The sequence below is a fragment of the Vicia villosa genome, linkage group LG2, assembly GCF_029867415.1.
Source record: "Vicia villosa cultivar HV-30 ecotype Madison, WI linkage group LG2, Vvil1.0, whole genome shotgun sequence".
NCBI classification, from domain to species: Eukaryota; Viridiplantae; Streptophyta; class Magnoliopsida; order Fabales; family Fabaceae; genus Vicia; species Vicia villosa.
This window is the reverse complement of record NC_081181.1, coordinates 169,023,140-169,095,228: the sequence shown is the minus strand read 5'-3', so window position 1 is coordinate 169,095,228 and position 72,089 is coordinate 169,023,140. Positions and strand designations below refer to the sequence as shown.

The window sequence follows — 72,089 nt, the reverse complement described above, 5'->3', positions numbered from 1 at the left end:
GAAACATCCTTTGGGACAGAGCCTTAATGGAAATAGCCTTTACAGATTTGGATACCTTTGGCATGGATTTTGTTTCAGCCTCGTTTCCCTTCAATGCCAAAAAGCATGCACCTCCATCTTTGTTGTCATGTTTATATTTAACACTTGTTTGCTTTACTGAAAGTAAAAATACATAAATTAAATAATATACTGAGGAATATACGTAACAGACAACAATTATGCAGAGAATCAAGCATCACGACCACGGGATTCCCACTAATCTACACATTAAGGAAAATTTAGGGAGATAAAAAGTATATGTCCAGTTAGCTAGCAATAGATTCCAATTGTCAGACAAGAAATTCAAACAAAGGACATACTCTTTTATTTGAATCAGCGGTGCTCTATAAAGACAGAAACTGGCAAACAGGAACAAACAAGCTTGAAAACAAATAAAAAAAAAAACACCAAAAGAGGGCAACCCAAGCAACAACCAACTGAAACCTGCAAGCCAGACAGAAACTCACAACCACCAAACACCAAAAGAACCAAGCCAACCGACTCCTGATCTGATCCAGACTAAAGCCACTGCACAACAGACCTCCCAGCACAAAAGAGGGCAGCTGGCCACCCAGCACACCCCTAAATACCAAGCCAAATGAGTGGGTCCTGCTCCCACTCTAACAAGGAAACCTCAAAACCTGGAACCAAAAAACACTCTCGCCTAAAAATAATTTTATTCTGCATAATCCTTTATTCAGCATAATCCAAATAGACGAGACAACAGAATGTCAGGTCGAAATCAGGCATAAAGAGATCACCCTTCCCTCCTATAAACCCAGCACCAAATCAAACATCCCTAAAATGCTGCAAAGGGCCCAACTTCCCCAACCATCTAAACACCCTATACCAGATGGCTGAAGCAAACTCACAAGACAATGTTAGGAACTTGGTACTCTATTAGAAAGCAAGGGGAAAATCTTCCCTGCATACAGATACGAAGTTGTAAAATTACGAAGATCAGCACCACATCCCCATCCCAGAGGCCCTAATTCTCTCTCAAATAACAAGATACTCTCCCTCAAAACCCCTTATATTATTTATAGCCAACATCCCTTATTTCATCTAACTATCCAATCAGCCAACTTACTAACCCTCTAAATAACAGTTACAAACAGAACATAACAAATCAATGAATATACCGAAGAAAATAAACCGACGGGTAAGATTCTAAATTCAAACAGAAAAATAGTTGAGATCAATATCCATACATCAATCAAAGCAAGCACCATGTAACATATATAGCATGCTTATTACCAACCACTAATAATGTACCAAAAAGTTAAATAAGTACCTACCAGCAACTCCATTCTTCCCCTCCAATCCACCATTACAGGTTGCCTCATCACCATCAACACCACCGCGGGTTTTCCCTCCTCGATCTCCCCCACCTTTATACTTCCTATGATGATCACCATTTGGCAATTTATTCAAACCCGATTTCAAATTCGAATTCTCAACTCTCCTAACAACCATTTTCCCTTTCACCAACCTCCTCAGTCCAAAAACCCTAACCCCATTCTCTTCTCCAAGAACCAAAAACCCAAACGAAATACTCAAAGACCAAACCGGTCTCGAACACCGAATCACAGCACATTTCATCAATCTCAATCCACCACCCTCTTCATCCTCCACCATCTTAACAGCAAAAACCCAAACTTTAAAACTCGAAACGGAATAAACCGCGAAATAGTTAACAGACCCAACAACCTTAACAGAAACCCCGTGTTTCGCATCCATCAAAACCCCTAATTCAGGTTCAAACCGAAGAAACCCACTCTGCGACCCACATGAAATACGATTAACCCTAGAAAAACAGTTGGTGATTCTATTAAGGATGTAAAACCGGAGGAGAATTTGAGAACCAGCTCGATGGGGTCCACAAACGAGAAAGATAACAGAATTAGGGTTTGCAGAATTTGGGGATTGTTGAAGAATTAGAAAAGTGGAGGAAGAAGAAGGTTTAGGAATTAGGGTTTGTGGAAATTGAAGAGAGGAGGAAAGAGAGAGAGGTGAATAAGAAGGGAAGAGAGAAATTGAGGAGTTGGAGTGAGTGATTGCAAGGGAAAGAGTAGTGGGTTCAAAGAGAATGGAAGTTGTTGTTGTGTGAGGGGAAGAGAGAGAAGATGGGGTTGGAAGGGTTAACTTGGAAGATTGAAGAAGAACCATTAGAGAGGGAAGATGAAGAAAAAGAGTTGATTTTGATTTGATTGGGAAATTGTGGGAAGAAGAAGAAGAAGAGAGGAACAACCTATGTTGCTTGTTGTCTGGTTGGGACTTGTTGATTTTTTGTAATTGACCTAGTTAAATTGATTGAATTAATTAAGGATCGATTTGATTTTATAATATTATATAATTTTAATTAAATAAAAAATTACAAAAAAAAAAAACAACTAAATAAGAAATTGATTTAGGTAAATTTTTATAAAAATTAAATTAAATATTCTTTTAATAATTTTTTTAGATTTTAAAAGATCACTTAAAATTAAAGTTATTTTGAATAACCATTCTAAAAATTATTTTTGAAATATTCTTTTAAGAATCATGTGATTTCAATATCTTTTAATCTTTAATAATAAATTTATGGTACAAAGTATCAAAATTATTTTTTTAATTCAGAAAATATGAATTTGAAATAGTTCCTATCATTTTGAAAAAAAAATCATAAAATTACTTTCGTAAATAATAAAATTACATATGTCTCATTAATTTAGAATTTTATCAGATTTTTAATTTAAGAAAGTAAATCATTAATATGTACTCATATATTTTAACAAAAAAAACTTATATTGATTAGACCTATCTTAATGAATCGTCTAAGCACTTCTTTGACATAACACATCAAAGTTTAAATTTTGACTAAAAAATCAACAATCATATCATTGAAGTGGACAAGATATTCAAGATTAAAAATGGCCTGAAAGAATGTTGAAGAGTTTATTAGTAGACATTTTTTATGTTTGTTTGTTGCCAATTGAAGGACCAGTTTCTTCATCAAGTCTTGTTAGTTGGTGACCGAGAGTCGTGGTAGGCTTATTTACAACCTTAATGTTATGTCTCTAAAGGTGCCAGAGAAAAACTTGGATTTAAAGGAATCAAAAGCTCCAATAATTATCATTTTCTTGTCGATGGAGAAGACATGATCATATAGGTCGTTGCGCCCATCAAACATGGTCAGTGAGTGTGGCTTAAAGTTCTCTACCATTGGCGTCCCCCATATCTCATCAGAAAGAGGTTGGGGTCTAGGATTTCAGTCTCCTCAATAGTGTCATTCTCCTCCTGTCGTTGTTGGATGTGATGGTTGTTATCCTCTAGAGTTTGATTCTAACGACATAAGTTATACATGGCAGCGCACATTTCTGCCATTGTGTTCTCATCATCACCGAAAATAATGGAATGTAGGTTTTTTTGCCCTTTGTGGCTTTATTAATGGTGGGTTTATTTTATATTTGTATCTATTGGGGATTAACCAATGGCGGGCTTGAACGCTCTTGTTTATTTTTGTGTGAACTATCTTAGAATACCTTTTGCACATGTTGTGGTCTTATTGTAGTTTGGTATAGTGGGGATTATTGCATGAGAATGAGAATGTTGTCTCTTGGAAGGCAAAGATTCCTCCATGAAGATCTAACATATGTGATCACCTCTATGGGCGGCAAGTAAGGGTGGAAATAGGTCACGTCAGGTCTTAGAAGGCCTCGGTCTAACGTGCGATAAATTTTTCATACCTAGGCCTAGCCTATGACCTATTATAAGCTTTTTTATTTGGCCTGGTCGAGCCTTTTTAAAATTTTGGTTTGCCTTGAAAGTCTATTTAAAAGTCTGATTCATATTAAGGCTTTCAAATAGTCCATATTACTTAAGTTTTAAATAGACAACACGACTTTTTATTTATTATATAGCATATTTTCTAATAGATACACATTTATAGATCATTCTATAAGGTTTCATAATTTTTTTTGATAACCTAAGTCTGACTTACTTAATATTACAGGCTTTTAAGAAAGCCTAAGCTTATACCTTTTTATCAAATAGGTCATGCTATAATCCCTTATAAACCGACTTGACCTATTCACATCCCAGGCGATAAGGATTCCTCCATGAGGATTCAATATGTGGGATCCCCTTTATGGACTGAAAGGCCTCCTCCATGAGGATGCAACATATGTAACTGCTTCTATGGACAACAAAGATTCTTCCATGAGGATTCAACATGTGTGATAGCCTCTATGGGTGGTTTCGATAAGGTTTCCCATAAATATTGTTCTTACAAAACAAATAATTAATAAATTTAATATAAAAAAGAAAATAATTATAATAAATCAATTATAATCGTTTTATACTTTACTAGCGTCTAAACGGGCACTCCCGTGCCCGTTTATCCGCTTTTTTAAGTGAGTACACGGGTCGAAATATAAAAGGTAGTTTATATTTGTTTTTAATTTCAATTTAAATTATTTGAGGAATAAATTTTGAAATACACACTTTTATGTTTGTCTGTCCTTTTTAAAATACACACTGAAATGTATAATATGTAAATGTCTTTTGTGAGATTTTTATCATAGGTTGCCTTAAGAATAATAAAAGGATATTTTCATTAAATTTTGTTTTTAACTTACATGTAATAAACTTTGTCATATGTGTTTATATGTGTTTTCATATTTGCTTGTTTATTTTTTGTCCTCTTATTTTAATTCTCCCTCTCTCTATCTATCTCTCCCCCTCTCTCTCTCCCTCCCTCCGCCCCCTCTCTCCTCTCACCCACTCGAATTTTTTATAGGATATCTATATTTATGGAGCATGAGATACATTATACATGTTTTAATTGCATAGGATTTAATTATTTACACTTGATTTGTTAACAATAGTAATCAACTCTATCAAAAAGACTATGGTAATGGTAATTGACTTCCTCTCTTTCTCTCTTTCATTTAATTGTTCAAATTGAAAAGGCTCAACATCACTCAAAACAACCATGCATGACACGTCATGTATACAATACAACACAAACCTTGAACAACATAAATATAGAGCATTAACACACACAAAAAGTAAAGAATTTCAAATTATATTTAAAGAACTGAGAAATGTAAAAACAATAGAGAAAAAAATTATAAAGAGTGTCGATTATAGGTATATATTTATAAATATAGCCTGCCTTCCTCGTCTTTGTGTTTCCTGATGATAAAAAATCATGAAACTTAAAATATAGAGTCATAAAAATTAAAATGAAAAAAATAAAAGAATGCGAGTTAATAATAATAATATAAATTATGTCTACTTTCACCAATTCAAAGTATAAACGGTACAAACAAAAAGTATCATGCAATAATTATAAAGTGATCAAGAGAGTGAAGATAATGTTTCCCCACACATGTATTTCTTTGGTTAATAAGTATAAAGTATAACTTACAATTGATACTTTTTTTAACATATATAATTATTCTTGATTTGTTGGATGATAAAAATGTTTTTTTTAGTTCCACCACTCAATTTTATATAATTTTATACCCTATTGTATCAATTTATTGAAAATGTGAAAAAGTGATCGGTAATAAATATCAAAATTATAAAAAGGTGAAATTATAATATTAGGATATGGTTGAACATCGAGAAAAGTTCGTAAATATAATAGATTCAAAAAGTATGTAACAATTAGAGAAAAAATAATAAAAATAATAAATTAAGAAAGTACATAATAATGGGAGAAAATGCCAGAAGTCAAGTCATGCATTTTCTAAGTGTGTTCATAACATGTTTATGAGTATGCTCTATTGCACTAACAGTACTTTATCTATAGAAACACCCATGTATTAGTTATAGAAAAAACTTCCATGAATTAATTATGTAAATAAACATATTCACTTACTGTTGGTAGAATTCATAGTATCTTATTCCAAAAAATAAACATCAATTATCATTTTCGAATCATATTTTTGAAAATTAAGTTGAGTAGAACACATAAAGAATGACAATGTTTATAAAACAAAGTTAATTAATATATAAATATGGATTTGAAAGAATGTTTGAAAAAGATGTTTATTACCATAACCAAAAGAGAGAAGAAGGATTCTGTCAGCAGTAGTTATTAGTGTTTATGGTTGCATTAAGGAAACAATCACACCATCAAAATGCTCACTTCTTTTTTATATTATGTTGTAGTTATCGATGAATTTAAATGGTAGCAGTTTCATAGGCCTTGTAACCTCTAGGTAGTTATTGTATGTGGATTCCTGGTAAATATTTCAAAAATTATACTTTGTAACCTCTAGGTAGTTTTTATTTGTGGTTTTCTAGTAAATATATCAAAAAATAAAGGATAATTTTGGAATAAAAATAGGCCAGCCCAAATAAACCTATTCTCTTTATATATTGTTATAGATATATTTTTGTGATTGGTTTAATCAAAAATTTAAAAAAAGGAAATAAAAAAAATAACTTTGCACATATTTATTAATTTAAAGGATCAAGTTATTTAAAAAGATAATCTCTTAGTCTTACCTCATTCCTTGCGTCTCTCATGCATCATGGGTGTTGCCAAAAATGCTTCAACTTCCGCATATGTACATCTGGAAGCAACTTTTTTTTCTTTTCAAAGTTGTTCTATTTAGTAGGTGTATCTACGGAAGACCTTCATATATGCATCTACGGAAGAATTTGATGTTAAACTAGTGTCAGACTCTTCTCCTCCCTCATTTTTCACCTTTCTCATTTCTAAACTCCAACTCTTTCTCAACCTCAAATCAAACTTTCACCAAAGTTATTTTTTCTCTCGAGTTCGGCGGTAAACGTGTGCATCAATGATCAACATATTCCAACAACTTCAAAATGACATTTAATCAATAAGTTTTTTCATGTACTATATTTTGATGTTAAAAATATTGGAGTTTTGGAGTAAAATAACACTGATTTAAAATATAGCGGAAGGTTCCGTAGGTACATCTACGAAACACTCTTTTTTTAACACGTTCCGTAGATACATCTACAGAAGATTTACTAAACTGAAATATTTTGAATTTTTTCAATGTTCACTATGTCTTTTAACGCTTCCGTACCTACGGAAAAAAACTAATTTTTTAAATAAAAAGGTATTTCCGGATGTGTATCTACGGAAGTAGGAGGCATAATTGAAATTTGCCAGGTGGTTAAGATATTCAAGTAGGAATGTCAATTTGCATTTGTTAATGGAGATCTCTGTGGAGATTATTTGTTTGGAGCACCGAAGTTGAAGATTTTTTCCCCGCGGAAACGGGGATGGAGGAAAAAATTCTCCCGATGACACTTTGGGGCGGGGATTAGGAAAGTACCCTCCGCCTCGTGGATTCCCCGACTCCGGCCATATTATTTAACTTTTACATTTTGTATATTATATAATATATAATTATAAAAGTTTACATAAAAAATATTAATGTATTAGAAAATGAAGAGTCATTAGTGTAACATTTTATTTTTATGTGTTATTGTATAATGTATTGTTTTACTACCCAAGTACTTAACTCTAGAAAGTGCACCAAAATACATAAAATATACACACCATCTCCTCATTTTCTTTTCACAATTATCTGTCTCATCCATTCATCATCTTCTCAATTCTCTTCACCATCACAACAACCACACTCTTTGTTTATTGTCCTTATGTTAACTAATAAGAAACCCGTGCATTCGCACGGATTCTGGTATGAGACGCACATTTGGTTAAGATGTATATATTTTAATAAATAAATGTCTCGTACCCATGAAAAATAATAATTGAATGTATAGAAAAATGTTTTGTACCCATAAAAAATTAATAATTGAATGTATGGAAAAATGTTTGATACCCATAAAAAAAATAATTGAATGTATAGAAAATGTGATGCTCTTAAATATTATTAAAAATTAATTCATTAGGAAAACTTAAAGTGATAGATTCAATGGTATAGCAATTCCATTGTCTATTTTGGACAAGGCAAAAGTTTGGTTTTCGATCAAATCACACGGGTTCTGGTATGTTACAGACATCTGTTTACATAATATATTTATTTTAAATAGAAAGTTAAAAAAGAAAAAAAATTAGATCAATAGTAGATTTTTTTTTAATATAAAATATTTAGATCAATAATATAGGTTTTCCCGTATACCATTTTTGAATTAAAAATATTTTATCATAAATCCTATTTTTCATATATAAAAATATTTAGATCAATAATAGATTTTTCCCGTATCAAAATATTATTTTTGTTTAGGTATCATTTCTCTTATTTTTACCATAATCTAATTTCATATTTTTAAGAAATATCGATAATTTTCCAATTTTTAATATTTAAATTTGTAATTTTATTTTCTCCGTTTCATATATTTTTTACAATAGGAGAAAATAATTTTTTTTTTAAATTTTATTACCTTTACCTCACTAGAACAATCAAACTTTAATTTGTTTTATAAATAAAATAATTATGAGATTAATTATTATGCATTGTCAATGTAAAATTCTTTACAATGCATCACAAATATTCACAAATATTATTTTATTAATAATTAAAATTAAAATTAAATTTGTATAAGTATTTAACTGTAATATCCATATTTCTCTAAGCATAAGAACATAAGTTAATGAATCAAATTGTTGGAATCCAAATGTTTTGTTAAAAACTAACTAGAATGGCAAACTTGTAATAGCGACATAGTTGAAGGGCATATTGGACATAAGACCTTGTTGCATGGTCCTTAAGACATGTTTGGTGGAATAAATTCATGTCTTGAGGGATAATCACTTATTGGAAGGGCTTAAGAGCAAAAGAGAAAGAATAACAACTTATGTTCATCTTCATCAATTGCATTTTCGCACTCTAAGAACAGCCTTCACTAAAAAGGTAATATCTCTCTGCTTGTAACTCCGATTGAGCTGATTCTGGTCTTGATGGAAAGCTTACGAAATTCTCTACGAATTGCATATATGGTTCGCATTTATAGGTATTGTATTGATGGAGATAATCATGTTTGAAGTTGAGTAATCCATGCTGAAAGTGTGAATATGGGGGTTACGGGATTGATGATGATGGGAGCAAAACTTTGACCAAGAAATGATTGAGGGAGCAGCATTGTTATTATCTTCATCTCTACAATTCAGAATCTTCAAAGATTGAGGTGAGTTCCATTAGATAGGAACCTTGGGTAGGATTTTGTGGCTAATGCATGTCAAGGGTTTAGATTCAGATAACATGTTGCATGCTTGATCAATTCATATAAATGTGTTCTTATGATGCTTCCTTATGCTTTAGATGATTAGTATAAGCCTTGGGTCATCATTGCATGTTGGGGTTTCATTTGGGGTGGATTGGGATGCAAAGAATGGATGTTAGAACTCAAAATTCGTGTTCTGCACTGTTAGGTTCGCTACAGCGAACTCTGTGTTCGCTGCAGCGAATGCCTGCAAACTGCATAATTGTGTTTTCACTAAAACGACCATAACTTGAGTTCTACAACTCGAAACGGAGCACCGTCAGAAGCGTTGGAAAGGTATTTCAGTTCTTTAGGTGATATTGCTTAGATAACATGCTTTTGATGCAGAGATAAATTATGGCACATGATTAGGTGTTGCTTGATATTAGAATAAGCACAATTAGCCTTGAGTTTATGTCAATAAGAAGTTATCCTTGTGTTGAACTTAGACCAGAATGTTACCTTAACTATTAGGCTGTATAATGTTAACCTAAATTGAGTATTGAACCCTTGGTCGTATTTTAGGAATTTAGACGAACTATGGAAATTCTAGTTTTTCCTTGAATTGAGAACTTCGCTGTAGCGAACTTTGGCTCGCTGTAGCGAATGGTTCGCTGTAGCGAACTAATAGAGAATAAGTCTGGGAGTTGGGTTGATTTATTCGCTGGAGCTCGCTAATGTTCGCTGTAGTGAATCGGGGCTTCGCTAGCAGTTCGCGTAGCAAACTGGCCTGATGCAGAATTTATATTTTTCCCTATGAGTGCAGTTTCGTTTCATATCGGAATCGAATTCCTCTTATGACTTGTATGATATGCTGGTACATGTTTTAAATGTATGATACTATGATATGATGATCATCCTACTTGTATGCATGTACGCTTGAGAGATATAATTGTGGATTTCGTTTGATGTGATCATTGATATTCTCGTTCGTTCTGGTTGAACGTTCGGAGACACTTTGTCTGTGTGGCCTGATTGTGTTATGGTATGCTTGAATCGGAGTGGGCCTAGGCTATTAGGGGGTAAATCGCATAGAACACTTGATACCATTGCGATGTGCTTGTGCGGGCCGTAGGGGGCACTTCCACACTTACAGTACACATCAGCGTTCTCGGTATGTTCTACACACCTGAGCTACCATTGCGATGTGCATGTGGAGGTCTTATAGGGCGTTTCTCCACTAGCGGTTACACATCGGCGTGCTTGGTATGGTGGAGAAGTAATGCCATGTATGCAACATTACTTTCGATTCGCCTCTAGTGATGCCACGTAGGCAAGATCACTAGGCTTTCGCCCGGTGGGCTCGTGTTGTCAAGATGGCGTTTTGTACTGAGCTGGCTAGGTCCCTCACACGTGCGTTTTGATGGTTGACGAGGCCGTGACGCCATATAGGCAATGTTACTGTTGTAACTCGTCACGAATGGGGTGCCACTTAGGACTCATTTGTTCCATCGTGCAGTGTGCCGGTACAAGTCTCTTGATGCGATGCACGAGTGTAACTCACCGAGGGTGTGGATTGCGTAGCCTAATTAGCGGGCTGTAACTTGCTCCTGGATTCCTCATACATGGGTACGGTCTGCATATTTGCTTGATTGTTGTATGGTTCCAGGCTTACATGTGTTACGTGACGAGTAAGACTTATCTGGGATGAGCAGTGCCACTAGTAAGACTTGCCTGGGGTAAGCAGCGTGGTTCGTCATAAGTCGTAAGTCGTGAAACTGTACTTGTTTGTGATGGCGTTGAGCCTGTTTGTTGTTGTTGCCTCATTGGATAGTTATGAGACTTCCAATGGTGGTGTATCCTTGTTTGTACTTGTACCTAGCCGTGAGGAAAACCCGGATTCTTGGTGAATCCGTTCTATTGCATGTTCCCTGTAGAGCCGAGCGAACCCGTAAGATAGGGGAACTCACTGAGATTTAGTAATCTCACCCCAATCCTCTTAATATTTTTCAGGAATAGGTTAGAAGCAGACGAATTGCTTGAAGGATTGCCTTGAAGACTGCGGACAAGCAAATGGCAGGAAGACCTCGTCAGACGTTATTTTTCCGCTGTGCATTATTAAAGACAAGCCGATTGTATACATCATAGTTGGAAACTTGAATTGTATATGATTTTAATTTCTTGTCTTTACCGCTTATGTATGTTTCTTGTACAATTTATAGCATCACTACATATTATTCTAGACATATATGTATGGGGTGTTACATTAACGGTCATAATTCACGGTATAAAACTGCTTTACACTGTCAGTGAATACCAATTAAATTCAACAATTATATTATAATAAGTCATTTTATATAATTTGCAAGAAAAAATAAAGTATATTGTAATTTATTGTGTTACTTGAATTTTGTTATAATATCTAATAAAAAGTAAAAATTGCAGGTAAAATAAATTTACAAGAAATCGGTAATGAAGGGACAACAATAAATACCTTAAGAACAAAACTTGGGTTGTCAATAATGGTAAGGTTGGGATGTTGTGCGTATTTAGCTATGGTATAAACAATACCATCAATAGTAACTTAAATTTAAATTTGAATACTGATTATGATTAAGTTTCTTTTAGAAAACAATTATTATTTTCTTTTGATCTTCGTTTTATTTAAAATTGACTTTTCATCTTTTTTTATTAAATCTATTAATTGGTTGTTTCATTGTGATTGGAATTATATTTAATATTTAATATTTTTTAGGATAACTAGTAACAAACTCGTGCATACGCATGAGTCCTGTTCTGTTATACGCATTAGGATACATAATTTATTTTAAATAAAATGTTAAAAAAAAATTAAATAAATAATTGATTATTTCATATATAAAAATATTTAGATCAATAATATATTTTTTTCCGTATACCATTTTGGATCAAAAATATTTAATCATAAATACCATTTTTCATTATATAAAAATATTTAGATCAATAATAATTTTTTTCGTATATAGACTTCATTTTTGTTTAGGTATCATTTATAAAAATATTTGGATCAATAGTAAAATTAGTATATAAATATATTTAGATCAATAATAGATTTTTTTCTCGTATACCATTTTTGAATAAAAAATATTTGGATCATAAATACCATTTTTCGTAAACAATAAATTTTATATACGTATACAAATATATTTTTGTTTAAGTATAAATTATAAAAATATTTGGATTAATATTAAACTTTTGTATACAAAAATATTTAGATCAATAATAGATTTTTTCCTGTATACCATTTTTGGATCAGAAATATTTGATTATAAATACTGTTTCTCATATATAAAAATATTTAGATCAATAATAGATTTTTTCCCATATACAAACTTCATTTTTGTTTAGGTATCATTTACAAAAATATTTGGATCAATAGTAATTTCGTATATAAAAATATTTAGATCAATAGTCAATTTTTTCCCGTATACCATTTTTGAATAAAAAATATTTGGATCATAAATACCATTTTTCGTAAATAATAGATTTTTTGCGGTATACAAATATTATTTTTGTTTAGGTATCATTTACAAAAATATTTGGATCAATATTAAATTTTCTTATATAAAAATATTTAGATCGATACTAAATTTTTTTCCCATATACCTTTTTTGGATAAAAAATATTTGATTGTAAACACCATTTCTCATATATAAAAATATTTATATCAATAATATATTCTTTTCCTGTATGCAGGCTTCATTTTTGTTTATGTATCATTTACAAAAATATTTGGATCAATAATAAATTTAGTATATAAAAATATTTAGATCAATAGTAGATTTTTTCTTATATACCATTTTGAATAAAAAATATTTGGATCATATATACCATTTTTCGTAAATAATAGATTTTTTCCGTATACAAATATTATTTTTGTTTATGTATCATTTACAAAAATATTTGGATCAATTTTAAATTTTCGTATATTAAAATATTTAGATCAATAATGGATTTTTTTCCGTATACCATTTTTTGATCAAAAATATTTGATCCTTAAATACCATTTTTCGTATATAAAAATATTTGGATCAATAATAGTTTTTTTTCCCGTATATAGACTTCATTTTTGTTTAGGTATCATTTACAAAAATATTTGGATCAATAGTAAATTTCAGATATAAAAATATTTAGATCAATAGTAGATATTTTCCTGTATACCATTTTTAAATAATAAGTATTTGGATAATAAATACCAATTTTCTTAATTAATAATTTTTTTCCGTATACAAATATTATTTTTGTTTATGTATCATTTACAAAAATATTTGGATCAATATTAAGTTTTCGTATATAAAAATATTTAGATCAATAATAGATTTTTGAATAAATTTTTTCCGTATACTATTTTTGAATAAAAAATATTTGGATCATAAATAATATTTTTCTTATATAAAAATATATAAATCAATAATTTTTTTTGGAAGAAAAAAGTGAGAAATGATGAAAGAGAAAAAAATAGAGAATAGAGCGATTTAGTAAATTTGATAAAATATGAGGGTTGTATTATTTTAATAATAAAATATGAGAATTATATTATTTTAATAATAAAATAAAGACAATTTTAGTATGGTGGCAATAAAATCTAATAAGGATATTTTAGACTTTTCTACCACCATTAATTTTCTTATCTACTTAATATAAATCCAAGGTTGTCATGATGACAACCTTTAACACAACCTAACCCTAATGTTGACATGTCATCTTCATAGTAATCAAATGTTGAGATGTCATCTTCATATTAACTTTGGAAAAAAACACTAAATATACTAATTACCAATTTCAATTATAAATTTAAAAAAAATAAAACTCACGATAATAATACTATACATACTCCTATTCATATTCACTTATAAATTAAAAATAAAAAATAAAACTCTTCATTCTTTTTATTTTAATTCAAAAAATAAAAAATCATTTTATAAAATTCATTTTAGTAATCACTTAAATTATAACTAATATACTACAATTGTGATAATATAAAAAGTAAAAAACAAAAAAAAAATATATTAATAATTACTACTCAACAAAAATTTAAAATAAAAGAAATCAAATAAGAATAAAAGTATTTAAAATTTTATTCATATTTTTATATAAATTGTAAATTAGTGACTAAATCATATATTTAATTTTATATTATAATATATTATTTAGCTAATAATAATAATAAAAAAAAATAATAATAATAATAATAATCATAATAATAATATAATATTCTACTAACACAATTCAAAAAAATATAATCAACTATCACTATTAAAAAAATTATAATATAATATTCAGCTAATAAAAATAATAAAAAAAAATAATATAATATAATATTCAACTAACACGATTAAAAATAATATATTTATAAAAGTTATAATTATTTATCTATTAAGATATATTAGAAAACTAAAAAATCTAAATACAATTTTAATATATATTAATCATTAAAAAAGTAGAATAATTAAAAATAAATAACTTTTATATAAATAATAATAATAATGTAATATACTGTTATAACTATTTAGATAATAATATTAATAATAATATTATAATTAACTATCACTATTAAAAAAAATTACAATATAATTTTGAAAACAGTACTTCTACTAACACTAATAAAATTTCAAAACCGTATTCAAAAAATTAAACATTTTGAAATATTTTTATTAAATAATTTTAATGAAAATTAAGAGTGATGAATGGTTTAATTTGCTTTTAATATTAATTAAACTTTTGTTGAACGGTATTCTTAAATGTCAAATATTTATTTTCAATACTTTGATTTTGAACCCAATTATTTTCTTAATCAGTAACTGATCTTGCCAACGTTAATGTATTATATGAAACGTTTCATTTTGTTGAATGAGTCTTAAATGCGGTAATAAAATTTCATAAGGAAATTTTCCTTTTAAAACCAAAAAACAAGAGGTCTTTAATATATAGATTTTGGGATGAAAAAATAGAAAGATGTATACGAGAAAAATTATCTTTTCAAAAATTAATGTATTTTGGGTTAAAATATATCTTTGGGATAATATTTCATGCAAATTTTTGTATCCTCCATCTTTCGAGAAGAGTCTTTTAAATCGTGGAGAATTAGTATAATACTCATAAAATTTTTGAGGACATTGCACTCTACATGTCTCAAACTATCTCATCAGTTTTTATTTTGCAGGTCTTCGTAGCAATATCAACTGCAATCCAAAGCTCTATTTAGATAATAATAATAATGTAATATACTGTTATAACTATTTAGATAATAATATTAATAATAATATTATAATTAACTATCACTATTAAAAAAAATTACAATATAATTTTGAAAACAGTACTTCTACTAACACTAATAAAATTTCAAAACCGTATTCAAAAAATTAAACATTTTGAAATATTTTTATTAAATAATTTTAATGAAAATTAAGAGTGATGAATGGTTTAATTTGCTTTTAATATTAATTAAACTTTTGTTGAACGGTATTCTTAAATGTCAAATATTTATTTTCAATACTTTGATTTTGAACCCAATTATTTTCTTAATCAGTAACTGATCTTGCCAACGTTAATGTATTATATGAAACGTTTCATTTTGTTGAATGAGTCTTAAATGCGGTAATAAAATTTCATAAGGAAATTTTCCTTTTAAAACCAAAAAACAAGAGGTCTTTAATATATAGATTTTGGGATGAAAAAATAGAAAGATGTATACGAGAAAAATTATCTTTTCAAAAATTAATGTATTTTGGGTTAAAATATATCTTTGGGATAATATTTCATGCAAATTTTTGTATCCTCCATCTTTCGAGAAGAGTCTTTTAAATCGTGGAGAATTAGTATAATACTCATAAAATTTTTGAGGACATTGCACTCTACATGTCTCAAACTATCTCATCAGTTTTTATTTTGCAGGTCTTCGTAGCAATATCAACTGCAATCCAAAGCTCTAGGATAGTTTCATTTTTTTTCATCTATTCAAATTAATTCCATGCACGTACTTTTCCGTATAAATTTTAGTTTTATTGTTTTGATCATATTTAAATTTATTTCATAAATATTATTTTGATTCTATTCTAATTAATTTCATCTCATATTCATATTGTGTAATATAATTTCTAATTATTATTTTTCAGGCTTTACAATTTGAATGAGAGTATAATCGATTTCTGCTTCTACAAATAACAATCTTAGAACAAATTTAAATATATGCTTTAGTTTAGTTTTTTTGTATTGTTTTTTTTTTGTCTAATTTCCTTCCTCTTTCTTCCCAATTCTAGAACAATAGTACTTATGTTTTCTTTCGAATATAAATTTTAATTATTATTGTAATCATATTTTATACTCATTATTATTTTAATATAGGTTGTTTAGTGTTGTTGTAATTAATTTTCAGTATTTCTATTTGAAATTTTATCGTCTACGAATAAAAACCATAGCCTTAGAATGAAGATGGAAATATAAGACTATTGCAATCCTTTAGATTGTCAAATTTTTAAAGTATAATACGCATGCTTTTATCCAGATATAACTTACCAATTAGATTGTTTTTGTTTAATTTTCTTCTTCCACTTATGATTTTCTTTTGAATATAACCATCCAAATAATATTTAATTTATATTTAATTGTTAGTCTTTGGTTTAATTACCTTCATCTCGACTTCAAAATATTTATATGGAATAGTTGATTTGTTATTCTTTATAAAAAATAATTTATTTCTTTAAACATATTGTTTCTAACAATATAGATTCTTACACTATAATTAGTACATATCAATAATATTTAATTTTTATTTTAACTGTTATGAAGTTTTATTTTTTTATTTATTTTTAATTGTGACTAATAATAATTTATGAATCTAAGTTCATATTCAACCATTAATGACTTATTAAGAGAATTAAAACTCATTTCTCACTATTTATGATTATTCATCAGTTAGTATTATATTAAAAAAAATATACGTTAGTACAATAATTTTTAAAGTTGGATTATTGTTTCAAATCAAAATCGTCAAATTTTCCTTTTATTATTTCAATTAATTGGTATTCAAAATGGTAATGTTTAAAAATTGATAATAACGCTAATAAATAATAATGCTAATAAATAAAATATTTATTTAATAAAAGTTATATGATCTAATTAATAAAATAAAATCAATAATAGTGCTAATAAATACATAAATTTATGTAATCAATACTATATGATCTAATTAATAAAATAAAATCGTTAATTGCATATTTAACCGTTTGTATATTATATAAATTTATTACAAGTAAATGTTTTATATATAGAATAACATGATTTACTACAACATAATTTCATAATTGTGCTTTTGAAATTTTGATATCTACATATTTTTCACTACGATTGTTACAACTTGCATAATTGTACTTTTAAAATTTTAATATCTACATATTTTTCACTATGATTGTTACAATTATATTCATTTGTACTAAAATTAATTTAAATTATAAATTAAATGTTAAACTTATTATACTTCAAGTAGTAATATTTCGATACTCATAATGTTTTAAAATAATTTACTTATTTTAATATATAAATGAAATCATAATAGACCTTCTGATAATCTAGAAAAAACAATAATATAAAACACTTTTTGCATTATTATTTCTCATTAATTATAATTTCAAACATAATCTAAATGGATTATAGAATAATTTTATATGCAAATAAAAAATTTAATAAGAATAATTATAAAATAACGTAGTTTTATTTCTAATATACCCGTGCGGAGCACGGGTGGACAATCTAGTATTATAAATTCTATAAGATTCTCTTACATTTTCTCTTTCTTCTAATCAATTGCTCAATTTTTTAGTTTTTAAGTTGATTGATCGGTTTTTAAAAAAAAAAAAAACTTATTGATTGGTAGTGTATAAAATTGAAAAGTAAAAGCAATAAGTATTGCAGTATGTACTATTAAAAACATATTAAGAGAGTTGAAAATCAAAATTGTTATAAATTAATATTATTAAAATATAAATTAGTTTCTTCTTAATTTATACATATTTTAGTAGTTTAAATAATTATGTGAAATTATTCAAAATTAATTTAAATTAATTTTCTGAGTTACATATTAATTTATAACAAAATTAAATAATTAAAGTATAAATTAATTTCTTCTTCATTCACATAATTAGTTTTCTGAACTATATAATTATTTCTATAAAATTCAATTTATATTTTCAATATCAATAATTCTATAGTTAAATACTATTAAACCTTAAATTTAAAATAAAAATAAATATTTAATATAGTAGAACATAATTTTTTAAATAATTTAATATTGTTGTTAATTTCACTTATACACTTGTTGTTAATATAGTAGATCGTAATTTTTTAACTTTGTTCCAAAAAGTGGTTGGTTAAGCACTCAACACCTTTCCCACAAGGCAACCATATTTCCATTTCCATCTCAATACATTCATGGTAAGGTAAATTTCATTTCTTAAACAAATAGTCATAAATCTCGTTCTTGATTCAAGTTTTGCTAAACAGTAAACCAACTTATAAGTTATAGCTCAAGCAATACTGCAAAGTTAAGGAGATATCCAATTGGTTCCTATACTTGTGCGATTCAGAAAGCCGCCAGTAAGGCATTTTGGCATCTTACCAAACACTCAAATGAAAAAATTATCAAAACAAAAATAAGATTGCTAGCATGGACGCCAAACAGGACACCATTGAACATAATCACAAGTGTAGTGTCGCTTCGGTATCCGACAAAGAAACACTTTTTTTCAGAATTTCAACAATTAACATAAACACAAAAAACAATCAGCATCCATAAAACCTACCAATTCATATTCAGAAGTTGCACAAGCCATTTCCAGCATAAGTGTGATTTACCCAAGGGAACATTTAGGTAGCATTTGATAAGTGTTAAACAAGGCTCGAACGTCTATTTTTTTAATGTTTTATACTATAAAACTAGTGTGATACTGTGCATTCGCACGGGTACCCGTCGTTTTCGCTAATAACTCCATGTTCCCGTTAATATTCAATATTTTGATTAATAACTTCATGTTTTCGTTAATATTCAATAGTTTAATCAAATGTTCCCATAGTTTAATTTAAATACATTTCAAATCTTTAATAATAATTATTTTTATTTTATTTTGTTTGAATTGAACTACTTATTCAATTTTTTCTTGGTGTGATTATTACAAATATACTTATACACATTATTTTATTTTAATTATTTATTAATTAAAAAAAATAACATCATACTCTCCACCTTATTTCAAATAGACATGTTTAATGAAGATGTAATATTTAACTTTTTATAAAACGTAAGCATAACATATTTATATCTATTATATTCACACATACTATTGAAAACAAAATTTCAAATTTATATTATTTATCATAATAAAGTGAAATTAATGTTTTAATAATAAATAATTTATATAAAATTATGAATAAAATATTTAATGAAATGTCATGTCAGTTTTAATATCACAATATTGATGTAATAATGATTGATTTCTATCATATTAAAAGTGATTTAATTTTCATTTAATTTCATTCTAAATTTGAATGGCTTATCATATTAATAGCGGTTCAATTGTTGTTTATTCTCATCATAAATTTAAATAAAATTAAATTAATGAAATTAAATAAGAATTAAAAACTAAATTTCAATTCATTTATATGCTCAAATTCTGAATAGGGAGTATCTTAGATTAGTAACAAATGTTAATACTTACTTGTTTTGTCCCTGTTATGTGAATTGTTAGTTACTTGCTTGACTGAAATATAGTCACACTGTTGAAGCAAACCGAAATTTGCAGTACATTTTGTATGGTGTAGAAAAATAGAATATTATAATTAACATTGATGTATGGTTTTGCTGATACCTTTTCGGTTTGTTAATCAATTGTTTTTAAGAAGCACATGTTTTGAAGTTGAACTGAAGAGGTGTAGCCCATGATCCAATAGTATAAATATATAGTAGGTTCATGTAATTATGATATAGAAAGTTGCAAACTCCCATAAATGAAAATCTAAAAACCGTGAAATTGGGAGTTTCATAGTTGCTACAAATTTAAAAGATTAAACCAATCGTTAGTTGGTATTGGTTCAGTGGTGATTGGCGCTGGACTTGGTAGGGAGAACCACGGTTCAATCCCCCGCAACTGCGATCGGGAGGGGGATGGAACCACTTAATGCCAGAACTCGCCCCCGAACCGGACTAAACCGGTGGTATAAAATATCTAAAATTTACGACAAATATTCTAGTGAAAAGATTGATCAATTTAAATAAAAAAATAGCAAAGAATGTACCAATAAGTACCATGGGTTAATGTCATCCACATAATCACTCAATAATTCTCTTCGTATTTTAGAGAATAAATTGGAAAACTCTCTGTTTTAAAGAAACAGCAATTTTGAACCTGCTAATAATAAATTGTGTATGTGAAAAAGAAATTATATATAATTTTTGCTATCAGGTGGATAGTTCTTCACCTATTCTAAAAGTTGTTGTTATGTTTTCGGACGGTTTCTTGCCAACGAACGCCTACCGGTTAGTATTTTGTATAGCACGACACCGAAACTCCACACGTCACTCTTGGAAGTGAGATGGCCTGTTTCAATGTAATACGGAGAAGCATAACCATGTGTCCCCATTACCTAACGTCGTAAAACATGTTCGAGATTGAGAATAAATACGGAAAACTAATGCAAAGTAAAAATAATAATGACACATCACTTACAGCAGTTGAAACATGAGTATCCCCAACTACCGGGCTAATTGGTTGGTCACACATTTGATTTCAATAGGGAGGCCATCCAAAACAAATTGCAAACCGCAGTATGAGTGGTAGCAGAGGTGACTGTCTAAACAGAAGAAAGATAATACTTACATTCCCAGAATGTCTCTTGTTGATCAAATTTTGCTTTCCATCAAGCTGCAAAGTTTATGCAATGTTCCAGTTTAAGATCAAAACATTCTATTAAGGTTAATCACACAAAATATGTCAACAATGCCTTAACGGTTAAAATATTTGTAAAATCAGAGTTGGCCAAAAAAACATCCACCAGCCCAAATAGAGGGAAAATGACCAATAAGTGTAGCTTAGGAAATGACTAACAAAGTATCAATCTGATTATATAGATAATCTATAGAGTTTACTAAGAACCTATAATTGGGACATAACCCCTATTGCATGTTGATTAAATTCAATTCATACTTAATTACTCAAATATTACATATCCAAGAACTGAAGAAAAACTTTTTTCTAAGACACGTCTATGGCTATTTTCTTTTTATTAAAAAGGATGTGAATAAATTTGTACCATGTCCAGTGATCTGTCATTGTAGATAACTGAAAATGACTGGTATTCCTTCGCAAGCCGTGGATATCATAGAAAGATAGGCTAAAAAATAGAAGTTTAATTCAATCATAATATCTTGAAATGCTTTCACTGCACAAGGTCAAAGACAAGAAGGAACTGTTAAAATATATATAATTATAAAATGCATTCATGCCCATGGTCATTGAAATATCACAAATTCGAGGTGCATTTTAACATAGATGAGAAATTAATGCAAAAGGCAGTATAAATGTGTATCAGTATCTCCTTTGATGTCTCATGCCTAACCTACAAAAAGACCATGTTCAAGTCATTACATTTCACATAAACAATTCAAAACCAATTCAACATACATCATCTTCTAAACAGCCCTCATTAATCTGGAGCATACCTATAAAACCAGTCCAGAACCAAAGCGTCATATGCACTCGGTCATGTTCAAACAGCCGGCCATACGCGAGTTCATTCTGTGACAATGCGACTTCCACTCATGAACAACCACAACCTGCATAGACATATACACAATCAAGTTAACACGTTTCCAAGCATAGTCCAGGAAAGGCCACAATAGCATTATACACTGTTCGAAACCGTAACAAAATCCAGTCATAATTCAAGGCATACAATTATCATACCATGAAATAAACAAAACATCTCACATAGAAACCAAATTCAGATTCAGCCCATTCAATACAAATGAAAAGCCAATATATAATTCAAGCCTCATTCCAGCCCTGCACATTTTCATTAACAAAACTATACCTGTGCATATCACACTTTCATGCCAAGCATTCTCCCTGACCCAATTCAAGACAGCTTGCACCATGGGCCAAATAATATGTCAAACAGTCCAACCATGACAAGCGCAATCTACTGCACATATAACCAGCCATACGCAGTCCACCATAAATTCACTCACTCATCAACAGATTAACCAAATCGAGCTACACCGAAAATTCTGCTGCATAAACTGTAAGCCGAAACTCAGCTGCATATCATCCCTTTACGTTAATCCGAATCAGCCCCCAAATCCTAAACAATTTCAGAACCTGCAGCTACCCTTTCTAAATTCAAACCAAGCTGAAAAACAAATACGAACTCGGTTCATCCACAATCACATTCAGAAAAATCCACACATTCAAATTACCAAATTAAACTTACAAAACAACCAAGCTTCATCATCCAAAATTCACTCAAACACTCAGAGAACAGCTGTAGTTACCAATTGGTTCATGTGAGCAGTCAGCCCATTCAGAACATAGAGGAAATAATGACTGCTAGCAGAGATTACAAGCAAGATTTCATTAGTAACTCCTAGTTCTAATTCATAATTAAATTTCTGACTAACCCGTACTAACTTCCACAAGACAAAATTTTGAACATAACTACTAACAGTTTTCCTACTAACATTTCAAAATTAACTCTAACCTGTAGCTAACTTTTGTAACAGAATTTCAGTGTAACTAACATATAACAGAACCTAACTAACTCTAACTAAATTCAAAACCAACTTGACTCATTATCAGTGAGTACCAACATACCTAATATAGCCAAGAACCATCTGAGAGCCAAAAGTGAAAAATGCAAAGATAATGCTAGGTTCTAAAACAAAAGAAGAAAGCAAATTAAAGTAAGCTAAACTAAACACATACTTTTGTTAGCAGCTTCTCCTTGATAACTGACTGACGTAATGCCACAATCCCAGATGTGCTCAAAAGAAAATTTGCTACTTTTCCTTCCTCCACTAAAAGCAAACATCATGTGAGAAACATACTGACAATGAATTTTAACCATTTTGGATATACTAAGTGGAGAGCAAGTGAAAATTTTCACACTTACAGATATAACTATTTGAAAGGAGACTGCATGAGCGTATTCAACCTAAATGCTATATATACTACAAACAATGTAAGTTCAAAACAAAAACAGAACAACGATTAAAGGTACAACATCAATCTCAGCTAAAGAGTTTGTAAAAACATCTAATTCTTCAATTTAAAACCAGTACATACTTTTCGATATAAAATCAATATAAACATAATACCCATAACTTATCATTCAAACCACCTAGAAAATCATATATCATCACTCAAAGTCATCAAACCAATTTTCTATTATGAAAAACCCTAATCACAAATTATCCCTTTTCATTGTCAACACCAACAAAATCAAAACCCTAACTTTCCCATTATTTAACCCACTGTCTTACATTCAAAACAACCCCGTTTTTAAACCCATTGTCTTACATTCATCAAGATTCATACCTTTTTCTCAAGCTGGACGAGTTCGATCGGGGAGCCATTGATCTTGATGAGACCATGGCCTCTCTTGCAGTGAGTCACCGCCACCGCGTTCTTCTTCCTACCCAAGCATTGAACCTGTTCCATTTTTCTCTTTCAGCCGCCGCAGAGAACGTGATAGCAGCTAGGGTTATGGTTTCCCTTTACCTCAAAGTTACCTGGTAGCCCAAGCAATACTGCAAAGTTAAGGAGATATCAAATTGGTTCCTATACTTGTGCGATTCAGAAAGCCGCCAATAAGGCATTTTGGCATCTTACCAAACACTCAAATAAAAAAATTATCAAAACAAAAATAAGATTGCTAGCATGGACACCAAACAGGACACCATTGAACTTAATCACAAGTGTAGTGTCGCTTCGGTATCCGACAAAGAAACACTTTTTTTCAGAAGTTCAACAATTAACATAAACACAAAAAACAATCAGCATCCATAAAACCTACCAATTCATACTCAGAAGTTGCACAAGCCATTTCCAGCATAAGTGTGATTTACCCAAGGGAACATTAAGGTAGCATTTGATAAGTGTTAAACAAGGCTCGAACGTCTATTTTTTTTTTATGTTTTATACTGTACAATAGACGGGAAATGAAGTTTAAAAGTGCTACGTTTTAATTCCACTAAATGGATTGGTGTGAGGTATGGATCAAAGAGAACAAAACAAAATATTCTATTATGTTCTGTCTACGTATATGCCAAGCACTATCTAAAAAAGTAAAAATCCGCAGCAGTACTACACAGAACAATTCCAAGGGTTAGTTCATATGATCAACTAATTGTTGTTTAGAAAACAGAATCATTTGACAGTGTCATTGTTTTAACTCAATTTTTAGTCTTATCAGCAATGCAGCATTGACAAACCCCTATTTTAAGAACTAACAAACTGAAGATGCATCACATAATTAAAAAGTAGTTAAAACTTAAAACACCATTCTGATCCTCAAGATTTACATAAAATCCATTATTTCTCGATTAATATAACTCAAAGTTATGACTTCATGTCATTAGAAGAATAAATTGATCTCGCTAATCTTTTAGGAACATTTTTTCAAAAATCCTTTAAGAATTAAACTGAGGGTTTACAGTTGAATGAACAATTATGTTTGTCTTGTCATAATAACATAATAGTGCCTAATTATATAATTGAACAAACAAGAAAAACTTATCTGAGACGATCATCAATAATGCTACAAAATTCTTAGGAAATGAAATGATAATATCCAATATTTTGAAACTGTAATCAGCAATCCATTCCAGAGATGTATTAAGAAATAACCCTATGGAATATACCAACAAAATGGAGAGCCCAGTATTTCGACATGAATAAAGACTAAAAATTATTGAATAATAATTATTTCAAATATCAGTATCTTTGCTGAATAATAGAAACACACCTTTTTTCAAAAGTGCAACAATTAATAGAAACACAAAACACAATCGGCATCCATAAAACCCTACTAATCCAAAAGCTGCAAGGTTGAGACTCGACACAACAAAGTTCCCTCATTTATAGATGAGTTCACATTGAGATGCAAAATGCATCTATGGAGTCAAGTGCTATAACTAGGTTATACCGCAACCACATATCATTAAACGGTTGTTCTTATCTTAGAGTTTTTAAAAAAACACGGCCACTGCCATTGTATTGTACAATTTGTACTCATACTGAAGACTATGCACGTCTATCCAAGTTTATTGCAAAGTAATATGATACAGAAATTGACAACCATGGATGATTATAGCTCTGAGCAGTAGATTCCACCCAGTGTTATCATATAGCAAATAGCGGCACCATGGCCGCTATGGTGGATATACATGGCATTTTGTAGTCTCACCGCAATGGTAAATATCGGCCGGATATTGCAGGCTTTTCTGCCATAATCTGCTATAACGGCGCCGCAAATTGGCCGGTATGCCGGGATTATGGCACCGCCATGGACACTGCCATCAACAACACTGATTCCACTTGATGGCAAAAAATATGGGGAAATAAACACTATTCAAGGTTGCACAGGCCATTTCCAACATAAGTGTGATTTACCGAAGGGAACGCTAAAGTAGCATTGGATAAGTGTTATACATGGCTGGAACGTCTATTTTTTAAGTTTTATACTATAAAATAGAACGGCAAATGAAGTTTAAAAGTGGTATGTTTTAATTCCACTAAATGGATTGGTGTGAAGTGTGGATCAAAGAGAACATAAAAAAAAAATCTATTATGTTAAGTATATGTATATGACAAGCACTATCGAAGGGTTAGGTCTAGATATATGATCATCAACTGAGTGTTGTTTAGAAAACAAAATCATTTGACAGTGTCATTGTGTTAACAACTCAACTTTTAATCTATCAGCAATGCAATGTCCTTCATGTCATTAGTGGACTAACTTGATCTTGCTAATCTTTTAAGAACTAAATTGAGGGTTTCCAGTTGAATGATTAAACAATTATTTTGTCTATCACAATAACTTAATACTGCCTAATATATAGAACAGACAAGAAAAGCTTATCAGAGATAATCAATCAATAATCCTAAAAATTTTCTTAGTAAATGAAATGATAATATACAATATTCTGAAAATGTAATCAGCAATCCATCCCAAAGATGTATTAAGAAATTTGACGTGAATAACGACTACAAAATTATTGAATAATAATTTGGCAAATATCAGTATCTTTGCTGACTAGATCCTCAGACTCTGTCTAGGGCCACAGACCACTATGTAATGACATCTTTCCGTTTCATTTTCACCAAAATAATCCATGTCTCCCTCCAACACTCTTTGATTCTCATTCTGACCTGCTTTTTCATAGAATTCTTAATCCAATATCTGAATCATGCCACTTTCAGCAATAGAGTTGTTCATTTATTCATCATATCATACAAGACACAAACAATCATTTATCATAAATCCCTTTCCAAATCCTATCCTCGGAAAAAAAACCTACCACCGCTTTTATAGGAGTTCTAATCGGTTAAGTTTATTTCGTCCCCACAGCCCACAACACATTTCCCACAAGGCATCCATATCTCCATTTCCATCTCGGGACATTCACGATAAAGTGAATTTCATTTCTTAGACAAAAAGTCATCGGCTAACTTTATTTCGTCCCCACAACACTCAACATATTTCCCACAAGGCATCCATATCTCCATTTCCATTTCGGGACATTCACGGTAAAGTGAACTTCATTTCTTAAACAAAAACTCATCGGTTAACTTTATTTCGTCCCCACAACACTCAACACATTTCCCACAACGTATCCATATCTCCATTTCCATCTCGGAACATTCACGGAAAAGTGAATTTCATTTCTCAAACAAAAAGTCATCCGTTAACTTTATTTCATCCCCACATCACTCAACATATTTCCACAAGGCATCCATATCTCCATTTCCATTTCGGGACATTCACGGTAAAGTGAACTTCATTTCTTAAACAAAAAGTCATCGGTAAACTTTATTTCGTCGCCACAGCACTCAACACATTTCCCACAAGGTATCCATATCTCCATTTCCATCTCGGGACATTCACGGTAAAGTGAATTACATTTCTCAAACAAAACATCATTTGTTAACTTTATTTCGTCCCCACAGCAACTCAACACGTTTCCCACAAGGCATCCATTACTCCATTTCCATCTCGGGACATTCACGGTAAAGTGAATTTAATTTCTCAAACAAAAAGTCATCGGTTAACTTTATTTCGTCGCCACAGCACTCAACACATTTCCCACAAGGCATCCATATCTCCATTTCCATCTCGGGACATTCACGGTAAAGTGAATTACATTTCTTAAACAAAAAGTCATTGGTTACCTTTATATCGGCCCCACAGCAACTCAACACATTTCCCACAAGGCATCCATTACTCCATTTCCATCTCGGGACATTCACGATAAAGTGAATTTAATTTCTTAAACAAAATGTCATCGGTTAACTTTATTTCATCGCCACCGCACTCAAAACATTTTCCACAAGGCATCCATATCTCCATTTCCATCTCGAGGCATTCTAGGTAAAGTGAATTTCATTTCTTAAACAAAAAGTCATAAATCTCGTTCCTGATTTCAAGATTCGCCAAACTGTAAACCAACTTATAAATTATAGCCCAAGCAATACTGAAAAGTTAAGCAGAAAATTAATTGGTTCCTATACTTGTGCGATTCAGAAAGCCGCCAAAAAGGGATTTTGGTATCTTACCAAACACTCAAATATAAATATTATCGAAACAAAACTAAGATGGCTACCACGGACACGAGACACGACACCGTTGAACTTAATGTCACTTCGATATCCGACACAAACACAACAGCAAAGTTGAGACTCGACACAACAAAGTTCCCTCGTTTATAGATGAGTTCACATTGAGATGCTAAATGCATCTATGGAGTCAAGTGCTATAACTAGGTTATACTTCAGCCACATATCATTAAATTGTAGTTCTTATCTTAGAGTTTTTAAAAAAACACTGCCATGCCATTGTATTGTACAATTTGTACTCATACTGAAGACTATGCTCGTCTATCCAAGTCTATTACAAAACATTTTTTTGAATTAACTTAACTTTGATACCTACTATTACAAAGTAATATGATACAGAAATTGACAACCATGGATGATTATAGCTCTAGGCAGTAGATTCCACCCAGTGTTATCATATAGCAAATAGCGGCGCCATGGCCGCTATGGTGGATATACATGGCATTTTGTAGTCTCACCGCAATGGTAAATATCGGCTGGATAGTGTAGGCATTTCTGCCATAGACTGCTATAACGGCGTCGCAAATTGGCCGGTATGCCGGGATTTTGGCTCCGCCATGGACACTGCCATTAACAACACTTACTCCACTTGATGGCCAAAAATATGGGGAAATAAACACAATTCAAGGTTGCACAAGTCATTTCCGAAATAAGTGTGATTTACCAAAGAGAATGCTAAAGTAGCATTTGATAAGTGTTATACATGGATTGGTGTGAAGTGTGGATCAAAGAGAACAAAACAAAATATTCTATTATGTTCAGTATATGTATATGACAAGCACTATCTAAAAAAGTAAAAATCTGCAGCTGTATTACACAAAACAATTCCAAGGGTTAGGTCTAGATACATGATCATCAATTGAGTGTTGTTAAGAAAACAATCATTTGACAGTGTCATTGTGTTAACAGCTCAACTTTTAATCTATCAGCAATGCAATGTCATTCATGTCATTAGTGGACTAACTTGATCTTGCTAATCTTTTAAGAACTAAATTGAGGGTTTCCAGTTGAATGAATGAACAATTATTTTGTCTATCACAATAACTTAATACTGCCTAATATATAATAGAACACACAAGAAAAGCTTATCTGAGATAATCAATCAATAACCCTAAAACATTTCTTAGTAAATGAAATGATAATATACAATATTCTGAAAATGTAATCGGCAATCCATCCCAAAGATGTATTAAGAAATAACCCCATGGAATATACCGACACAATGGAGAGATCAGTAATTTGACATGAATAAAGACTACAAATTATTGAATAATAATTTGCAAATATCAGTATCTTTGCTGACTAGATCCTCAGACTCTGTCTAGGGCCACGCACAGACCACTATATAATGACATCTTTCCTTTACATTTTCACCAAAATAATCCATGTCTCCCTCCAACACTCTTTGATTCTCATTCTGACCTGCTTTTTCATAGAATTTTTAATCCAATATCTGAATCGTGCCACTTTCAGCAATAGAGTTGTTCTTTTATTCATCGTATCATACAAGACACAAACATTCATTAATCATAAATCCCTTTCCAAATCCTATCCTCGGAAAAAAAACCTACCACCGCTTTTATAAGAGTTCTAATCGGTTAACTTTATTTCATCTCCACAGCCCACAACACGTTTCCCACGAGGCATCCATATCTCCATTTCCATCTCGGGACATTCACGGTAAAGTGAATTTCATTTCTTAGACAAAAAGTCATCGGTTAATTTTATTTCTCCCCACAAAACTCAACATATTTCCCACAAGGCATCCATATCTCTATTTCCATTTCGGGACATTCACGGTAAAGTAAACTTCATTTCTTAAACAAAAAGTCATCGGTTAATTTTATTTCGTCCCCACAGCACGTAACACATTTTCCACAAGGTATCCATATCTCCATTTCCATCTCGGGACATTCACGGGAAAGTGAATTTCATATCTCAAACAAAAAGTCATCCGTTAACTTTATTTCGTCCCCGAAGCAACTCAACACATTTCCCACAAGGCATCCATATCTCCATTTCCATCTCGGGACATTCACGGTAAAGTGAATTTCATTTCTCAAACAAAAAGTCATCGGTTAACTTTATTTCGTCCCCACAACAACTCAACACATTTCCCACAAGGCATCCATTACTCCATTTCCATCTCGGGACAATCACGGTTAAGTGAATTTCATTTCTCAAACAAAAAGTCATCGGTTAACTTTATTTCGTCCCCACAACAACTCAACACATTTCCCACAAGGCATCCATTACTCCATTTCCATCTCGGGACAATCACGGTTAAGTGAATTTCATTTCTTAAAAAAAAAGTCATCGGTTAACTTTATTTCGTCGCCACATCACTCAACACATTTCCCACAAGGCATCCATATCTCCATTTCCATCTCGGGACATTCACGGTAAAGTGAACTACATTTCTTAAACAAAAAGTCATCGGTTAACTTTATTTCGTCCCCATAGCAACTCAACACATTTCCCACAATGCATCCGTTACTCCATTTCCATCTCGGGACATTCACGGTAAAGTGAATTTAATTTCTTAAACAAAAAGTCATCGGTTAACTTTATTTCGTCGCCACAACACTCAACACATTTCCCACAAGGCATCCATATCTCCATTTCCATCTCGGGACATTCACGGTAAAGTGAATTACATTTCTGAAACAAAAAGTCTTCGGTTACCTTTATATCGGCCCCACAGCAACTCAACACATTTCCCACAAGGCATCCATTACTCCATTTCCATCTCGGGACATTCACGATAAAGTGAATTTAATTTCTTAAACAAAAAGTCATCGGTTAACTTTATTTCGTCGCCACCGCACTCAACACATTTTCCACAAGGCATCCATATCTCCATTTCCATCTCGAGGCATTCTAGGTAAAGTGAATTTCATTTCTTAAACAAAAAGTCATAAATCTCGTTCCTGATTCAAGATTCGCCAAACTGTAAACCAACTTATAAGTTATAGCCCAGGCAATACTAAAAAGTTAATCAGATAATTAATTGGTTCCTATACTTGTGCGATTCAGAAAGCTGCCAAAAAGAGATTTTGCTATCTTACCAAACACTCAAATATAAAAATTATCAAAACAAAACTAAGATGGCTAGCACGGACACCAGACACGACCCCGTTGAACTTAATGTCACTTCGATATCCGACACAAACACAACAGCAAAGTTGAGACTCGACACAACAAAGTTCCCTCGTTTATAGATGAGTTCACATAGAGATGTTAAATGCATCTATGGAGTCAAGTGCTATAACTAGGTTATACTGCAGCCACATATCATTAAACTGTTGTTCTTATCTTAGAGTTTTTAAAAAAACACTGCCACTGCCATTGTATTGTACAATTTGTACTCATACTGAAGACTATGCTCGTCTATCCAAGTCTATTACAAAAGCATTTTTTTGAATTAACTTAACTTTGATACCTACTATTACAAAGTAATATGATACAGAAATTGACAACCATGGATGATTATAGCTCTAGGCAGTAGATTCCACCCAGTGTTATCATATAGCAAATAGCGGCGCCATGGCCGCTATGGTGGATATACATGGCATTTTGTAGTCTCACCGCAATGGTAAATATCGGCCGGATATTGTAGGCATTTCTGCCATAAACTGCTATAACGGCGCCGCAAATTGGCCAGTATGCCGGGATTTTGGCTCCGCCATGGAAACGGCCATCAACAACACTTATTCCACTTGATGGCCAAAAATATGGGGAAATAAACACTATTCAAGGTTGCAGAAGTCATTTCCAACATAAGTGTGATTTACCAAAGAGAATGCTAAAGTAGCATTTGATAAGTGTTATACATGGATTGGTGTGAAGTGTGGATCAAAGAGAACAAAACAAAGTATTCTATTATGTTCAGTATATGTATATGACAAGCACTACCTAAAAAAGAAAAATCTGCAGCTGTATTACACAGAACAATTCCAAGGGTTAGGTCTAGATATATGATCATCAATTGAGTGTTGTTTAGAAAACAATCATTTGACAGTGTCATTGTGTTAACAGCTCAACTTTTAATCTATCAGCAATGCAATGTCATTCATGTCATTAGTGGACTAACTTGATCTTGCTAATCTTTTAAGAACTAAATTGAGGGTTTCCAGTTGAATAAACGAACAATTATTTTGTCTATCACAATAACTTCCAAAAATAGAGTTGTTCTTTTATTCATCATATCATACAAGAAACAAACATTCATTAATCATAAATCCCTTTCCAAATCCTATCCTCGGAAAAAAAAAACCTACCACCGCTTTTATAGGAGTTCTAATCGGTTAACTTTATTTCGTCCCCACAGCCCACAACACATTTCCCACAAGGCATCCATATCTCCATTTCCATCTCGGGACATTCACGGTATAGTGAATTTCATTTCTTAAACAAAAAGTCATCGGTTAACTTTATTTCGTCCCCACAACACTCAACATATTTCCCACATGGCATCCACATCTCCATTTCCATTTCGGGGCATTCACGGTAAAGTGAACTCATTTCTTAAACAAAAAGTCATCGGTTAACTTTATTTCATCCCCACAACACTCAACACATTTCCCACAAGGTATCCATATCTCCATTTCCATCTCGGGGCATTCACGGAAAAGTGAATTTCATTTCTCAAACAAAAAGTCACCCGTTAACTTTATTTCGTCCCCACAGCAACTCAACATATTTCCCACAAGGCATCCATATCTCCATTTCCATCTCGGGACATTCACGGTAAAGTGAATTTCATTTCTTAAACAAAAAGTCATCGGTTAACTTTATTTCGTTCCCACAACAACTCAACACATTTCCCACAAGGCATCCATTACTCCATTTCCATCTCGGGACAATCACGGTTAAGTGAATTTCATTTCTTAAACAAAAAGTCATCGGTTAACTTTATTTCGTCGCCACAGCATTCAACACATTTCCCACAAGGCTTCCATATCTCCATTTCCATCTCGGGACATTCACGGTAAAGTGAATTACATTTCTTAAACAAAAAGTCATCGGTTAACTTTATTTCGTCCCCGCAGCAACCCAACCCATTTCCCACAAGGCATCCATCCATAACTCAATTTCCATCTCGGGACATTCACGGTAAAGTGAATTTCATTTCTTAAACAAAAAGTCATCGGTTAACTTTATTTCATCGCCACCGCACTCAACTCATTTTCCACAAGGCATCCATTTCTCCATTTCCATCTCGAGGCATTATAGGTAAAGTGAATTTCATTTCTTAAACAAAAAGTCATAAATCTCGTTCCTAATTCAAGATTCGACAAACTGTAAACCAACTTATAAGTTATAGCCCAAGCAATACTGAAAAGTTAAGTAGATAATTAATCGGTTCCTATACTTATGCGATTCAGAAAGCTGTCGAAAAGGCATTTTGGCATCTTACCAAACAACTCAAAAAAAAAAATTATCAAAACAAAATTAAGATTGCTAGCTCGGACACCAGGCATGGTTCCATTGAACTTAATTACAAGTGTAGTGTTGCTTCGATTTCCGACACAGACACGTCTTTTTTCATAAGTGTAACAATTAACAGTAAATTGAATTTCATTTCTTAAACAAAAAGTCATAAATCGCGTTCCTGAATCAAGTTCCGCTAAACTGTAAACCAATTTATAAGTTATAGCCCAAGCAATACTACAAAGTTAAGCTGATAACTAATTGGTTCGTATACTTGTGCGATTCAGAAAGCCGCCAAAAAGGGATTTTGGTATCTTACCAACACTCAAATATAAAAAATATCGAAACAGAGTTAAGATGGCTCACGGACACCAGACACGACACCATTGAACTTAATGTCCCTTCGATATCCGACTGAGACACACCTTTTTTTTTAGAAGTGCAACAATTATTATAAACACAAAAAATCAATCAGCATCCATGAACCCTACCAATTCATCTTCATCCAATAAAACCCTAAACCAATAAAAAACAAAAAGAATTGCATTGTAAATGCATCTATGGAGTCAAATGCTATAACTCTGAGGTTACTACAGCAGCCCCATATAATTTAACTGTTGGTCTTATCTTAGGGTTTTTAAAAAAAACACTGCCACTGCTATTGTATTGTACAATTTGTACTCATCATACCTGTGACTCCATGAGCGACTATCCAAATCTACTACAAAAGTTACTTTTTGAGTTAACTCAACTTTGATACCTAATATTGTAAAGTAATATACTAATATGATACAGAAATTGACAATCATGGATGATTATAGCTCTGAGTAGTAGATTCCATTCCACCTGCTTCCAACATAAGTGCGACTTACCGAAGGGAACGCTAAGGTACTGTAAAATAGAATGGGAAATAAAGTTTAAAAGTGGTACGTTTTAATTCCACTAAATGGATTGGTGTGGAGTATGGACCAAATAGAACTAAAAAAAATATTGTAAAATGTTCAGTCTAGTAGCATGCGAAGCACTATCTAAAAAAGTAAAAACCGCATCAGTAGTACACACAACAATTCCAAGGATTAGGTCTAGGTATATGATCATCAACCGATTGTTGTTTAGAAAACCCATTTGAGAGTGTCATTGTGTTAAAAACTCAATTTTCAATCCTATCAGCAGCAATGCAGCATTGACAAACCACTGTTTTTAGAACCAACAAACTGAAGATGCATCAGCATAGTTATATAGTTAGAATGCCATTCTGATCCTCAAGATTTACATAACATCCAATATTTCTCGATTAATATAACTAAAAAGTTATGACTTCATGTCATTAGAAGACTGATCTTGCTAATCTTTTAAGAACACTTTCTTCAAAAATCTTTGAAGAACTAAATTGAGGGTTTACAGTTGAATGAACAATTATGTTTGTCTTATCACAACAACATAATACTGCCTAATATAATAATAGAACAGACAAGAAAAGCTTATCAGAGATGATCAATCAATAATCCTAAAGAATTTCTTAGGAGATGAAATGATAGTATACAATATTCTGAAAATGTGATCAGTAATTCATCCCAGAGATGTATTAAGAAATAACCCTATGGAACATACCAACACCATGGAGGGATCAGTATTTCGACATAAATAAAGACTAGAAAACTATTGAATAATAATTTGGCAAATATCAGTATCTTTGCTGAATAGATTCTCCTTGTCCATTAGACTCTGTCTAGGGCCACAAACCACTATGTAATGACATCAATCCTTTTCATTTCCACGGAAATAATCCATGTCTCCCTCAAACACTTTTTGATTCTCATTCGGACGTACTTTTTCATAGAATTCTTATTCCAATATCTTAATCAGGCCACTTTCAGCAATAGAGTTGTTCTTTTATTCATCATATCATACAAGACGCAAACTTTCATTTATCATAAATCACTTTCCAAATCCTATCCTCGAACAAAAAAACTACCACCATTTTTATAGGAGTTCTCATCGGTTAACTTTATTTTGTCCCCACAACACTCATCACATTTCCCACAAGGCATCCATATCTCCATTTCCATCTCGAGACATTCACGGTAAAGTGAATTTCATTTCTTAAACAAAAAGTCATCGGTTAACTTTATTTTGTCCCCACAGCACTCAACACATTTCCCACAAGGCATCCATTACTCCATTTCCATCTCGGGACAATCACGGTAAAGTGAATTTCATTTCTTAAACAAAAAGTCATCGGTTAACCTTATTTCGTCCCCACAGCACTCAACACATTTCCCACAAGGCATCCATATCTCCATTTCCATCTCGGGACAATCACACGGTAAAGTGAATTTCACGTTTCCCACAAGGCATCCATATCTCCATTTCCATCTCGGGACAATCACACGGTAAAGTGAATTTCACGTTTCCCACAAGGCATCCATATCTCCATTTCCATCTCGGGACAATCACACGGTAAAGTGAATTTCACGTTTCCCACAAGGCATCCATATCTCCATTTTCATCTCGGGACAATCACCGTAAAGCGAATTTCACGTTTTCCACAAGGCATCCATACCTCCATTTCCATCTTGGGACATTCACGGTAAAGTGAATTTCACGTTTTCCACAAGGCATCCATATCTCTATTTCCATCTCGGGACAATCACTGTAAAGCGAAATTCACGTTTTCCACAAGGCATCCATACCTCCATTTCCATCTCGGGACATTCACGGTAAAGTGAATTTCACGTTTTCCACAAGGCATCCATATCCCCATTTCCATCTCGGGACAATCACATGGTAAAGTGAATTTCATGTTTCCCACAAGGCATCCATACCTCCATTTCCATCTCGGGACATTCACAGTAAAGTGAATTTCATTTCTTAAACAAAAAGTCATAAATCGCATTCCTGATTCATCTTTCACTAAATTGTAAACCAACTTATAAGTTATAGCCCAGGCAATACTGAAAAGTTAAGCAGATAATTAATTGGTTCCTATAGTTGTGCGATTCAGAAAGCTGCCAAAAAGAGATTTTGCTATCTTACCAACACTCGAATATAAAAATTATCAAAACAAAATTAAGATTGCTAGCACGGACACCAACATGACACCATTGAACTTAATTACAAGCGTAGTGTCGCTTCTGTATCAGACAAAGACACGCTTTTTTCAGAAGTACAACAATTAACAGAAACGCAACAAAAATCAGCATCCTCAAAACCCTATCAATTCATCTTCATCCAATAAAACCCTAAATCAATAAAGAAAACAAAAGAATTGCATCGTAAAGAAATTACCGGAACATATTTAAATTTCCTTCGGGGAGGCTCTTCCACCGGTTCAATCTGCGCGTCCTTAACGTTCCCATTACTTCCGTTATTGTTGGCGTTCTGGCTTTGAGTTATAGGGGTCCACTTATAAAGAAGAAGATGAGAGCCGTTATTATTACGTTATTAGAAGAACCGTGATTGTGATTGGTGTTGTTATTGGAATTAGAAGAAGCGGAAGAAGGTGAAACGTGAACCCATTTCTTCTTCCACTTTCTCACCGGTCCGGTGAAAACCGTTGCCGGTCCGTAACGGGTCGAGGACCGCCCCAGTCGGGCCCCAACTCCTCCAACTGCCTGGGCCTCCGATCCACCTCTAACAATGATGAATTCTTGTTTTTTTTTCTAAATTTTTGGAATTTGGTTTTTGAACTCTCGATCTTGCTCTTTACAAGAACCCTTTGTTTCTCTCTCTAAAGAGTAGTAGTTGCAGAGATTGAGAAATGATTTAATGATAGTAAAAGAAATAATAATAAATACTAGTAAAATCCAAAAATATTAGAAGATATATCATAGAATCAATTTATGGAAACAAATTTAAAAGATTGAATTGTAAAAATGCGGTCATTTAGATTTAGTTTTATTTTAATTTAATTCGTTTTGGTTTTTAGTTTAATTAATAATTGATTGATTAATAAAATAGACATAATTGGAAGGAAAGAAGACCATAGTTTTATTTTTATTAATTAATTAAAATTGTTAGTAATAGTGTTTTTTATGGGATTAATGGTTATGCACGGTCAGTGTAAAAAAAGTTACATTGTGAGTCAATTTCAAATATTCATAATTATTATTTTATATATTATTAAAATAAAAATAAAAAATAATTTGAAATTTAACGATTATAATTCATTGACCGTATAAAACTACGCATACTTTTCATACTAATTATTTGTTAATTTAAGAATTTAATTAATTAAATATTAATTTAGTAAAATTGTTTTTATTAAATAATTATATCTAAGTTTTATCCATAATTAAAAAGTTATTATTAGTAGTCTCTTAATTTTGTAGGTAAGTTATCATTTGAAAATTTCTTAAAACGAAAATCATGTGCATATGTGTCATATTTTTAATTTATTATTTGTTAATTTAATAATATAATTAATTAATAATTAACTAAAATTGTTATTATTAATAGTGACTTATATTTTAGTGTGTAAGTTATGATTTGAAAAAATATAAATAAGAAAGGTTAATATGCTTATATATCATATTTATTATTTATTACTTTTAATTTAATTTAATTAATTATTATTGTTTTCAAATGACAGAAGATACAATAATAGAATAAATATTATTATTATTAGTTTTAATTTAAAATAAAAAGAGTTTTAATTTAATTATGATCATTAATTAATTAATATTTGAAATAATTGTAGTGGAATAAGTAGGTTGGTAAATTTTATTATTATTATTAGTATTAATTTTACATTATTATTATTATTTTTTATTAAATAATAGGTGAATTAAATTATTTTTATTTATTTAAACTAAAATTAAGTTAGTGGAGATAATAATCAAAGAAGGAAATGGCTAATTAGTGGATAATTATCAAAGAAATAATAGTTTATTAAATAAAATAAAAAATAAAAAGTTAGGAGTATAGATAATAAAAAATAAATAAATAAATATGAATATCAAATTACAAAATAACCCTCAATTTTGGCGTCAAAAAATTATTAAAAGAAACAACTTTAATATATAAGATTAAAATTATAAAATTATAAAGTTTACCTCAATTTTTGGTTATGTAAAGAGAGTTAACAACTTTAATCAATAAATAAAAAAATTAACATAGAATCAATTTATAGAAACAAATTGCAAGAGATTGAGAAATTTTATGAATATACCTAATTGTAAAAATGTAAAGTTGTCTGTTAATTTATATATTGTTATGAATATTTATGTTAGTGGATGTCCATCCATCTCCTAGTTCTTCATCTTCCTATTCCATACTTAATATGTGTTTAATATGTATGATTTTCTATCTCCCTTGAGTCCTATAAATAGAGACCCATATTACAATGTAAAGCACACTTGAAATAAGATAAGATAATATTGCTCTCTTTCTTCTCTATCTCTCTTTGATCTCTCTATTGTTTTAGTTAGTTTTATAACACGTTATCAGCACGATACTCTACAATGCGAGTGATGATATAGCCAGCTTCTACGTTATTTTTCTAATCTTAATATAATTCATGATTTTGTTACTATTTTTTTTTCTTCATATAAATATGTTTATTTTTTATATATTTTATAGAGAAATTTATTTACCTTGTACAATAATTTTAGATTTCTTTGATAATTCTTGTTAAATTTCAGAAGAATTTAACATTAAAGCATTTCTATATGTTTGTCCGAAATTGAATTTTAACACATAAAAGTGTTAATTTAATATTCAAGCATCCTTGAAGGATTGCACAAAGAATAATTTTTCTTGACTGTTGTTTATGGAAATAATTTGTGATGTGATATTTGTAGAACTAAAGATTATTATTATTAAACTATCTCCAAATTATTATTCAAAGATTGAGTTTAATCGAGTATTGTGTTTATCAATAATTAATGAATTCCAGAAGAATTCAACGTTCAATCCCCTTTAAAAGGTCGCATCTATAATATTATTGAATCCAAGGATTTCATAATTTTTTTTTGTATCGATCTAAAAATTCATAACTTGTAATATGCTCATTAAAATATTGTCATTCTAGAAAAATGACACAAATAATTTTAACGCATCCCAGAAGGATGGTTATATATATTTTTTAGATTATTGTATATAACAAATTATTTTTATATAGTTCCTGAATAACTTATCAAGCATCCTTGAAGGATAGAAAAATAAATTATTTTTATAGTTCTTGAAAAACTTATCCATCCCTGAAGGATAGTAAATCAAATTAATTATATGACGATATAATTTTAGTGATATAATATTGTTTGATTAAATATGTTTAATTTTATAAGGGGTAATTGTTTGATAATTATATGATAATATGTTCATATGAATGTGTTTGATTAAAGTGTTTAATAATGAGATACTATTATTATATTGGTTTTAAATTATATTGGAGGTATTGAATATCTTTGTATTACACAAATGAATTTGGACATAAAATGTATAATAGAAAAACTACCGTCTTTTTTTCCTTGGGTTTGTACTACACTTATATTAGTACAATTTAAGCACATGTCATTGTAAACCAGTAGTTTACAAATTACACTTAAATGTGTCGTTGGTAAAACCGGTTGGTCCATCTCGGATATAATATGATGCGAATAATTTGTATTGAAGAACCAGAAGTTTCTTCAATCCATTAAATTTTTGTGTGTTTCTAAAAGAAAATAAAAATTTGAGAAATTGCGTTTTTATGACATTAACTGTTGCATCGACTAAAATATCATACATATGTCTCTATTCACAACCAGAAGTTTGTGAAATTATTTTGTCACCTAATTAGACTAAGATCTTGTTTTCTGAACTTTTTTTATAGAAATTCCTGTATAAGTATCACATATATATTATTAAAATTGATATTGAATATCATGTAATATATGTTCATAAAAAGAAAATGGACCCGAAGATCCATTCTTTAGGCGTCTAAAGTTAATTATATGGTTGATACTTATGAGATATCAATTGTAAATTATATATTTGAAATACCCAAACTATGATACTAAGATATTTATTCGCATTAAGCCAACAAGATACTATATCTTAGTCCTCCCTAATTTATTATAATACTTCTCACCTAAGTGAACATTTGGATGTGTTGTGTATATTCCAATTGCTCCAATATAATACATTAAGATGAGTCATGAAAGAATATTAGAAAAATATAATTAATATGAATCACTAATTTGAGAAAATAATCAAATACTTGATTACAGCCCAGTAGGCTGATTATCACTTGATAAATTAATTTTCCCAATATTAGGGGGAGGGAATAAGCAGTTGAATTCATGAATAAGAAGTTCAAATGAACTGCTGAAATCATGAACAAGAAGTTCAAATGAAGATGTTAAAATAAATTGTTGTCTCGATCCTCGTAAAAATCAATATGAACCAAAAGTTCAAAATATTATTCATTTGCAAAGTTTATGAAATAAATTATCAGCTGGTAATACTCCACTCAAAGTGGATTCTCCTATTGGATAATATAATATTGAAAATGAGTTGTAGCTGCGCCTGAAGCGTGGTATGAGAGTCGGTTCCAATGTTAAAAGTCCTCTACTAAGAAAAGAAACTAAAGATGACCCACGTGAGGATATGAAAATGCTAAGAGCACTTTGATCTAATTTAATTTTCAGTTCCAGAAGAACAAATCAAGTACTTGAAATATGAAATAAAGAGATCTCGATAAATTATGTCATGGATGAAATACAATGGAACCGAAATTGAGATAACCAAATAAAGTCAATATTGACAATGTCTTTGTATACAATATAGCGCTAAAAGTGATCAATGATAACGAGGATCATGAGTCAAAGTCTATTAAAGATTGTAGACTAAGTGAGAATTGGCCAAATGAATATATTTAATTACAGAAGAATTAAACTCACTTTACAAGTGACTCACTTTTGGACCTTTAGTCCAAACACCTCAAGGTGTGAAACTAATTGGATATAAACGAGTTTTTATGAAAAAGAAACATAAGAATGATATAAAGTTTGATTTATTGCTCAATGATTTTCACAAATACCTAAGATTGATTTTGATAAAACATATCCACTTGTAGTGGATTCAATCGATTTTTTTATATTTAATTAGCCTTGTAGCACATGAAGGGCTTAATTTGAACATGGTGAATGTTATGACATCTTATTTATATGGTTCACTTAATAGTGACATTTACGTGAAACTCCCTAAAGGGTTCAATATACCAAAGGCACGTAAGTTTGGATCTCGAGAAAACCACTCCATCAAATTGAACAAGTTTCTCTATGGATTGAAACAATCTAGACGCATGTGGTATGATCAATTTGTCCTTTTATTTTCATAAAATGATGTGGAAAAGTATTTGCAATAATAGTTGTCTATGTGGATGACATAAGTATTATTGGAACTCCTGAAGAGCTTCCAAAAGCTATAAATTGCTTAAATAAAGAGTTTGAGATGAAGGACTTAGAAAAGACAAAATATGTCTAGGTTTGCAAATTGAGCATGTGGACAAAGGAATATTTGTACATCAAGAAGGCTATGTAGAAAAGTGTTTAATTACTTCTATATGAATAAATGTCACATGTTGCCTACTCCAAAATGGTTGTTAGATCATTAAATGTGGAGAAAGATCCTTTTAGGCCTCGAGAAAAGGATGAAAAATCCTTGGTCCTGAAGTACCATATCTCAGTTCAATTGGAGCACTAATGCACCTTGCTAATTATACACATCTTGATATATTATTTTTGGTCAATCTATAAGTAAGATAGAATTATTCACCTACACGAAGAAATTGGAAAGCGGTCAAACATATACTTCATTATCTTACAGATGCAGGTTACTTATCAGATTCTCACAATGGTATATCAGAAAGAGGTTATTTATTTGCATGTGATGGTACAACCATTTCATGGAGATCTATGAAACAAATCGTGGCAACAACTTCATAAAATCCTGCATAACTATTACCAGTACATGGAGTTACTTCGAAGAAGACATTTTAAGCAACGACTACAGAGAATATCGTCTCACATGTAAATGTCTGCACGAGGGGGAGAAATACATATGTTTTGCACTCTTTTTTCCTTAACCATGGTTTTGTCCCATTGGGTTTTCCTGGTAAGGTTTTTAACGAGGCAATTCACATTCAAGGGATATTGTACTCTTTTTCCTTCACTAGAATTTTTCCCACTGGGTTTTTTCTAGTAAGGTTTTAACGAGGCATATCCTCAATGGACATCCAAGGGGGAGTGTTATGAATATTTATGTTAGTGGATGTCCATCCATCTCCTAGTTCTTCATCTTCCTATTCCATACTTAATATGTGTTTAATATGTATGATTTTCTATCTCCCTTGAGTCCTATAAATAGAGACCCATATTACAATGTAAAGCACACTTGAAATAAGATAAGATAATATTGCTCTCTTTCTTCTCTATCTCTCTTTGATCTCTCTATTGTTTTAGTTAGTTTTATAACATATATTAATTTATATATGTTTTCTCTACGTAACTAATCTACTATTCATATATTTATATAAAAAAAATGTGGTCATTTAGGTTTTATTTTAATTTAATTAACTATTTAAATTGATATAGCCAAGTTATAGGATATCCTCGTTTTGGTTTTTAATTTAATTAATAATTAATTAATAAAGTAGATTTGATAGAAAGGAAAGAGGACCATAGTTTTATTTTTAATAATTAATTAAATTATTATTATTAATAGTTATGATTTGAATTTTTTTTTGAGAGAAACGTTACTGTGCATATTTGTTTTCTTTTTTTTAATCAAAAGATATTTTATTACTCAGATTCAAAAATACAGTGAAGAACAAGTGACTCAAGGTCCAACAACTCAAGAACAGTTAAATCAGACCTTAAACTAAGGCATCAATAAATAACTCAGATGTTTCCTCAACTTAGGGACATTCCAACATCTATAGATTGTTGCATCAATGTTTTTTGAAACAACACCATCATGGGCAATCTTCTCACCCAAACACGTTTGATTCCGATATATCCAGCATTCATAAACCGTCTCAGTTATGGCACATTGTCGAATTCTAGTAGTGCACCCTTTTTTCTTGCATAAATCTTTGATCCACTTGCTTTCTTCATTCCAAGCATTATGCATGTGGTTCATATGCAACCATGTTACCATTGTATTCCAAATCCTACTAATAACATTGCAGCTAAAGAACAGACGATCGATCATCTCGCAATCCCCACAAACTGCATTTGTCATTCGCCAGCATACCAAATCGATGAAGCCTCTCTTTCGTAGGCAACTTCCAATGGTAAGCCATCTACAGTATGTGTTTTGCACACGGACGTGCCACATTACCACGAAACACGCTCCACCAATCCACGTCTTGGTTATTACCTGCAATAGCTTTATACATAACTCTAGCAGAAAATCCGCGTTGGTGCTTTATATTAATCCAAGCCTGCATATTCTCAATCTCACTTTTGCTACTCAACATTTTCTTTAATATCCTCAATGCAGAATTTCTAATGGGGAATAGCATGATATCTTCACCCTTAGTGTAGTAAGTGTAAACCCACCTAATCCAAAGGCTATCCTCTTTCGAATTCAGATTCCATAAGTTATTTACAATGCACACCTTACTCCAGCTCTGAAGCGATATAATATGCAGCCCGCCTTTCTTTTTGGGATGACAAACATCTTTCCACGTAACAGGAGATTTACGGGTAATTTTTCCTGTCCCCTCCCAAAGGAAAGATCTGCAGATCGCTTCCACTCTATTGAGGATACCTTTAGGCAAAGGAATGCACTAAAGCCGGAAGTTACTTAAGAGTATCAACAGTAGACCCTGACTCTCTCAAACAACCAAGAACTTCTGAAGCTCTTAGGAAAATAATTGATGATATAGATCAAGTAGATACCTCTATCTCACACTCTGAACCATCAACAGAACCACAACCCACAACAAAATAACCCTCTGTAATCCCTTCTACCTCTACCACTTCTAAAACAAAACCACCTGTTCCATTCTCTGAACCACAAATTATGAATCCTAAACCTCTCAACGTCATCTTCCCACCTCTACCTCCCCAAAACATTTTCTCCACAACCCAACCTCCACCATCTGAACCTCAAACCTCTAAACCCCATCCAGAACCCCAACCAGAACCTACATCCCCAACCTCTGAAAACCAACCAGAAGTTGATGAACCTGTGTTCTATAACTTTTCAGACCCATCCTCTCCTTCATCTTCTGAATCTCTTGTTCACAAACCTCGCAACCCTTCTCCCTCTTCTGATCCAACAGTCATTATTGTAGACTCTGATCATGAAGAAACATCTTCACCCGTATCAACCTCTTTACACCTTCTTCCTGATAGATCATCTGAATCACACCTCATCTTCAAACCCTAAGAGCCAATAACCATCATCAGACCCACCTCGACCCTACCCTCTATTAATACTCGCTTTCAGTTATTTAACTACAGGGTACATACTAGGTTTGAACTTCTGAAGGCTGCCTATGATCATAAGCTAGATCATGTGGCTGTTGGAAATCTTTGGGATGTCTTCATCAAAGATTTGCAGGCTGATGTTATGGATCTTCAGAATGTCTGCGTTTTTGCAGCTCCTGGTTCTTCTGGTCTGGCTCTGGACTTTGGAAACTGGAAGGCTTTTCAGAAGGTCAGAAAGTGGAAGTCTCTGCAGGCAGAATCTTCTGTTGCTGCTGCATGTGAGGTTGATGAAATGGAGCGTGAGGCTGATGAAATGGAAAGTGATAATCCTCTTCCCATAGTGGTTTGGAAGCCAAAGCAATTTCCTTTCGCTCTTAAGGACTTTGCAGGTCTGACAACAGATATGGAAACTCTATTTTCTTGGTTTGACTCTAATCCGGTTGCTCAACCAGTTGTCCAAGCCCCTTCTTCTTTTGCTAGTTCCTCAACTTCTGAAGTATGGAACACTCTGAAGGAACTTTAGAGGAATCAAGAAGTTGTCTTTGATCGTCTGGCTAAGCAAGATGATACAAACCAAGAGATCAAGACTTGGATGCAGAAGTCTGAAGAGACTTCTGTAGCAACCTGCCCTAAAAATAGACTTTTAGAGTCGCCACCTATTCTGAAGGGCGAATAGGAAACCCTACGCAGTTTAGAGATCAGGGTAAGATACTATATTTAGGTCGAGGGAAGGTGTTAGGCACCCTCAACCCTTTCCTAAAGGCTAACATAGCAAAGATCAAGGTTTATAAAGAAAGATGACAGACAGTTAATAGGGTTAAAGGCTTAATTATAGACATGATTAAGATTTGGAGGAGGGGGACTCGCCTTGTTGCCAAGTGCCTACGTATCTCCTTATGGAGAATCAGAGTCAACGTAGTTCGGGGACAGGATTGTACGCCTTAGAATTAGAATTTGTGGTTTGAAATTTGTTTAAAGGCTTTTTGACTGCCCTATCTTAGTTTTGAATTTGATTTGAAAATCGGAGTTGAATGGATAAAAATCCGTTGTATCGTGGTTTAGTGTGTTTTAGAATTTGGGCGTACAACCCTGGTTTTAATTTGTACTATTAATCGCGATGATCAATAGGTTTGATCACCATAATTAACAGATTGAATGAATGATTGCTGGCAATTCTAATCGATTGATTCGATTATCACTTTTAGCAAATGAATGTATTTTTAAGAAATTATTAATTTATCGTTATTCCTCATAATCAATAGGTTTGATTACGAATAATAAAAATTTTGATAGAGGGAAATTGCTAATCATCGTAACCAATAGATTTGGTTAAAACCATTTAGCAGAATAAATATTATTTTAATTTATAGGATTTGATTAATTAAATTAACCGATTACTAATCATCGCGACCAATAAATTTAGTCGAAACGAATAGTAATTTAAATCCTAATATTTTGATACTTTGGCCCAAATGGGATGGGGTAAACCCTAATAGTCATAACCCTTTATAGGGTTCTTTGTGATTTTTATAATTAAATAGTAATTAAATTAATTAAATGAATAATCGAAAATAATCGGGGAAAATATTGTTCCCTAATTATAGCCTAATCCTATTTAATTATTCTAATCCTAATTTAATTAAGCTAATTAAATTAAATACAACTAATTAATAATTAACCTATATAGTTAAATAATAAAATAAATAAATAAATATATAAGAACCTGGTTTTGGATCTTGTATGATGTCTCTTTGAATGCCCATGGTAGAGATGCAGTCCCTGGGGCGCTTGATCTGGAAAGCTGACGATCCAACGGTTGCAAGCGGAGGGTGCATGGTGTTCATTTGCGCGTGCGATGCGTGAGATCTGCAAAGGAAAGTTTTGAAAATAAATAATACAAAACCTGGGGATCGAACCCAGGTAGTCTTAGTTACCAACAGATCCTCATAGCCATGCGTGCTGATTGGTTTTGGTTGTTTATAATATACTTGAAATAACAAATATAAAAAACAAAACCAGTATGGACCCAGTCAAATAAAATACTCAATGCGGACCCCAGCGCCCTCACGTGAACCAATAGGAATGAGAGAGAGAGGGTTGAATCGTTGACTGTCCACTTCCAGTCTGCCACGCACGGAGAGAGGAAGTGAGGCTTTGATTCGGCCAGCCCAGGTGCGCCACGTAACCCCATGCACGTCGGAGCCTCCTTCTTCTCCGATGAAGCATTATCTTCTCCGGCGAGCTGTTCCGTCGCAGACATACAAAACGGACCGATACGAGAACGGAAGACACCCGGATCGCATAAAACACATGCTGCGAATCTTTTGGCGATGTCTATTTTATCTGAAAGTCCCCGCAAACGCACATACGAAGAACAAGAAAATTTTGCCCTAACAATGGCAAAATGATGAATTCACGTTGAAACTCGCATGTTAACGTCCTAACCGGTTCTAATGGACCTCCTGATCACAAAAACACACTCCAAACACGTTAATACGTCGTGAATCAATGAATGCGAATGTCAAGAAAAACTTACCTTAGGTGGAGACGAGTAACCCGATTCTGGGGGTGCTTAGAATAGTGTAAAGGTCTCGATTGATTCCTGGGGGCCTTAAGAGTACGAATAGCTGCTTGGAATTGATTGGGAACGCCTGGAAATTAAACACGAGTTTGTGAACTTTTCTTGGAATTTTTGTATCTTTAAACCCTAACCCCTATGCCCAGATTTTCGTCCTCCCTCTAGCTGCTCCCTTTTAGAATATATATGAGAGTCTAATTAGGGTTTCTTATGGGCTTGACTCTCATGTTTTTGGCAAGATCCATTCCTTTAAGAAAAACATATCAAACATTCTATTTTTGCTTAGCACCTCTCCCTAGGCATATTGCATGAATTTTGTAGACTTCATGGAATTATTTGGGCTTTCAAATGATTAGAAGTAAACTCCTATAATTTACTTCACTATTTTATGATTTTATTTAATTTATTTTAGCATTTTAAATGAATAAAATCCAAATAAATCAAATAAATATCATAAACATGTGGGAATGATCTTATGGACTTTTATTTATGTGTTAATCATGTTTGGAGTCCAAGACTTGGGCCCATTGACTTTAAATCCCAAGATTGGTCCATTAGGTTTTCATGCATATCTTGAAAATTGCTCAAATTCCACCATGCGTATCTCTCTCAATTTGAATCGTATGAATGCATTCTAGGACTTTTTAGAAAGCCCAAAGAGTCCTCTAAATGACCTCTTTGGTTTCATCTCAATTGAATTCTCCATGCTCAAGTTATGAGCTTTAACTCAAAAGGTGTTTCTATTGACTTTTAAAAGGGACTTGTAGTGTTTTTGTCCATATCTCCCAAAAGGTGCATTTATTGATCTTGGGATAAACATCAAAGTTGTAGAGGATGAAATTTCCTTGAGAATGGGCTTTGGTTGGGAAATTTTTGATGCTCCATGTGATAGTTATGGTCAGTCAAAGTTTGCGTTGACTTTCTCCTAAAGAAACCCTAATTTGAACCTTTTGCATATGTTCATTTCTGAGTTTCTATTGATGGATCATGATCAACCTTTGATCAAATGAAGGATATAACCTCTCATACTTGATGTTGACCAAAAATCTTGAAGTTTGACTGTATTTTGACTATAGTTGACTTTTAGGTCAACATAGTCGATCATTGATCATCTGAGCCATTGAATGAGCAATCCTTGGGATATAAGCTTGAATTTTGACATGGAGGTGCCTTGATACATGTGAGACACCTTGGGATCCATTTGAGACTTTAGACACTCAAATTCCTTTGATAACCTGCAAACCCTAGTTTTGAGACCCTCGGTTAGGAGAGAGTTACTTGAGAAGAACCCCTGAGCCTTGAGTTATTGAAGATGAAAAGAGGAGGGCAAATTTTGGGGTATGACAACTTCTAAGAAGCAAGCATAAGATACCGCTGAGATCAAGAACATCCTAGCCCTCTTAGCTTTTAAGCTTTCTTAGTCTGTGTATTGTGTCTCTAGGAGTTTTCTTTTGTTTTTTGCATCTGCCTTGTACCTTCATCTGTTTATCAATGAAACTTGTTCTTTCCCTTTCATTGTTTGTTTTATTTCCTCTGAATCTTTTTATTCTTTTTTATGTATGACAAAAAGGGGGAGAAACGTATTGCTGAATTGATTTTATTATATTAGTTTCCAGGCTTAAGTCTCAACATTTTCTAACAGAAATGCAAAGATCTGTGTTTGAAAGTTTTGCAGGATTATGAAGATCTCAAAAAGGAGAGAAACATATTCTGAACAAGAATGGCAAAGGTCTGAAGCAATTAAACTTCAATGCTCTGATACGCTGATTCTCTAAGGAAAATTTAATGCTCTGAAGCTGTCCAACGGAAGCTCTGAATCATTCTCAGAAAAAGCTCAACTGTAAAGTCTCTTTTGAAATGGAAAATACTCAGGGAAGTCTTTTTATAGTAAATTCATCTAGTATTTATTTCAAGGGAGATTATTAATCTCAGGGGGAGATATATTTTACATACTCTGATTATCTGCTTTGTGCTATTATCTTTTTCATTTCTTATTCTGGATACAAATTCATATCAATTCTATATGTTTTTGTCATCATCAAAAAGAGGGAGATTGTTAGAACATGAATTGTTCTGATCATATTTTCTAGTTTTGATGATAACATTAGATATGAAATTTGTATAAGACAATATAATACTCTAATAGATTATGTTTTCCATTTCAGGAAAAGTATAAAAGAGTATGCAAAATTTCATCCTTCAAATGCTCTGACCCAGATGTTCTGGATGACAATATTAGAACATGATCTTGAAGACATCAAAAGATGGTCTTGAAGTTGTCAGAACATGACTATGAGAAGCAAGTTCTGAAGCTCTGAAAGGTGTCACGCTCAATGGAACTTCCAAAGTCTGAAATGCTGAAGTTCTAATTTGCACCAACTGCTGGAAACTCTGATGAACAAAGCAAAACATAAAGTCTGAGTCCAGAAGAAAGCAATTGATGAAAAGCAAAATAGACTAGTCTGTTTATCTGACAAAAGGAACGTTAGATACAAAGCTACAAAAGGCAAAGTCAGAAATAACAATTAATACAAGGCTCCAGGCAGTTGACAAAAGAGTATAAACATTAAATGCAGCATGTACGGAACACGCAAAGAATTAAATGCAGAAGTGGTTCAACGGTCATATTCTAAGTGCCTATAAAAGGAACAATTCTGCCAAAGGAGAAGTTTGGACACCTACGCTAAAAGAACAACATTCTTGAACACAACAATCAAAAACTTCATCTTCAAGCTCACATACTTTTGTATACTTAGTAAGATATAGAACTTAAGATTAAGAGAAAAATCACTTGGTGATTATAGCTTTTTAGAAGCAACATTAATCTCTTGTATTTGAATATATATTTGTAAACCAAAATTCCTTTAGTGACCAAGTTGTGATCTGTAGACTAAAAAAGACTTAGAGGTTGATCTAAGTGGAGAACCATTGTAATCATTTTTTATTAGTGGATTAAATTCTCAGTGGAGGTAAATCACCTGTGAGGGTGAACTGGAGGTAGTTTGAGTTCAAACGAACTAGGATTAAAATCATTGTGTTCAATTTTTTTCAATAGCCAAAAAGAAACAACCCTTATTCAATCCCCCTTTCTAAGTGTTTTTCACTCCTTCAACTAACACTAAAACATACAACAAAAACTGGAAAAGCAATTCAAGCCTGATAGACCAGAACATTCGCTTCGTTGATGTCGCAAACTCGAACCGCCATCTTCCATAACTCCTTGGTATCGTCGATGTCCATAATTTTCTCAAGCGACCGTGCCATGTAGAAAGAGATGTTGAAGATGGAAGATGGTTGGATTTTGAAAATGGAAGATGATTTGGAGTTGAAGATGGAAGAAGTTTGTCTTATGAAGTTGAAGAGAGGGAACATAATGAAAAGATGGTTGAAGATGGAAAAGACTACTGATATTTGTTAAAAGATGGTGCAGAAAAAATTTGTTCCCAAGAAAGTTTTTAGCAGGACTGCATATCTCTACAACAAATGTTTTCAAGAAGAAACCAAATTATAAGAACAGGAATGAAGCAATGAACAAAATGATAAATGGAAGCTCAACCCTTCCATGTGGCAAATTTTGGGAATAGAGGGGTAAATTGGTAGTTGACAGAACATGTTATTTTCTTATATTGTAGATTACTCTTCAAATATATGGTAATAACAAAATACTAGTATCATAATTTTAATCAAAAAATATAAAATTTTCTTAAGATTCCATCTCCGTGGAGACCCGTGGCGATGAGAGAAATATCTTCAAATATATGGTAAAATTTATTCAACCCTTTTATATTTTACTAATAGTTAAAATAATAATTATATTTAAGATAAACCCGTCCGAATCGGAGGCTATTTTTCTAGTTAGGTTGATGGAAAATTCTTAGGTGGACACATACCTAAAAAATTATTTTACACACAACCATTCACAAAATTTTAATTAATTAAAAAATAAATACTGATTTTTCTTTCTCCTTCATAATCTCAACCACCCCATGAATCAAATTAAAAACAAAATTAAAATTAAAATAAATTTAAAAAGTATTCTTTTTTATTGGCTGCTCCTAAAAATGTGAATTTAAGATCGTGTCCATGCAAAAATTACTCTAGGTTTATATACTAAAGCCCGCTATATGCTGTTAAAGTGTTAATAATAAGCGATTATTATGGAAATTAATTTTAATTTTTAGTGTAAGTAAATCTGGAGTGTTAAACTAAATGAAGAAGAACTTAACAAGACAAACAAATAAAGAAAGGGATTTAAGAAAAGTCAATTTTCCTTTCTCGCTCTCTTCAAATTCAATTATTCACTTCTTTACACACAACACAACAAATCAGAAACGACACCGTTTTCACATTGTACGTTCTCTTTCATCTAATCTAACCCTAATTTCTCTAGTTTGTCCCAAATTCAAAACTCTAACCCTAATTTCTTCTATTACAATCGAGACTTAATCGGTCTTTAAGCTTGATAATTGCATAATAGTAATAATAATCATAATAAACAAAACGCATTTCTTTGGTTCAACCGTGATTATTTTCAAACGCGCTTTTCCATTTTTTTTAACCGATTTCAGTGGCTATTAGGGTTTTGGTTGGAAAATTGATTCCGATTCTAATACAAATAACACGTGATTTATCAATTTTATCACCAGAGAATAGTTATGATTTACCAAGATTTAATCTTCCTTTATAGTGATTCAGATCAAATGTACAGAGTTATTGTATACTCTGTTCTATCTTTGCCATAATGTATTAACATGCATAAAAAAAATAATCTTCTAACTTAATTGATATAATATTATATCAATGATATATTACATTTAGGTTGGTGAACTTGTATAAAAATTATGGGGAGAAAAACAATCCTTTTAAAATTGGTGTTTATATGTGGACTTGTTTAATTTTTTTTTATTGTACATAAACTTGTTTACATTTATTATAATCTTATTTTCTCTCATTTATGAGTTTACTAAAGTTTCTGTATATATCATCAACACTAATTGAACTTCTGTAACTAATTTCTTTTTTTAGTTTTTGTAGCTTAGTGAATAGAAAAAATGGAACACGACACTAGGATTTCCGTGGCAGACGAAACAAAGGCTTATGGCACATTAAGAAATTATTCATCAGTTTTCTCGGACATTCCATAAAAAAGAGGTTTCGATGAACTATCCAATCAACCTGTTGGACTCAATACAGACTGGCATGATCATCCTGAAATGGAACAAAATCGTAAAGTTGCTGCTTCAAAGGTATGTTTTTTGAGGCACCCTTAATAATCAGTTTTAAGTTTAAGTTAACTGTGGATATTGCATTGTGTCTGCAAGTTTTGTATGAAAATCAAATAAGGTAATCTGCCACAGGTGGTTTATGGGTGTGAGTGTTGTAAAAATGCTAATCAATTCATGTCTGGTTACAACTGTGTTGTTTTCATTGATTCTTGCACAAGCTGCTACTTTCTTGCTGACGCTGTTCAAATGTTTGTGTTTGAGACTGGAGTTATCCCCTCAAAAACCAGTTACTTAGGTGTTGTTTGTTATTGATCACCTATATAAACTCTTTTTTGTAACTATCACCTATCGGCTCTTACTGGAATATTTCTAACTATGACACTGCTCGGATGCAAGTATTTTTAATATATTTAATATAAAATGCAAGTTGTAGCGGTATACTATTGTTTTTTTTTTTTATACATATTTGGCAGGAGGACTATATGAACTTGGAGACATTGCCTCGCCGTGTGCAAGTTGTATCAGACTCTTCTAGAGCTCATGTCACTGGTTATTATAGCATGCTAAAAGAGGGACAATCTGTCCCTTCTACTGTTCGTGATCTGCCTTGTTTTCCTGATGACCTTTCATCAATCCCCCCAGTTGCTAATATGGATGTGCGTAGTAACTTACCTGTTTATGGTGGTGAAAGCTATTTGGATGCTAACACCAGATCTATTAACAACTATTTTCCTCATCAACACACAAATAATTGTATGTTCAAATTAGATTGTGATTTCTTCCCAAGTCTAAATCCTCTTTTGAGCAATATTGATTCTGTCTTTTGAAGCAATGTTATTGACCAATTAGGTTATCTTTTTAGGTGATACCGACATACTACAACCTACCAAAAGAAAAAAAATGATTTATGGATTTTCCAATCCTTTTCCTGGCTGGAAGTCTTGTTATCTACCACAAATGCTGGATTTTCAGAAGAGCTCTATTGTAAGACATGGTGTTAATGATGTCTTGGCTGGTAATAACAAACAATGGAATAACCAGTTAGTTCAACCTTATTCCTCTCAAACACCTTCGGAAGTGCCACAGCAGTCACAATTTCCCCCCTTCTCTTCTATCACTTTAGCGAGCAATGGGGAAGAACTTACAAATCCGATGTTTCATTCTTCGGGAATCAGAGGGATAAACAACAATGAGGCAAGTGATACACTTGAACAGATCTTAAAGGAGCCAAGCCTTGAAAGCGATGATGTGATGGAAATCAGCTCAAAGGAATTTGTCTTTAGTTTGAAACCCAGGAAGCGTACTCTCGACATGGATCCTTTTTCTATTGGTGGAGAGATTATGCAGCTCTCAGCTGAATTCGACCGTGGCATTACATTGAACTCCAACCTTCCTAATCTCACCGAAGATGTTTTTCCTATTGATGGAGAAGGTATACAAGACACAACTGAGTTCAGGACAAATGCCAATAAGAAAGTTGATGAGCCAACAAATACTAAGTCCTCAAATTCTATAGTTAATGAAATAGATAGCGACAAATCAATGGAAATTGACATTGGATCGAATTCCATTATGCACACTCTCATAAGCAAGGCTCCTATTCCTATTGATGTAGAGGACAAACATGACATAACTGGATTCAACCAAGAGGAGAAAGTTGTTAAAAGGAAAGTCAGTAAGCCTAAAGTTGATCAAGCGAAACAATTTAAATCCTCAAATACAACCGTTGATGTTATTTCCTTGATTGATTTTTTCACACATGATCAAATAACAGAACATATTAATAGTCTGAGAAAAGAACCTCTTAAGGTTAGTACACCATTTTCTAGTGTTTTCAATTATCCTGGTGTATTAGATATTATTGTTCTTTGTTTTGTCATGAACTGTCTGTCCCAAAAGGTTAAGCTATTTGGTTAAAGCTCATGAATAATACTTCTTTTTATCTTTGGATGTTATATATGCTCGCATGCTCAGCTGATATGTATTTAAGTTTAAATTTCTATTTTTGCAACTTACTTTTGTGCATATAAAAGTTAACAATTATTTTAACACAGATTACAGCTGAAGATGGAACAGGAAATGATGCAAACACATGCCAATTATGTGAAAGGGAAAAGCTTTACTTTGCACCGGTACCGATTTTTTGTATATGTTGTGGCATTTCCATCGGGAGAAGAAAAATATATTTCTGTAGAAAAGATGTGGGATTTGATGCAGAGCGTTGCTTTTGCTCTTCCTGTTATAATGCATCTAAAGTCGGGTACATTGCATTTAGGGCGACATTTGTTTCTAAGGCAAATCTTGAAAAAAAGACAAATGATGAAGTACTTGAAGAACCGGTATGTTGTAATAACCATTAATATATGATTCATCTTTATATTGAGAATCATAAACTAACTTTTAATGATCATTTTCTCTTCTAGTGGGTTGAATGCAATAAATGCAAAAGATGGCAGCATCAAGTATGTGCACTCTACAACAACAAAAAAGATTTGGACTGCAATGTTGAGTATATATGTGCTGTATGCCGCTTAAGAGAAATTGAAAATGGAGTGCATGTTTGTTAGAGATTCGGTATGATAATCCTGGATATCTTCAAGAATCGTGTTCGTTCACTTTCCGAACAAAGTATTTCGACCCTATTCTTGTCTGGGTTCACGAAATCTTTGCGGGGATAATTCTCGAAGAACAATCTGTTTCTGACAATAGAGAACAGATCAGAATGTAGAGATGAAGTTTGTAATTTCGTATTCCAAATTGAGACCAAAAGACTCCTTATATAGGAGACCAATAATAGAAACGAACAGACACACCTTTTCGGAAAACAGTTATGTCTGTTGGAACGGGTGCAACTATTCAAACGAATCGTTATGTCCGTTGGGAACGGGTGCAACTATTCAAACGAAACGTTATGTCCGTTTCTATTATTCATATTCAATTACGCGTTTGGCTCGACGAGCGTGCACTCCGCACTACCCTAACTCGTTTCAAACTTAACGCATAATTGCATTGGCCTATAGTAAATCACATTACTACCAAAATGCATTGATGATACTAAAATCACCAACAAACTCCCCCCATTTTAGTATAATCCTTGATTTACTTTATAGGTATAACGATCAAACAAATGCATAGAAGAAAATGTCTTACGATTGAATTTTCATCTTAGTACAAATACACATTCCAAATATTCGAAAATCGGGGTGTCATAATGATTGAACCCGTCAATCCATTTGAATATCTAAAGATATAGTACACATATGTTTCTTACAATACTCTACTATTCATACTTGACACTTTACAAGCCATGTGTCCTTATCCATTAATAAGCATATAGGAAGCCAAGTCCAAGCTTCTTGAAGCGGCAAAACTTCATGCTCACATAGGTGATCCTTTTAATCTTGCACCTGCATTTGCAATTTTTCAAAAGAACCATTAAGAAGATATACTTCAACCTAGCCATCACTTGCAGGTCTGAGCACATACCTTGGGAAGATAAACACAATTGCTCCAATCTTTAACTATGATCTTTCCACATTGAATTCTGCTTCTAACGTTGTATTAGAAGGGAATTGGGTATACCATAACTAATAGATTTAAATGGACTTTAATCCCATCCCAATTACCGACTTCTTCACTAAGTCTCTTGCTAACCCCTTCGTCAAGTGGTCAGCTAAGTTTTGTTGCGACCGAACAAAATCAATAGATATCACCCCATTCATGATTAATTCCCTAATCATACTATGTCTAACACCCAAATGTCTAGACTTTCCATTGTGTATTTGACTATAAGCTTTAGCCAGTGTGGCAGTACTATCACAACAGATAGAAATTGGTGATATCGGTTTAGGCCATATTGGAATCTCATATACCAAGTTCCTTAGCCATTCCGCTTCTTTACCAGCAGCAGCTAATGCTACAAACTCAGATTCCATTGTGGAACCAGTTATACATGTTTGCTTCTTGGAAGCCCATGAGATGGCACCTCCCCCAAGCAAGAACACCCATCCACTTGTAGAGGATGAATCTTCAGCATTATTTATCCAACTAGCATCCGAATAACCCTCTAACACTGAAGGAAATCCCATATATGACAATCCATAATTCATAGTACCCTTCAAGTACTTGAATACCCTAGTTATCGCATGCCAATGATGTCTACTAGGATTACTAGTAAATGTGCTCAACTTTCCAACCGCATAAGCAATATCCGGTCTAGTGCTAATCATAGCATACATATTAATTGCAAATAAAGCATGAATTAAAATCGAAAATCGAACCTAAAGATTGTTAGATTTAATGTTGGGGGTCTCCTGCAAAACATGGACAAGAAGAAGATGAAAACGGTACGATGAAAATTGCACAAAATAAATTCCAAAGCGTGTGTTTACACTAAGCTTTAGGTTCGATTCGCCCCCACCAATTTAGGTAATTGGATGCAAATGGGTTAACCGGCGAATCCCCTTCAGGATACTTTGGAAACCTTAACATGAATCGCACATTCACATTAAGCATATCGATCAACAATATTTTACCGAATAAAGTTTTCTCATTTATTCTCGTGCACTAGAAAAATAAAGAAATGACTTAGATATGATATTTGACTCTTGAAATACATTATTTTCGCATCCTTTTAGGTTTGGAAATTATCTCTATTTATAGAGAAATTCATGCCACTTGGTGAAGAGAAACAACCCTTTGAAAGAGTTTGTTCATGAATGGTTACATTGCTTCAATTGTAAAGTATTACACCTTTTCTCTAAAAGGTCTTTGTTAACCATTGCAACTTTCCAAATATATTTTGGAAATTCTCCAACAATCCCCCACCATTTTCAAAATATATCTAAATCCATTATTCAGGAAATTTCATGGTTTCAGATAAAGGTATCTTACGATTTGAATCATTACTTAGTAAGTCAAGTTTTCACTCATCCCCGGATATTTTGGTAGACATGCTTTGAACCAATTATTCATTAGAACAAGTGTGCATAACTCACACATGAAATCTCGGTACCATTGATCGAATTATCAATATGACACATTTAATAAGGTCTTGTGTCTCATATCCTTTTCATGAGAATTTAAGAGTCAAGCCCTTGAATCTTATGAGGCGGCACCACTTCATTCCCATATAGGTAGACTATATCAGAAATGCACCCATAATTATGCATTCCAGCAAACATATACTATATGTCCATTAAGAGGAAAACCTCATCCTACCACATTTATTATTATGGTCCAAGTACTTTTACCTCTTGGGATGTATATATTGTCAAGTACTTCAATCACTCTTATAGTGTACTTTCATCATTGAACTCAAGACTTAATGTTAATCAAGTGTGAGTTGAGTTTCCACCATTGATGATTAATTAGATATGGGCTTGTTCCACATCCCTAATGATGTCTTCATTAACTTCAATTATATCCAAAGACATCACATCGTTGTCAATCCTTCCATTAGGAATTGCAAGATTTTCCAATTTTAATAAACTTTGAATATTCAATCTTTCAACTAGTCATGCTTATGATTACTTAATGTACTCTTGATAGTATTCATCGATTGTCATCAAACCATGACACTTTTGTCATATTAGTACAATTATCATAAACAATAAATATATATTCTTGATAGTTTTAACAAACTATCACCATGACACTTTTGTCATATACACAAATTTTATGTCATTCTTCATTTGCTAACCCTTTTAATATGAAGTTTTACTTTCACTTAAATATATCCAAAATATATTTAATACATTTAGCATTTATAGCAATCGACGACCATGATCATACAAATTTGTCATGACTAACTTTTACTTCATGAAGTGGGTTCAAACATGTAATCATATACTTCATATAAATACACCACCATAGAAATTATTTCTATTCCTTTAAAATAAACAATTTTCTTGAATAACTAACATTTATAATAAATTCAACATCATGGATTTTCACTAAATCATTTCATCCACAAATATATACAATATTAATTAAAATAAATTACTTCCACTAAAGAATATTGTTTAACATGTATTTTACATTCAAGTATACACCATAAACCAATTATATTCTTAATTATCCAAATTCACATACTTGAATAATTCATAAATCATGCATATATAAATTTGTTGCACATGTTAAACTTAACATAAATATTATTAACATATTTTATATGGATTTAAAACATCATATAAATGACATATTTATTTAATATAATTATGTACCTTTCACCATGGTAATGAATAAAGAAGTCGCTCATTTCTCTATGGAAGTTGTAGTCACAACGGTTCAAAGAAATTGTCAAATAATCAAGAAAATCATTTAAAATTATTTTCCTTGATCACGTCTTAAAATTAAGACTTTTCATATGTAAGCTACCCGTTTGTTTTTAAACGTTCCATGTCGAATTATATTTTTCAATTTTCCTTTCATGGTCTTTCATGACATGTTCCCTTCATGGCTTATCGTTTTAAATTAATTAAAATTATAATGATCCATGAACAAAGAGATATTACGCGAAGCTTCGCAATGGCATCATCTTCCGTAACACATAGCGATATCCACCTTTCAATTTCAGTAAAAGGTGATATATGCAAACGTATTTATAAATTTCATCCCGTTTTCAATTTCAGTAAAAAGAATGATATCAAATATATCATTTATAAATTTCGTTTCTAAATACAATAAACAGGGTTGATATACCGATTTCCAGATTCATGATGTAATTTCTTCTTTAAATTTGCATACACCTTCAACGTTGTCAACATAAAATGCATCTTTTTCTGCCAACGCCTGAAGTCTTGTCCTTGAAACTTGTCCAATTTTCCAAAATTTTTAGTCATCTCCTTGACGGTGCTTCCTCCAGCCATGATTATCAGAAAGAATACTTTGTTCGTTTGTTAGAGATTCGGTATGATAATCCTGGATATCTTCAAGAATCGTGTTCGTTCACTTTCCGAACAAAGTATTTCGACCCTATTCTTGTCTGGGTTCACGAAATCTTTGCGGGGATAATTCTCGAAGAACAATCTGTTTCTGACAATAGAGAACAGATCAGAATGTAGAGATGAAGTTTGTAATTTCGTATTCCAAATTGAGACCAAAAGACTCCTTATATAGGAGACCAATAATAGAAACGAACAGACACACCTTTTCGGAAAACAGTTATGTCTGTTGGAACGGGTGCAACTATTCAAACGAATCGTTATGTCCGTTGGGAACGGGTGCAACTATTCAAACGAAACGTTATGTCCGTTTCTATTATTCATATTCAATTACGCGTTTGGCTCGACGAGCGTGCACTCCGCACTACCCTAACTCGTTTCAAACTTAACGCATAATTGCATTAGCCTATAGTAAATCACATTACTACCAAAATGCATTGATGATACTAAAATCACCAACAATGTTCCCTTACAAAAGACTACTATTTATGGTGCTAAGGACTTACCACGCACCATGCTTAGTGACCATTTAGAGAAGAGACTTTTTAAGCGTCTCATGGAAGTGAGAGTAGATGGGGAAAAAGTTAAAGGAAGTGAGAATCTTGATAAGGTAATACAGTAAAATCAATATGTATGCACATAAATTTAAAATATCATAACATTTTCTTATTCTTATACAGGCAAGTAAATTCAAAATAATACTAAAATAGTTTTCTTTCTTGTTATTTATACTATTGATCTTTTTAAAGCAATTGTAAATTGATTTAAAAATTATAGAAAATTTTCTTACTTGCCCTTAATTTCTGCAAAACTGTAGGTTTTAGCAGCAGAAAGTATTTCTATTAGAGAAGTGTTATCTATCGACAAACAATTGAAAGTGAAGAAGCTGTTTCTTGATATCATCCCAGAAAAGAATTATCCGGCTGAATTCTCTTATAGATCAAGAGTAAGTTCAGTAATTTTATCAATGAAAAAATAATTATACGTCCAAGAGGTTTAATACAAGTTTCATTGGTTTCAGGTGATACTTCTATTTCAGAAGATTGATGGAGTAGATATATGCATTTTTGGACTGTACGTCCAGGAGTTTGGCTCTGAATGTGGCAATCCGAATCAGCGCTGTGTGTATATTTCATATCTTGATTCTGTTAAATATTTTAGGCCTGAAAGAGTGATTGTGGAAGGAGGAGCACTTCGTACCTTCGTTTACCATGAGATATTGGTATTTTTCTTTTGAACTTTACTTTTACTTCTAGGCCAATAAAAGATATAAAATTGAATACTAAATCCTTCCATATTTTCTATTTGTGTTTTTTTTCCCTCTATCATCAGATTGGATGGATACCTTGATTTTTGTAAGAAAAGGGGTTTCTCCACTTGCCACATATGGGCACGTCCTCCTTCCAAAAGGGATGTTTATATACTATATTGTCATCCGAAAGAGCAAAAGACTCCAAACAAGGATAAGCTACTCTCTTGGTCAGTCTTTCTTTCTTCTTATGAGTATATGTTGAGTCTTTATGAGAATTTGAGAGTAGTATTTTTCTTTTTATCATTTTTTTTTTGAATACTAGCACTGCCATGTTACCATAGAATATTTATATTGTTTGTTTATGCAGGTATCTTTCAATGCTAAAAAAGGCTACAGAAGAAAAAATTGTTGTTGGTTTAACTAACATATATGATCATTTCTTTGTTCCTACTGAAAAAGAGGGCTCCAAAGTGACGATTTCTCGTTTGCCATACTTTGATGGAGACTTTTGGTGTGGTTCTGCTATGGAAAAAGTGTGGCCCATTGAAAAAGAGAGCAGAGGAGACTATGAAAATATGTTGAAGAAACAAGTGTCAACTAGAGCTTTGAAGACCATGGGACATGTCAATCCTTCGAAAGACGCTGCTAAAGACATTTTAGTGATGCGAAAAGTATGTCGCCCTTCTCTTTTATTTTGTGGTGTTCTACATTTAGATAAAGTATACAATGTCTTACTTTATTTTGGGATATATTCTCTAGATTTAATTGAGGGTGTTTACAATGGTTGAATTACTAAAAGATATTTGACTTTAATTATATCTAACTTAAAAGTCATTTAAATGATGGATTTTGATTGGTTAATAGTCTAAAATCTTTTATACATTACATCAAAATTAATCTCATATCCTTTTATACTATATTGAATGAAAAGTTGCAATGTTGTTATTCTATAGTTCAGTTTAAGTTATTTATATACTATATTGAATGAAAATTCTGTAATGTTGTTATTCTAATCTTTCTTCCTTTTTTTTCCACCTAATTTTCATTAGTTGGGTCAAGAAATATTGCCTACCAAGGAAAATTTCATTGTAGTTCACTTACAGTATTCATGCATACACTGCTGTGAAGTGATAACGTCTGGGAAGCGGTGGTTTTGCACTGAATGCAAGAAATTTCAGGAGTGTGAAAGGTATGATAACTTAAATACATATTTCAATTGTTTCCCCTTCTTTTAAAATGAATGCATTGGTTTTACATTGAATACAATGAAAAGGGTTTTGTCTTTGACTTTCGTATCAAATATATTATAGTTGCCATAGTTCAAATGAACACACCTTAAAGAACGGAGAAGTGCATCCACTTTGTCAGGTAACAACCTAACTAAACCTATAGCTCAATATGATTTTGTCATCATTAGTAAATTCATGCAAAATTTTGATTTATGTGTTGTTTTTAGGCCGTTGTTGATGATATCCCCTCCAGCACTAAGCATAATGATACCATCCTTGAGAATGGATTATTTGAAGATAGAATCAACTTTTTGAGCTTCTGCCAGAAGTATCAGCTTCAGTTTGACACACTCCGACGTGCTAAGTATTCTTCAATGATGATCCTCTACCATCTAAGCAATCCTAGTCTTATGACTTCTGGAAAATGTTGTAGTATTTGTTGTGCACACAATGTGTTTCAAAAGTGCTGGAAATGTGAGGTTTGTCCGGATTGGGACATTTGCTCTGCATGCTATAAGGATAGAGGTCCTAACTCCCATGAACACGAGTTAACTCTAAATGAAGACAATTCAACTCAAAATATGCACAAGTCAACTCAAAATGTGCACAAGTTGGCTGAAAATGATTCAACATCACAATCTGATAATCAAGAGTCTAATGGGAAACTGGTATGGACTTGATTCTTTGGATTTATTGTTTGGTTGTAAACGATTAGTACTAATTGAAAAACATTAGATTATATGTTCGAGCAGCTTTTTGTTATGCAGAATGAGAAATTGTTTATGAATGCATATGTTAATGATTATTAATTAATTTCAAGCCATTATACAAGGTGTTTAATAAACAGATGGATGCTAGTTAGAGATATTGCCAAACATGAGTCATCCCATTTACATTCAGTTCATATCAGCCTTACATCTAGTAGTTCAAATTCTAACTATCAACATAATCAACCCACATCTAACTTGTTAACCAATCCAAACCAAACTTTAAACTAAATTCACAACGAACCATTCCTAAATTACTTTAACCAACTGTCAAACACCTACAGTTAGCACTAATAGTTCAGTTATCCTAACTACCTCAAAAATTCTGTTGATAAACTATTAACTTCTAACTAACCTTAAACCCCTTTAAAGTAACAAACTCTTTAACCAACCCTAACTTCCTACAACTAACTATGCCACATGTCCAATCTGTAATGACCATACTACCCCCAAGTTAGTTAGAACTAGTTTTCCTCCAAAATCATTTTCAAACCCCATCACTAAACCTATCAAACTAACACACCCCAAGTCCATTTTTTACTAAACAAAATCCAAAAGAAACATAAATACACTTGAATTCACACTCAAACAAAATCAAATTCTAACAATTTTTGAAATTAAATCTCCACATCTCTTCAAATTTCATCCAAGGGTCAAAAACCCCAATCCTCAACTAAAGCCAAAACTCATTCTCAACCATAGATAACTACCTCACTTGGATCCTAATCTAATGATCCACATTCCTCTAGATCTAACAACCATAACTGATTTTCCCTCCTAAACTTCATCTAACCTCAACTATAAAAGCATCCACTTCTTTCTTCATTCTCAAGCAATCTCTCACCTTAGCAAACCTCTACCAAATGCTCTCCACAACCCTCACCATAGCTCATTTTAAATACTCCTTCAGAGTTTCGCATTGAAGCTCCAAAGAAGTAGAGCTTATCCTCCCATCATCATCTTCATCTCATCACCATCTCACTCTAACTTATGGCATCTTCATATTCACCTCTCAACTCTCTCATTTATATTGCATTAACCTAAGTCTTATACACTATCTCTATTACATAACAAAACAATAACAACGACAACAACTCGGCATCGAACAGAAAATTCAAAAGAAAAAGAAGGAAGAATACGAAGAAATCGCATATTCAGAAAAGCAAAGAAAATTAAAAACTTATTACATGAGGAGTATGCAACTTGGGTCTAGGTTTCTTGTACTATTCTGTCAGCTTCAATTACAACATTCATCGGGTACATCTCCACCCTGTAGGTGGGCTCCCAATCTTCTTTCTTTATGCATTTTCTCTTCACCGTACTATTGTACTCATTGTGTAGACTAAAAATCCTAGGTCAATTGCTTAAACTCCTGTGGTTGACTAGGGGTGGTACGGTAGGCCCATATGGCATGCAGAAGTTTGCGGGCCTAGTTGCCCTTAGATTTTTCTAGTCTTCACTCCAAACCCCTTACTATCACCCGATTAGCCGTCTTAACCCTACCGTTCGTTTGCAGATGCTCCACTAATGCAAAATATTGCTTGATATTCAACTCTTCTATAAGGTTTCTTAACATTTTTTCTATAAATTGCGTCCATATTGTCTATCACAATAGCTTAAGGCTCCCCAACCCTGGCCAAACACGTTCATTTTGAATAACTTTAAAATGTTTGATGCAGTGATGTTTGCCAACACGTCATCCTCGATCCATTGAGTGAAATATTCCACAACTTCGATAAGGTATTTGAATTGCCCCAGTGTCGGGACGAATGGGCTGAGGATGTTGAATCCCCCACTATAAAGATGTCAATACATGAAACCCAGTAGTTAAGGCATTGAAAACATCTTCGTGCCTATGACATTGGTCACATTTTTTCATACATTCCTGAGAATCCTAGACTATAATAAGCCAAAAATACTTAGCTCTCAGAATTTTCTTGGATACTGCTCTAGCCCCCAAATGTTGTCTAGTTATCCCTTTGTGTACCTCCAAAAGGGCGTAATTGACCTTTTCTTTTCCTTCGCACCTCAACAAAGGTATGACATACCTCTTTTATACAGAATTCCTCTAACTATCATGTATTCGCGTGCCCTTCTTTTTGTTAGAACAAGATTTGTTCTGATCAATTATCTTAGTTTTGATGATAACAATAATATGAATTTTGCTTAAGATAATATGGTACTCTAATCCAATGCAATTTCCCTTTCAGGAAATATATAAAAGAGTACGCATAATTCAGCGCTCAGAAGCTTTGTCTCAAAGGGTTCAGCATGCAACATCAGAACATGGTCTGGCAAGACATCAGAAGATGGTCGAAGCAGAATCAGAACATGGGTCTATGGAAGCATCAGAAGAACAAGAGAACAGAAGCACTGAAGTTCTGATGGTATCACGCTCAGAAGCACTTCAAGGTCAGAAGATCAGAAGATGCTATGCACCAAGCTGTTTGACTCTGATGATATTCAAACGTTGTATTCACAAACATCAGATCAGAAGGAAGTACAAGTGGCAAGCTACGCTGACTGACAAAAGGAACGTTAAAAGCTATTCTAGGCTACGTCAGTAGACACAGCGTGAACAAGGCTCGAGGTAGTTGACAAAAGCGTATAACATTAAATGCGATGCTGTACGGAACACGCAAAGCATTAAATGCACTCAACGGTCATCTTCTCCAACGCCTATAAATATGAAGTTCTGATGAGAAGCAAGGTTAACGGTTCTGCACCAAAACAACTCATATCAAACTTGCTGAAACGCTGTTCAAATCTAAACTCAGAATCTTCATCTTCATCAAAGCTCACTACATTGCTGTTGTAATATATTAGTGAGATTAAGCTTAAACGATTAAGAGAAATATCACAGTTTGTGATTATCGCTTTTAAGAAGCAATTGTAATACTCTTAGAATTGATTACATTAAGTTGTAAGGAACTAGAGTGATCGTGTGGATCAGAATACTCTAGGAAGTCTTAGAAGTGATCTAAGCAGGTTGTAACTAGAGTGATCGTGTGGATCAGTATACTCTAGAAAAGTCTTAGAGGGTATCTAAGCAGTTGTTCCTGGAGTGATCAGTGTGTGATCAGTAGACTCTGGAAGACTTAGTTGCTGACTAAGTGGAGAACCATTGTAATCCGTGCGATTAGTGGATTAAATCCTCAGTTGAGGTAAATCATCTCTGCGGGGGTGGACTGGAGTAGTTTAGTTAACAACGAACCAGGATAAAAATAACTGTGCAATTTATTTTTATCTGTCAAGTTTTTAAAGCTACACTTATTCAAACCCCCCCTTTCTAAGTGTTTTTCTATCCTTCAATTGGCATCAGAGCGCCGGTTCTAAGGTGCAAGCACTTAACCGTGTTTAGAAAAGATTCAGGAAGAGAAAAACGCTTCAGTAAAAGATGGTTGATGAAAGTGAAAAGTCTACACCTGCATCTACATCTGGCTCTGCTGAGCAATACAACGGTAACAATGGTTATACTAGACCGCCGGTATTTGATGGTGAAAACTTTGAATACTGGAAAGATAAACTGAAAAGTTACTTTCTTGGTCTAGATGGTGATCTATGGGATCTTCTGATGGATGGTTACAAACATCCAGTAAATGCCAGAGGCGTAAAGCTGACAAGGCAAGAAATGAATGATGATCAGAAAAAGCTTTTCAGGAATCATCATAAATGCAGAACTGTTTTGCTGAATGCTATCTCTCATGCTGAGTATGAGAAGATATCTAACAGGGAAACGGCCTATGACATATATGAGTCCTTGAAAATGACTCATGAAGGAAATGCTCAAGTCAATGAGACTAAAGCTCTAGCTTTAATCCAGAAGTATGAAGCCTTCAAGATGGAGGATGATGAAGACATTGAAAAAATATTTTCAAGATTTCAAACTCTTACTGCTGGATTGAGAGTTCTTGACAAGGGATACACCAAGGCTGATCATGTAAAGAAGATCATCAGAAGCTTACCCAGAAGATGGGGTCCTATGGTGACTGCATTCAAGATTGCAAAGAATCTGAATGAAGTTTCTCTGGAAGAGCTCATCAGTGCCTTGAGAAGTCATGAAATAGAGCTGGACGCAAATGAGCCTCAAAAGAAAGGTAAGTCTATTGCATTAAAATCTAATATCAAGAAATGCACTAACGCTTTTCAGGCTAGAGAAGAAGATCCTGAAGAATCAGAATCTGAAGAAGAAGATGAACTGTCCTTAATCTCCAGAAGGCTAAATCAACTCTGGAAGACCAAGCAAAGGAAGTTCAGAGGCTTCAGAAGTTCAAAGAAATTTGAACGTGGAGAATCTTCTGATGACAGAAGATTTGACAAGAAGAAGGTCATGTGCTATGAATGCAATGAGCCTGGACACTACAAGAACGAATGTCCAAATCTTCAGAAGGAAAATCCCAAGAAGAAGTTTCATAAGAAGAAAGGTCTTATGGCAACCTGGGATGAGTCAGAAGATGATTCAGACTCTGAAGATGAGCAGGCTAACTGTGCGCTGATGGCGACAGAAGATGACGGATCAGAATCTACATCAGAATCAGATTCTGAAGAGGTATTTTCTGAACTTACTAGAGATGAGTTAGTTTCCGGTCTAATTGAACTTCTGGAACTCAAGTCTCAGATTAGTCTCAAATACAAAAAGCTGAAAAAGCTATTTGAATTTGAAACAAAGAAGCTTGAGTTGGAGAATTCTGAATTAAAAGAAAAACTTTTAAAATTATCCAATAATGTTGGATCTCCTTCTGATTCAGAAAAATCCATTCCCAGTCTAAACCATATTCTGAAAGAATATGATTTAAGTTTCAGGAAGTTCTTATCTAGAAGTATTGGCAGAAGTCAGCTAGCTTCTATGATATATGCTGTGTCTGGAAACAAAAGAGTTGGCATTGGTTTTGAGGGTGAAACCCCATACAAACTTGAACCTGTTGATGAAATGAAATTCACATACAAGCCATTGTATGATCAGTTCAAGTATGGCCACTCCCATGATATTAGGCACACTTCACATGCTCAAAGTTTTCACATAACACACACCAAAAAGCATGTGACACAACCTAGGAAATATCATGAAACTCACATTAAGAATTATCATGCTGTTCCTTCTATTGCTTACAATGTTAAACCCAAGTTCAATCAGAACTTGAGAAAATCTAACAAGAAAGGACCCAAAAAGATGTGGGTACCTAAGGATAAGATTATTCCTATTGCAGATATCCTTGACTGCAAAAAGGACAAAGCACAACATGTCATGGTACCTGGACTCTGGATGCTCACGACACATGACAGGAAGAAGGTCTATGTTCCAAGACCTGGTGCTTAAGTCTGGAGGAGAAGTCAAGTTTGGAGGAGATCAGAAGGGCAAGATAATTGGCTCTGGAACTATAAAGTCTGGTAACTCTCCTTCCATTTCTAATGTACTTCTTGTAGAAGGATTAACACATAACCTCTTATCTATCAGTCAATTGAGTGACAATGGTTATGATATAATCTTTAATCAAGAGTCTTGCAAGGCTGTAAATCAGAAGGATGGCTCAATCCTATTTACAGGCAAGAGGAAGAACAACATTTATAAGACAGATCTGCAAGATCTTATGAGTCAGAAGGTGACTTGTCTTATGTCTGTTTCTGAAGAGGAGTGGGTCTGGCACAGAAGATTAGGTCATGCTAGTTTGAGAAAGATTTCTCAGATTAACAAACTGAATCTGGTCAGAGGACTCCCTAATCTGAAATTCAAATCAGATGCTCTTTGTGAAGCATGTCAGAAGGGCAAGTTCTCCAAACCTGCATTCAAGTCCAAGAATGTTGTTTCTACCTCAAGGCCATTAGAACTCTTGCACATTGATCTGTTTGGCCCAGTCAAAACAGCATCTGTCAGAGGGAAGAAATATGGATTAGTCATCGTAGATGATTATAGCCGCTGGACATGGGTAAAATTCTTGAAACACAAGGATGAGACTCATTCAGTGTTCTTTGATTTCTGCATTCAGATTCAATCTGAAAAAGAGTGTAAAATCATAAAGGTCAGAAGTGATCATTGTGGTGAATTTGAGAACAGATCCTTTGAAGAATTCTTCAAAGAAAATGGTATTGCCCATGATTTCTCTTGTCCTAGAACTCCACAGCAAAATGGGGTTGTAGAACGAAAGAATAGGACTCTGCAAGAAATGGCCAGAACCATGATAAATGAAACCAATATGGCTAAGCATTTCTGGGCAGAAGCAATAAACACTGCATGCTATATTCAGAATAGAATCTCTATCAGACCTATTCTAAATAAGACTCCCTATGAATTGTGGAAGAATAGAAAGCCCAACATTTCATATTTCCATCCTTTTGGATGTGTATGCTTTATTCTGAACACTAAAGATCATCTTGGTAAGTTTGATTCCAAAGCACAAAAATGTTTCCTTCTTGGATATTCTGAACGCTCAAAAGGCTACAGAGTATACAATACTGAAACATTGATTGTAGAAGAATCAATCAATATCAGGTTTGATGATAAGCTTGGTTCTGAAAAACCAAAGCAGTTTGATAATTTTGCAGATTGTGATATTGATATATCAGAAGTTGTTGAGCCAAGAAGCAACGCATCAGAAGCAGAGCTTCTCAGAAGCAAAGAATCTGAAGATCAAGTATCAGCTTCTCTGGAGGATCTAAGCATTTCTGAAGAACCATCTGTCAGAAGATCATCCAGACTCATCTCTGGTCATTCAGAAGATGTCATTCTTGGAAAGAAGGATGATCCAATCAGAACAAGAGCATTCCTTAAGAACAATGCAGACTGTCAATCAGGTCTTGTATCTTTGATCGAGCCAACTTCTGTTGATCATGCTCTAGAAGATCCAGACTGGATAATTGCTATGCAAGAAGAACTGAATCAGTTTACAAGGAATGATGTTTGGGATCTTGTTCCTAGACCAGATGGATTCAATATAATTGGTACAAAATGGGTCTTCAGAAACAAGCACAGAATGAGAAGATGAGAAATTCTTATATATGGGTATCTTCTGAAATGAAATCTTTTTCTTAAGAAGTTCTGATTGAAATCTATTAGAAATTGTGATTCAGTTATTACTAACGTTTCATTGTCTAAGTAGATTCAGAATCTCTTTAAAAGCAAAACAGCTGTAACTGGCTATCCAGATGGTAAACACGTGGTCACTACTCCTGGACAAGCGTGCGTGCAGTTGAGGGGACGTCTACTTAGGTAACTGTGCAAATCACGTCTTTTGTCATTATTATCTCTCCTCACGTCACGTAACATTAAATGCTTTTCATCATTTACTCTCTTTCAGTTTTCTATTTATATTCTTCAAACGTTTCTTTTCCCTCTCATATTTCTCTCACTTTGCATTCAGTTTTCTTTTTCGTTCTCTCTATTTGCTTTCATATCATAAACCCTAGCAGTTTCCAATATCTACAAATTCATCATGGATCCATCGTCAAATCAAGATAATGATCGGAAACAAAAGAGAAAGGCAACTGCTGAACCAGAAACCAAACCAAAAAGAGTAAGGATCTCCTATGACCCTCTCAAAGTGTATCAACCCCTTGACGGTTCCCCCCAATCACCTCCCTCTTCAAAGACCTCCACCACCTCTTCCTCCTCATTCATCCTCTCGGAACCACCTTCTTCACCATCTGATATCTCTTCTCCTTCAACCCTTCCATCAGATATTTCTTCATCTCTCTCACACCCTTTTCCCACCAGAACACCTAATCCCTACAGTGTTGTGCTTCCCGACTCCAGGTTCACTGTCAACCCTCCAACCCCTACCACTCAAACATATCTGGAGCTTTTACACGCTGATGTAAATGGCTGGTTGGAGATTCTGGGTGCTGCTCACCTTAATCATCTGGATGAGTATGCTACAAACAACCTTTGGAATACCTTTCGTCAGGATTTTCTGGCTAAGGCTACAGACACTCAGAGAAGGATTATGTCTGAAGCTCCTGGTGCTCGTGGTCTTCGGTTGGAAGTTGGTGAAAGCAGCCATCACCATCTCATCAGGAACAGAAGTGTTCTTGAAAGGAAGATACCAGCAGATGAGTTGGAAGAAAATCTCTGCAGAGACATCGTGGTGTGGAGACCATGGTTTCCTGTGCTGACTGGAGATTTTCAGTGGCTGTTCAACTGGTTCAGAATGAACCCTTCTGAAAAAGCACCTCACATGGTCTTTCCAGTAGTGGTTTATCGTGCTGAAGTTGCTGGTCCTACTCCTCCAACAAACCTAGCAGCTATTCTTCAAGCATTGGAAGATGGAACTTCTGAGCTGCCTGAACCAGAATATGCTAAGGCTACTTCTGAGTCAGACTCAGATGAGGAAATGGAAGATGCACAAGCTGTAGATCTCCCAGAAGATCACCCTGCTGAGATTGCTGTCCCTCTTGGCAGAAATTCTGGTGCCTCTTCTTCTGGTGAAACCTCAGCTCTGATGGAGACCTTGGAAACTCTTCATCAGAATCAAGCTATGCTGGCTTCTCGTTTGGACGCGCAAGAAGCAGCCAATGCTGAGTTTCGCTCCTTCATGACAAGGCAAGCTACAAGCACCGACGGGATTCATGATGTTCTGGCGCGGATTTTGCGTAGGCTAGGATCTTAGTCTTTTGGTCTTTGTAGTTTCCTCTCCTTGTTGCATCTGTTTTCCTGCATCCCTTTCTTGTAATCTTTTTTTGATTATCAATGAAAAACCTTCTTTGCTTTTACATTCCAGTGATTCTATTTGTCGTTTTATGCATCTGAATCTTTTGAAATATTGCTTTTTGATGTTATGACAAAAAGGGGGAGAAGATAAATGATAAATGATTTGATTAATCTATCAGTTGCTGGGTAAAGCTCCCACACATTTACTAACAAGAACTGCAAGTTCTATGGTTTAAGTGTTTTGCAGGTATAAAGAAGTGAAGAGAATCTTCAAAGCAAACACAGAAGCAAAACCATGGAAACTGAAGCAAGCTGAGTGCTGTCAAGCTTCAGAGATCAGAAGCAAGAAAGAAGAATGAATCAGAAGCACTGATAATAGAATTTGATCCATATTTGTCTATTTGTTTTGACAAAATTCTATTTGCTCTGATACATTATTTTAGCCTATATGGCTCTGATACATATAATGTGTTCAAACATATATTCTATGTTCTGAC

The 72,089-nt window shown here is 32.9% G+C and overlaps 2 protein-coding genes and 1 long non-coding RNA gene across 18 annotated transcripts in view; 1 reads left to right on the top strand and 2 right to left on the bottom strand.

The window, feature by feature from the left end:
• Nucleotides 1–2,334, bottom strand: part of LOC131652918 (uncharacterized) — a 4,873-nt gene extending 2,539 nt beyond the window's left edge. Inside the window, exons 1-2 of the mRNA XM_058922909.1 lie at nt 1,338–2,334; nt 1–156 (exon numbers count right to left, since the gene is read on the bottom strand). The exon at nt 1–156 is cut by the window's left edge and continues 141 nt beyond it. Coding sequence (XP_058778892.1) covers nt 1–156; nt 1,338–2,208 — 1,027 coding nt within the window. The 5' untranslated portion in view covers nt 2,209–2,334. The remainder of the gene's footprint in view (nt 157–1,337) is intronic.
• An 18,134-nt stretch (nt 2,335–20,468) lies between these two features.
• LOC131652917 (uncharacterized) lies at nt 20,469–37,328 on the bottom strand. Of its 16 annotated transcripts, none has more exons than XR_009298866.1 (9): nt 36,822–37,328; nt 23,802–24,013; nt 23,190–23,425; nt 22,699–22,811; nt 22,300–22,617; nt 21,929–22,042; nt 21,520–21,825; nt 20,937–21,131; nt 20,469–20,853 (listed from the first exon to the last, which is right to left on the bottom strand). It is a non-coding gene; the product is annotated as an uncharacterized LOC131652917 (long non-coding RNA). The 16 variants fall into 16 exon arrangements; XR_009298862.1 differs by having other exon boundaries at nt 22,300–22,811; nt 23,190–23,281; nt 23,377–23,425; nt 36,822–37,327; XR_009298856.1 differs by having other exon boundaries at nt 22,300–23,281; nt 23,377–23,434.
• Nucleotides 37,329–51,737: 14,409 nt separating this feature from the next.
• LOC131652916 (histone acetyltransferase HAC12-like) lies at nt 51,738–62,927 on the top strand. Its single transcript, XM_058922908.1, has 15 exons — nt 51,738–51,884; nt 52,560–52,780; nt 53,233–53,512; nt 53,622–54,568; nt 54,814–55,098; nt 55,183–55,317; nt 56,106–56,128; nt 60,190–60,313; nt 60,521–60,649; nt 60,725–60,927; nt 61,042–61,182; nt 61,323–61,626; nt 62,005–62,144; nt 62,266–62,323; nt 62,412–62,927. Exons 2-15 carry the CDS (start codon nt 52,748–52,750, stop codon nt 62,862–62,864), a joined length of 3,255 nt encoding a protein of 1,084 aa, XP_058778891.1. The 5' UTR covers nt 51,738–51,884; nt 52,560–52,747; the 3' UTR covers nt 62,865–62,927.
• The last annotated feature ends 9,162 nt before the right edge of the window (nt 62,928–72,089 follow it).

What these genes read in the sequence shown, in the direction of transcription:
- LOC131652916 (XM_058922908.1), top strand. Translation starts at nt 52,748, where the DNA reads ATGGAACAAAATCGTAAAGTTGCTGCTTCAAAG. An exon ending in AAATTGAAAATGGAGTGCAT is followed by an intron (nt 55,318 to 56,105) that starts GTTTGTTAGAGA and finishes TAGGAAGCCAAG; the next exon opens with TCCAAGCTTCTTGAAGCGGC. An exon ending in AAGGATAAGCTACTCTCTTG is followed by an intron (nt 61,183 to 61,322) that starts GTCAGTCTTTCT and finishes TTGTTTATGCAG; the next exon opens with GTATCTTTCAATGCTAAAAA.